The sequence below is a fragment of the Pygocentrus nattereri genome, chromosome 17, assembly GCF_015220715.1.
Source record: "Pygocentrus nattereri isolate fPygNat1 chromosome 17, fPygNat1.pri, whole genome shotgun sequence".
Classification (NCBI taxonomy): Eukaryota; Metazoa; Chordata; class Actinopteri; order Characiformes; family Serrasalmidae; genus Pygocentrus; species Pygocentrus nattereri.
This window is the reverse complement of record NC_051227.1, coordinates 5,007,854-5,075,260: the sequence shown is the minus strand read 5'-3', so window position 1 is coordinate 5,075,260 and position 67,407 is coordinate 5,007,854. Positions and strand designations below refer to the sequence as shown.

General features: G+C 42.3%; 3 protein-coding genes across 5 annotated transcripts in view; 1 reads left to right on the top strand and 2 right to left on the bottom strand.

Annotated features, from left to right (window-relative positions):
* Positions 1-10,319: 10,319 nt before the first annotated feature.
* Positions 10,320-45,976, bottom strand: LOC108411841 (diacylglycerol kinase delta). 3 transcript variants are annotated; one of them, XM_037546348.1, is made up of 30 exons: positions 45,815-45,976; positions 37,734-37,844; positions 36,129-36,209; positions 28,345-28,449; positions 27,393-27,525; positions 27,186-27,292; positions 26,760-26,885; positions 26,274-26,376; positions 25,945-26,107; positions 25,624-25,732; positions 25,308-25,447; positions 24,725-24,809; positions 24,285-24,379; positions 24,095-24,194; positions 22,853-23,132; positions 22,578-22,712; positions 21,308-21,430; positions 20,373-20,469; positions 19,000-19,110; positions 17,934-18,030; positions 17,736-17,843; positions 17,242-17,355; positions 17,003-17,137; positions 15,852-16,006; positions 15,408-15,519; positions 14,909-15,001; positions 14,289-14,405; positions 13,020-13,137; positions 11,934-12,064; positions 10,320-10,657 (listed from the first exon to the last, which is right to left on the bottom strand). In XM_037546348.1, exons 1-30 carry the CDS (start codon positions 45,938-45,940, stop codon positions 10,568-10,570), a joined length of 3,600 nt encoding a protein of 1,199 aa, XP_037402245.1. In that variant the 5' UTR covers positions 45,941-45,976; the 3' UTR covers positions 10,320-10,567. The 3 variants fall into 3 exon arrangements, with proteins under 3 accessions (XP_037402245.1, XP_037402244.1, XP_037402246.1); XM_037546347.1 differs by having other exon boundaries at positions 14,289-14,408; positions 45,815-45,975; XM_037546349.1 differs by lacking the exons at positions 36,129-36,209; positions 37,734-37,844; positions 45,815-45,976 and adding an exon at positions 33,501-33,653 and having other exon boundaries at positions 14,289-14,408.
* A 9,702-nt stretch (positions 45,977-55,678) lies between these two features.
* On the top strand, positions 55,679-60,995 carry LOC108411835 (collagen alpha-1(X) chain). Its single transcript, XM_017683595.2, has 5 exons — positions 55,679-55,761; positions 56,910-57,180; positions 57,292-57,372; positions 58,574-58,654; positions 58,740-60,995. The coding sequence occupies exons 1-5, from the start codon at positions 55,741-55,743 to the stop codon at positions 59,642-59,644; spliced, it is 1,359 nt and encodes a 452-aa protein (XP_017539084.1). The 5' UTR covers positions 55,679-55,740; the 3' UTR covers positions 59,645-60,995.
* Positions 60,996-65,566: 4,571 nt separating this feature from the next.
* Positions 65,567-67,407, bottom strand: part of sagb (S-antigen; retina and pineal gland (arrestin) b) — a 12,799-nt gene continuing 10,958 nt past the window's right edge. Inside the window, exons 13-16 of the mRNA XM_017683608.1 lie at positions 67,266-67,280; positions 67,123-67,175; positions 66,982-66,991; positions 65,567-65,791 (exon numbers count right to left, since the gene is read on the bottom strand). Coding sequence (XP_017539097.1) covers positions 65,698-65,791; positions 66,982-66,991; positions 67,123-67,175; positions 67,266-67,280 — 172 coding nt within the window. The 3' untranslated portion in view covers positions 65,567-65,697. The remainder of the gene's footprint in view (positions 65,792-66,981; positions 66,992-67,122; positions 67,176-67,265; positions 67,281-67,407) is intronic.

Genomic DNA, 67,407 nt, shown 5'->3' with positions numbered 1-67,407 from the left:
GCTTTCTCAGACTTCCTTTTGGAATTGTGTCTGCATCAGAGATTTTTCACAGAGCCATGGAACATGTCATTGAAGCACTGGAAGGAGTTCGTGTGTACATTGATGACATAATTATTTGGGGTTCCTCAATACAGGAGCACAATGAGAGACTTACTAAAGTCCTGCAAAGCATCAGGAGGAATGGACTAAAACTCAACAAATGTAAATGCCAGTTTGCAGTCCAGGAAATAGTATTCCTGGGAGACAAACTCACTGCACAAGGAATCAAACCGGATGAAGAAAAGGTCAGTGCCATACAAAACATGTCAAGACCACTCGACAAGAAAGGGGTACTGCGCGTTATGGGGATGGTGAACTTCTTGGGTAAATTCATTCCCAATCTTGCTGCAAAAAATTCCCACCTGCGTGAACTCCTGCATAAAGAAAATGAATTCAGATGGACAGTCAATCATGAGCATGAGTGGCAAAATCTCAAAACTGCATTAACCACAGCACCTGTGCTCACCTTCTTTGACACGACGAAGAGTATCAAAATATCAACAGACGCATCAAAAGATGGTCTAGGCGCTGTGTTACTTCAGGCAGAAGGTGACCAGTGGAAACCTGTTGCTTATGCATCTAGAACAATGACTGAGTTAGAATGTAGATACGCTCAGATTGAAAAAGAATGTCTCGGATTGGTGTTCGGGCTTGAGAGATTTCATGGGTACGTTTATGGCCTTCCCAACTTTACAGTGGAGACTGACCACCATCCATTAATTGCAATTATCAAAAAGAACCTGAACGAGATGTCACCAAGAATTCAGCGTCTAATGATGAAACTGCAAAGGTATGACTTTGATTTGATCTACACACCTGGCTAATATCTAGTGCAGGCAGATGCTCTGTCATGAGCACCAGCATCCAGCTGTGTAAGTTCCATTCATGAGGATGTTGATGTTCATGTGAATATGGTCTCTGCCTTACTTCCGGTGTCTGATACAAAATCAAAGCAGATAGCAGAAGAAACTGTGCAAGACACAGAGCTACAAGCTGTCATTGAGAATATGCAAAATGGATGGCCTGCAGGATCTTGTCCACAATACTACCACATCAGAGGTGATCTAAGCTGTGTAAATGGACTATTGCTGAAACAAAACAGAATAGTAATACCAAGAAGCTTGCGGAAGGATTTGTTACAGAGAATCCATGAAGGTCATCTGGGTGTTGAGAAATGCAAGAGACACGCAAGAGAAACTGTCTATTGGCCAGGAAACAATCAGGACATCGAGAGAATAATAACCAAGTGTGAGACATGTCAGAAACACAGAAACAAACAAACCAAACAGCCTATGCTGGTATGTGACTTGCCAACAGCACCTTGGGAGAAAGTAGGAGTAGATCTCTTTCATCTGAAAGGCAAAGACTACTTAGTTGTCATTGATTACTACTCAAACTTTCCTGAAATGGCTCTTCTCTCAAGCACATCAGCCAGCTGTGTAATCACACAAGCAAAATCTATCTTCGCAAGGCATGGAATTCCAAATATTGTTGTAAGTGATAATGGTCCATGTTTTAGCTGTAAAGAATGGCAAGAGTTCTCAGTTCACTATGACTTCAAACATGTGACATCTAGCCCATTGTATGCTCAATCCAATGGCAAAGCAGAAAAAGGTGTACACATTCTCAAGACACTTCTAAAGAAGGCAGCTGATAGCAACTCTGACCCATACCTTGCCCTGCTCAGCTATAGAGCTTCACCGCTTGAATGTGGTCTTTCACCTGCGGAATTACTGATGAATCGAAGAATTCGCACCACGCTTCCCTTCTGCTCAGGAAAAGGACAACAATGTCCAATGTTGCAACAAAAATTCATGCAGCAGAAAGCAAAGCAGAAGACCGCTTATGATCGTTCAGCAAAATGTCTTCAGCCGTTGTCAAGAGATGACAAGGTCAGGATTGAAGGTCCTGATACCTGGGACAGGAAAGCTACTGTACTCCAGGAAGTGGCTCCAAGATCATATGTTGTGAGAACGGAGGAAGGACAAGTGCTTAGGCGCAATCGTCGCAGTCTTTTGAAAACACCTGAGACTGTTCAAGAGCACAGTATGACTGAGTCTGAGTCTACCCCTGTACCCTCTGGACTGTACAACAACAAATCACACTCAAACTCTGACGACAGCACTGAAACACACACAGACACACCAGACACATCTGTGTTAAGAAGATCCACAAGACAAATAAGAAAGCCTGATAAGCTAAACCTGTCAAAAAAAAAAAAAGGATTGTCGAGATGTTAAGATACAACAGTTCATGTATATAAGTTAACTAATTCCAGAATTGTGTGCATTCTATTTAGCACTGAGATTTAAGTAAAGTGTTGTTATTGTTTGTATGTTGCATTGATTAATGCATACCAAACTGTTGTTTAATGTTCATTGTTAACTTCAAAAGAAGGGGGATGTAATGATATTCTATCATATGGAAAATGTTAGTAACAACCACTAGGGGTCACTAGGCAAAAACCAATTAAAAAAGATGGACAACAACAAGCAAGTAAGATGGTGATACAGGAGAAGTGAGCTGGTTCAGAAATTTGCTCTTAAGCAATTTTGTTCATGTATATCCTGTGAATAAAGGAAAATGAACAAAACACTCCCTGCTGAACTGAATAACTTTTATTCACGCTTTGAGACCACTGCTCAATCTCAACGTGCTAGCACTGCCCTGCCCCTCTCCACAGAGGGGCCCCCACCTGCACCACTCACACTGACTACTGAAGAGGTGAGGAGAGCACTGTCACGGGTCTCTACTCGGAAAGCAGCAGGCCCTGATGGCATTCCGGGGCGGGTCCTGAAAGCGTGTGCAAAATAGCTGGCTGCCACCTTCACTGACATTTTCAACATCTCCCTGGCACAGTCTGTTGTTCCTGCCTGCTTCAAAGCCACAACCATCATCCCCATCCCAAAGAAATCCACCATCTCAAGCATGAACGACTACCGCCCCATTGCTCTCACACCCATAGTCATGAAGTGCTTCAAAAGACTGATCCTCACTCACATAAAGAGGAGTCTTCCCATCACCCTGGACTCTCACCAGTTTGCCTACCGGGCAAACAGATCTACTGAGGACGCAGTCTCTCTGGCAATGCACACTGCACTCAACCACCTGGAAGGAACAAACACCTATGTTAGAATGCTGTTCATCAACTTCAGCTCCACCTTCAACACCATCATCCCCTCCAGACTTGTCTCCAAGCTAAACACACTTGGAATACGTCACACCCTGTGCAGCTGGATTATGGACTTCCTCACCTGCAGACCCCAGTGTGTTAGGATGGGTGAACACACCTCTCCCTCCCTCACACTCAGCACAGGTTGTCCACAAGGCTGTGTCCTCTCACCAATGCTCTACACACTGTACACCTACGACTGCACTCCAAAACACAGCTCCAACACTTTCATTAAATTTGCGGATGACACCACAATCATAGGCAGTATCACCAACAATGATGAAGGACCATACAGAGGGGAAGTCAAGCTCCTCACAGAGTGGTGTGCCGCCAACAACCTCTCCCTGAACATCAGCAGAACCAAAGAACTGATTGTTGACTTCAGGAGGGGAAGTAGAGAGCATGCACCACTGAGCATCGAGGGGGCGATGGTGGAAAGGGTGAACAGCTTCAAGTTTCTTGGTGTCTACATATCCGAGGACCTGACCTGGTCGCTCAACACGTCCCACATCATCAGGAAAAGCCAACAACACCTTCACTTCACTTTCACTTCAACCTGCCACAACAGCTCCTCTGCAGCTTCTACAGAGCCACAGTGGAGAGCATCTTGACCAGCTGCATCAACTGCTGCTGAACGCAAGGCCCTGCAGAAGATGGTCAAAACTGCTCAACACACCACCGCAGCTGTCCTCCCACCCATAGAGGACATATATGACAAGCGATGTGAGAGGAAACCCACCAACATATCCTCGGACCCCACACATCCCAGCCACCTCTTGTTCCATCCTCTGCCATCCGGAAAGAGGTACTGGAACATCCAAGCCAGAACCACCAGGTTCAAGAACAGTTTCTATCCCCGAGCTGTCAAACTGGTCACACCAGCAGCATCGACCTGAGCTTAACAACAACACTACAGGCTGTTACTGACGAGCCTGACCACCCAGCACTCTACACACAGAGCTCCACCAGCTCGGAGGACTGTATGCTGTGCACTTCATCTCTGACTAGCCTTAATTATAGTATATTTATACTGTAACTGTTTATTTAAGATGTTACCTGGACATTATGCTGCTACTCTCTACCTGCACTGTACACTTTATATACAGATTTACAGATACACTGTTTACATCTTTTTTTTTTTTTTACCAGTACTTCTGCATTTATCCATTTTTCTAAGTCGCTTCTCCGTCAGGGTCGCGGGGGGTGCTGGAGCCTATCCCAGCAGTTTTCAGGCGAAAGGCAGGATACACCCTGGACAGGTCGCCAGTCCATCGCAGCTTCTGCATTTACTGTACTGTTATTCACCAGCACATTTCTGTCTATATACCTGATACACTTAAATATCTGACTATGCACTAACTGTCTACACGTCCTATACACCTATAACACTTGTCTACGCACATCTTGTCTACGTTCGACACCTGTACCTACTGACTGCACATTTTGCCTGTCTTTTACTGTCTTTTGTCTTTGCACTGTTTACTATACATCTTTTATTACTGCACTGGACAAGTAGTGTTTCGTTATACTACCCTGTCTTGTATAATGACAATAAAGTTGAATTGAATTGAACTAAATTGAATTCTCCATCAATCTGAAGAACCAATTCACCATGCAAGGAACCCTTTAAGTATGCTAATGGTTCTATATAGAATTCGAGGTTCTGAATAGAACCATTCCCTTTACTAAAGAACCTTAGAAGATCCACCTTTTCGAGTGTGTAGTGTTGGACTAAACGGTAAGGTCACTGGTGACTTTAACATTACCATTAAGAACTGGAGTTGTTGATGCTAACACTGCTAACAAACACTAGAACTCAATAATCACCCAAATAGCCCAACTCGCCTAGAAGTGTTGTTCCTTCATATATCAGTACAATATACAGTCAATATTTGTGAACTTTTGCCTGGGTAAGTTTAAATAAAAACATCTCAATTATCTCATGGCTGGATTTTATGATCTGTAGTTAATCAAGGATCATATTTCTGGAAATTTTAGTGGAATCTAAAGAACAATTATGTGAAAATGGCTAATTCTGAAGCTCATTAGCTCAGTACAGTTTTGCTTTTGAGAAGCAAAAACAAATAATTCTGGCCAGTTGTTTACAGAATATTTATAGGCAGTCATGCTGCTGATATTCATATTCTGGGTGCAGCCTATCAGAGTTAAGTGGGCGGGGCTTATGCTACAGGCCCATCCACCTTCAAATGACTGGGCTGTACAGGCCCATCCGCCCTCAAATGACTGGGCTCTACAGGCCCATCCGCCCCCTAGTGACTGGGCTGTACAGGCCCATCCACCCTCAAATGGCTGGGCTGTACAGGCCCATCCGCCCTCAAATGACTGGGCTCTACAGGCCCATCCGCCCTCAAATCACTGGGCTCTACAGGCCCATCCGCCCCCTAGTGACTGGGCTGTACAGGCCCATCCACCCTCAAATGACTGAATGCTTTACAAGCCCATCCGCCCTCAAATGACTGGGCAGTACAGGCCCATCCACCCTCAAATGGCTGGGCTGTACAGGCCCATCCACCCTCAAATGACTGGGCTGTACAGGCCCATCCGCCCTCAAATGACTGAATGCTTTACAAGCCCATCCGCCCTCAAATGACTGGGCAGTACAGGCCCATCCACCCTCAAATGGCTGGGCTGTACAGGCCCATCCACCCTCAAATGACTGGGCTGTACAGGCCCATCCGCCCTCAAATGACTGAATGCTTTAGAGATCAGTTTTATTTATCTGAACCAAACCAACCTGTGCAGAATAGAACTAAACCCTGATTAAACAGAATCAAGTCATTTAAACACAAAATCTAAAAAGTCTAGTTGAATACCGATGTCAGAATTGCTTCTGAAACCAGTGTATAACAAGTTCATATCAGATTTATTTGTACGCCTCCTTGCGACGACTGCAGGAGACAGAAATATGAAACGGGAGACGTTTAAACACAGAACATGTTTTAATCCAGATTGTTCCACTGTACATTAAGAACGTATTTACAGTCTTAGACTCGGTCTATGTACACAGAACAGAAGACAAACAGCAATATGTATATTCAGTTATAACTTATTAATAAATATTGAACAGGCAGACAGAACGGACACCGCTGGCAGCCTCCAGGACCACATGATATGAGTAATCACACACATACGCGCAGAGACGTGTGGTTCAGGGCGGCTGTGTGGGCCGTACAGCGTTTACTGACTGTAATCCTGAGCCTCAGTCCAGACCTCAGCACTGACCCTAAACCGGACTGAACAGTTACCAGGTAATACTGTGAGTGACTGCAGGGGAGCTTCACTCTGCAGGACTTCAGCATGAATGGAATGTTTTGAGGATCTCGAAATGAGTTTTCCAGTCTGACCAGCTTCAGAGAAACAAGGACAGCGAGATTAGAGACACAGCAGCCACAGGGCTTCAGCCAGCCGGCAGTTACCGCATCACATTACACTGTTAATGTAAACACAGCGCAAGTGCTGATTTGGCTTCAATGGTTCTTCAATACTGACCCTGACCAGCACGCTGACCTTCAGCCATCCTCTAATCCTGATTTAAGTAAATCAGCTTTGTAGGGGACGTTTAATTAGATCTTACACCTGATCACAACCACAGCTGACCTTATAGAGAATTAATCTCCAGACTAAATTTAAATGAAATATTTTAATAATTAAGCGTTGGAAAGCGCGTTATGCTAACATGCAGCCCAGCGCTAACACGCTTTCCAATGCTAACTCGCAACCCAACACTAACCCACGCCTACATGCGGCCCAACACTAACCCCACGCCAACAGTAACCCCACACCTACATGCAGCCCAACACTAACCCCACACCTACATGCGGCCCAACACTAATCCCACACACACTCGCAACCTAACACTAACCCCACGCCTACATGCAGCCCAACACTAACCCCACGCCTACATGCGGCCCAACACTAACCCCACGCCTACATGCGGCCCAACACTAATCCCACACACACTCGCAACCTAACACTAACCCCACGCCTACATGCAGCCCAACACTAACCCCACGCATGCATGCGGCCCAACACTAACCCCACGCCTACATGCGGCCCAACACTAATCCCACACACACTCGCAACCTAACACTAACCCAACGCCTACATGCAGCCCAACACTAACCCCACGCCTACACTCGGCCCAACACTAACCCCACGCCTACACTCGGCCCAACACCAACCCCACGCCTACATGCAGCCCAACACTAACCCCACGCCTACATGCAGCCCAACACTAAGCCCACGCCAACAGTAACCCCACGCCTACATTCAGCCCAACACTAAATCCACGCTTACATGCAGCCCAACGCTAACCCCACGCCTACATGCAGCCCAACGCTAACCCCACGCCTACATGCAGCCCAACAGTAACCCCACGCCTACATACAGCCCAACACTAACCTCACGCCTACATGCAGCCCAACACTAGCCCCACACCTACATGCAGCCCAACACTAGCCCCACGCCTACATGTGGCCCAACACTAGCCCCACGCCTACATGCGGCCCAACACTAACCCCACGCCTACATGCGGCCCAACACTAACCCCACGCCTACATGCGGCCCAACACTAACCCCACGCCTACATGCAGCCCAACACTAACCCCACGCCTACATGCGGCCCAACACTAACCCCACACCTACATGCAGCCCAACACTAACCCCACGCCTACATGCAGCCCAACACTAACCCCACGCCTACATGCGGCCCAACACTACTACATAACTCAATACTAACACACTCCCCAATACCAATATGTAGCCCAATACTAACAGGCCAGTCAGTGGTCATATGAGATTATGGTGAGCTAGACTGAGTAAAGCATTCTGAAGCTGCTCAGAAAGAAAGACCACACACACACACAGACAGACAGACAGACAGACAGAGACACAAAAACACAAAGACACACACACACACACACAGGGTAGATTATGTTGTGGGTTTAATCTAGTAAACCTGGACTTTAATCAGTCAGTGATTCTGCTGTGACCAACTGATTGTTGTGACGCATGTGTGTGAGATAGAGAGTGACAGAGAGTGTGTGAGAGAGAGAGGGAGGGAGAGAGAATGAGAGAGTGTGGGAGAGAGTGAGAGAGAGGGAGTGTGTGTGAGAGAGAGAGAGTGTGTGGGAGTGAATGGCTGAGAGAATAACTGAGCCTCATGGCCCTCACTCCCCTCTAGGTGGGTCACACTGTTCACGTCTCCTGAGGCCCGCTGCTCTGAGCTCTGGCTGTTTTTGAGGGGACAGACACGTTTTGTGGGCTGTTGTCGTGTCGTCTTTGTGGAGAGATTAGAGACCACAGAGCTTCACAGATCAAAATCATAAATAAACGCAGCTTGTTTTAGTTTAGCTTCTTCTGGATTGCTAGTTAACCTGCTGTTGTGCATGTTTAGAGCAGAACGTCTCTCCTGATATAAGAAATACACAGTATAACAGCCTGCGGTCAGACTGCTGGTCAGCAAATTCTCCAGCAGAGAACCTCAGGGCGTTTTCACACTAGAGCTTTGTTCCGCATCCAGCTCCGTATGCTCTGTGAGTTCAGTACGTGTGGTTGAGTGTGAAAGACGTTTTTCGAGCTTGGGAGCAGAACTGAGAATCGATCTCTGGTCCTGAAATCAGTGGCCTGGGGACACTCTGGAGGGTCCGCTGCACGTGTGGAAGCTCGCTGCTCCCGGCGCTGCGTGATCCAATAGAGATTAATGTACCTCCCTGTTGAAAAACGTCACAGAGCCCATTAAAAGTGTCCCCTGGTTCCTGGTGGTTTTCAGCAGTGGCTAATGGTATACTGCGTTTTCCTGATGGGTTCATAATCACATTGTAATGGATTCTAATCATTTAACCAGGTGTTCTGGGACTGATTCCACATACAGTTGCTCGTTTCCTAATGGTCTCTAACGACAACCATCAGGTTTTATTCCTAACAGTTCTAATAGTTTCAGCAGCAGCCGCTTTGTCTTTGTTCTGCGAATAAACCATGTTTTGCTATTTTTCCCCTCGTAAAACCGACAAAAACACTTCCGGAGCAGAGCAGCACTGACGTCATCAACAGGCTGGCAGTGCAGGTCTGCAGACAGACCCTTCTCGAGTAATTGTTTCATTTTGAAATGTGAAGGCTTCAACTTATTGCATCACTTCCCTTTTCAAGTTCTGTGATGGTGGGAAAAGGATTGCTTTGGACAGAAGGTGCTGCTCTTCCCTGCTTCAGGATGTGTATCCACGGAAAATAACAAAAAGCAGCAAGCGGATGAAGCTGCCCCGGCATTTCCGCACACCTGCATACAGAAAAGTGGCGTATGGAATTACGCAACTAATCTATGATTCAGATTGAATTCCTGTGTGTGAAAGCAAACTGGTGATAATGAGACCCTCCCCCAAAAAAGAGCCCAGAAATGGTCCTGGGTTCGGGCTCGAGATTTCAGGACGAGTGTGAAAACACCCTCAGTCTCCTGGCACAGACGACGACGTACAACGGCAGATGGACACATGAGCTACTCTGAACCCCACATAATATAAACAGTAAAGGGTGCTGGTCACGTAACAAGCCTCCACGAAGCTCTTCAACAGAGCTCAAACCCAGAGGCTCAGCACGGTTAGGTAGTATAGTTGGTAAAGTTTCACTCTTCTACGCTTGAGATGGGGTTGAAGTCTCTGATTGGGCAACAAAAGGTTGTTTTTTGGCTTCGTGGGGGGGAAAAACTCTTGATGAGAGTCACTGCGTTATACAGGTAACTAAAGCCCCTGACTGCCCCCCGAAAAATATCTATGCACAGCTAGCTGACAGTTGCAAAGCTGTTGTTGCTTAGCAACAGGAGCACGCACAGGCAGAAACAGCCTTCAAAAAACAGTGTGACCCCCTCCCCTCGAAAACACAGTGAGGGCCACCTTTTAACTTCTCTCGATATGCGATTCCTCTCTCTGCCACTAGAGGTCACTCTCTCTGTTTTCTTCTGTGATTGGTCAGTTTGGTCCTGCTCCACCTTTGGTAACCCTGGGAGCCCTTTGTCCAGCAACCTCTCCCACCAACCCCACCAACCCCTCCAATCCCACCCCCACCCCCACCCCCCAATACCCCCCAATACCCCCCAACCAAACCCGCCACACCACCAGCATGGCAGTAGAGCAGGATTCCCCTGAAGGCTGTGATGTCACAGGTGTGCGAGCTGAAGGCACTGTGCTGATTGGTTAAGTTCTGACAGAGATTTTCTGGCTGAGATTACTGAGCTAGTCCCTGTGAGCTGATTGGCCAGGCCAAGCTGGTCCCTGTGAGCTGATTGGCCAGGCCGAGCTGGTCCCCGTGAGCTGACTGGCCGCTCTGAGTGAGTGTCCGGCTGCGCTAGGCTTCACTGGCCGTGCTGTTCCGGCTCAGATCTCTGATGCCCTGCAGGATCCGCTTCATGTGGCCCACCTTGGTTACGCCCAGATCCTGAAACAAACACAGAAAGGTTTTAGTGCAGCCACGTTCCTCTCTAAATCCTGTTAAAGGTGAAAAAAAATGGCACTGACATGGCAAAAGTCATGAGCTACCAGTATGTAAATTGATTATTAATCTTGCGAGTGAGGTTTAACTCTGTTCAGCGTGCTCATGGGCAAGGCGACGTGAATAACTGGAGGTCAAACGAAGCGCGATAACGAGTGCCAGACACATGGGACATTCCATTTCCAAAGTTGTGCGGACATTTAACATTTCTCAATCCACTGTGTCGTCACAGAAGGCATTACCCCCCACACTGGACAGTGCAGTGGCCACCCACAGGTGCTCAATGATCGTGACCGGCAGCGTATGGCTAGAAATGCCCGCCCCACGCGCTTATCCGACAGGGCAGTGCAGCGTTCTTTACAACACTGGACACAGCACTCCACCTGGGCTCATGAAGTTGCTAACTGGACCATAGACCAGGCAACATGTGCTGTGGTCCAATGAGTCACGGTACCAGTTGTTTCAGGCTGATGGTGGGGTTCGTGTGTGGCACAGACCCCATGAAGCCATGGACCCCAGTTGTCAACAAGGCTGGTGGCAGCTCCATCCTGGTGTAGGGTGTGTTCTCCTGGCATGAGTTTGGTCCACTGGTCCACATGAACATGTCATTGACTGATACACTTCACTGCTTGGAGACCATTTGTAGCCCTTTAACGGACTTCATTTACCCCTACAATGACGGGATATTCCAGCAGGATGCACCGTGCCCAACGTTGTCCAGAACTGGTTCTGGAGAGTTCCAGTGAATAACGTAGTACGTTTGCCCCAGTCGAGCATTTATGCAGTGGAGAGGCCCATTCACACCTGAGATCCTGCACCTACAAACACCACAGTGCTGTGGGAGGCTACCCAGACAGCTCAACGTCCCTCTACACATCTTCTGGCCAGCTGTGGAATCGACGCCACGTAGAGTTGCTTCACTTCGCCAGGCTAGAGAGCGTCCTACATGATACGACCCATGTCGACCCATTTTTATCACATCGTTTTTACCTTTGTGTGAGTTTTGCACTCTTTACACCTCAGAAAGAAACAGTAAGTAACAGTAAGGAGAGGGCCAAAACTTAATCTAAGAAAGTTTCATTTCAAGTGATTTTAGAAGCATTTCTGTTGGTCCATTTATCATGAAACGTTCCCACAGTGTGAAGTGCAGCTTCTGTGTTCAAACAGTGCTAAAATCATTCAAAATCACACCAGCAGGGCAGGGGCAGTCGAGGTACTGTACCTTAAGATCCCGTCTCTCCAGGTGCAGCAGCTCTGACCCGCGCACGTCATGACCGATGAATATCTCCTTATACTCGGACAGGCAGAGCTGCTCCAGCCACGCTGCCACCTCCTCCACACCCCACTGATGCACTGAGGAGGAAACAAACACAAACAGCTTCTTCATTCACAGTTTACAGCAACAAAACAGTTGGGGCAGTCGTGGGCTGGAGGTTGGGGAACTGTCGGTTCAATCCCCAGTGCCGACAGCACATGACTGAGGTGTCCTTGAGCAAGACACCCAACCCCCAATTGCTCCAATAGTGCCGTGGATAGGGCTGCCCACCGCTCCAGGCAAGTGAGCTCACTGCCCACTAGTGTGTGTCTATTCACTAGTGTGTATGTGGTGTTTCACTTCACAGATGTGTTAAAGGCCGAGGTGGAATTTCCCCGTTTGTGGGATTAATAAAGTATCACTTAACTTAAAACGTGACACATGTACAGCAAAACAGCCCCCAAAGAAAACTTATTATCAGATTTTCTACTGTTTTCCTTGAGAAGACATCAAAACACTTGCTTAGGCTGCAGTTTGGGTTGCTGATGTTGGTTAATAGCTTTAAATACTTTAATGCTCCATCAATTTAGTGCACAGTCCAGCAGGTGTGTAGCATCATCAGCATTTCAGCTACATATCAACCTTGTAATTCAGAGGATCCAACAAAAAATCCTGGAAAAACAAATGTATGTAGGACGAAACGCATCAGAGACCGAAACTGCGGTGATTTTCAACAATGCCGAACCTGCTTAGATCAGGACTCCCGACTACAGGACAGGAGCTCCCCAATATAATCTGTAGGCAAAACGTACTGATCAATAACATTAAGTCTGCTAGCAGAAACATTGTATGTCCACAGCCTCTACTCTTCTGAGAAGGCTCTAGATATTGAACACTGCTGTGAGGATCTGATGGAGCATTAGTGAGGTCAGGTACTGATGTTGGATGGTCAGTTCTGGATCACTTATACTCATCCCAAAGGAACTGGATGGAGCTCCATCACTCCAGAGAACAGATTAAAAGCCAGGCACAGGAGCAGGTGAGAAGTCCTACCTGGCAGGTTGAGGGTGGCAAACATCTCCTTATTCTTGTTGTTTTTGTCCCTCTTGAATTTGGGAACAAGGCGGAATTTAGCGCTCCGGCTCCGCTTGGAGAAATCCATCGGGTTCCCCTGCGCGCACACACAAAACACGGAGAATCAGGCAGCCGTAGAGAAGGAAAGATGTTAGAGCGCCCCCTGCTGTTAGTTACCATAAATTTAAAATGAAGGAGGTGACCGGGTAACATAGCGTGCTGTGTTGCTCCATACAGAGTTATGACACCATATCAATGATCCAACTAACTAACAGTAACAATAGTTTAATGGACCACACAGTGTCCGTCACCATTTTTATTACAATTATATTTTCCTCTTGACGTTTCACTGAGACACTCGCCTGTGACTTCGTATTCATAGTTACTGTGATAAAAATGGTATCAAGCTTTTGTGGCTAACGGCTAGTTAGCCAATTAACGTTAAAGTATCTTACCTTTACCTTTATCTTATCTACCCTGGGGGTTAATGTAGTCGTGCTGAAATACTAATCATCCTCGAATTTGGTGATTTTTTTATAATCATTCCTGACCTATTTTGAAATGAATGTCCCTGTTTATGAAAAGAGACAGGACCGCAGTTAGCCATGCTAGCTAAAGCTAACTGCATAACAGCATAAAATTAGCATTACTGAGGTAAATATTTCGTAAAAAAGCCACGAAAACGGTCTAAATAGGCAATATGGATCACCCACGCCGATTAGCTCTGCCAGCTTGCTACCACTATGAGGGAAACTGGAAAAAGGCCAAAAAAATGTTTGGAAGTGTGTTTGGAGTCATTTTTGCCATTATTTGAAATTTTAATTACTTATAAGTATTTGAAACGTGTGCCACATATAAAAATATGTTTAATTAAACAACAAATGACTCCAAACACACTTCCAAACATTTTTTGGCCTTTTTCATACATTTTTCATTTACTTTCTGTATCAGCTGGCAAGCTAACGGCTGCACGCTAGCAACAAAAAAGAAAACAATTCAGTTTTTAACCAAAGCTCACAGCCAGACGAGGCAATTATACTTAAAATTCATGTACGTTACGGTCAAACATCCCAAAACGCATTCTGCGTTATTAGGTTTGCATGGTTAGCTGATTAGCTCACTGAGGCTAACCTAGTGAACGTCTATGAATACTACAGCCTGGCGATCCTCATTAGCGCTTTAGCAGTTTAACCAGCTCGCCCGCTCGGTTTTATTTGAGCGTGTGGTCAGTGCGTAGACAGTGTATACCTCGTCGTCGGCTGGCTCGATGACCGTGCTGAGCCAGCTGATTTCTGCCAGTCTGCGCAGCTGCAAAGCTACGGAGGCTAAAGCGCCGTCCAGCTGCTCTCGCTGTGGCGGGTCCAGCTGCTAAACACACACAAACGTTCTCATTAAGCTCAAACGCCCAAATCGTACTCCACTCAAATCAACTTGAGACCTACACATTATATATATTATACATTATATATACACTATACATTATATATACCTTATAAGCTACAAAAAACATAGAAATAAACATAAAATATGACCTCAAAATTCACTAATGTTTGCTGAATATTTGCTTTTGCTGGTAAAAATGACTTTAATAAAATTTTTGGCAAAACACTACAAGTATGATGAAAATGTCCACATGCACAAACGTGCAAATCGCCATCCTAAAGTGTAAAAATAATTTAATATTGTTTAAGACTGAATGTGCTTTTATCACAGCGCGCACCACACTGCTAACAGTGCTAGCACCCACTGTCAGTAACTGACTCAGCTAGGTGAGCTTCATTAGCAGTACAGTCCACATACAGTAAAGAGAATTCTGCTGAAAGGTCTTCATTTTGGGAAAATCAGTCAACACATTATTGTGGACTTACCAGGCACATCTTGCCTGCTAGCAGCAGCTCAGTTTCACTGTGGAGAGCCTTCACATTACTGACCATCTGGACCACCACGCTGCACGTCAGACCCTAAACACACACAAACACATTGCTACAGTGCAAGGTTCTCAGATTCAAGGCCTAACTGGTTTTTAACCTCCTCGAAAAGATGCATGCATGCAGGCTTTTATTTTGGAAAATAAACTAATACAAATGTTACCAATACTACAACCACCTGGGATTCCACAGCACCGTCAAGCCTATTTAAAGTCTGTTCACAAACTTCTAATTTAATTCTTCATGTTTTTTTTTTTTTTTTTGCTAAAACAAATAAAAAATGGAGCACCCCTAAACAAATAAAGCTCAGCAGCACCCCCTAGCTGCTTTACAAGGAACAGCATGCTGAACTGAAGGGTGGTCTGGGTCACTGTACTGCATATGGTATGATATAATGATATGGATGAAAATGTGCAAATGCACAGACCCGCATACTAACCGTGTTGTTCTTGGAGTCCGCATACACCATGTCCATGGCTTTGGAGCTCGCGTTCACCGCATGCGCCAACTCCTGCTCCACACTGGGGTGAGTCTGAGCGATCTCTCTAATGCTGAAAACACAGACACGTAATAAGCACTGATTTAGTCTTAAACTCCATTCATGGTGGAGGGATGCATGCAGGGAGCTGTGAGGCAAAATAGTCCCCAAAGAAAGCTGATTATTCCAGATTTTCCACTATTTTCCATCATCAACATTCCATATAAACTCAGAAAACTCGTGTAGGTCTATATTTGTCTATATTTGTGTTGTAGTCAAGGCGAGCCCTGGTTCCCATCACCACCACTGTAAAGAGTCTCTACAATGAACAGTGGAATTCCCCTTCAAACACTCTCCATAAGGAGCCTCAGTCTCAGTGTTTGATACACCTGTGTATTAATGTACCTGTGTATCAGCGCTCCTGCTGATTGGCCGAAAAGGCTGATCTGAGTCGTTTCCTCCTCGGAGACCGTCTCAGGCTGAATGGCATGCTGGGATACGGGCCGTGGGAAATCACACTTCTGTTTATCTTCCCACGACTTCAGAGTGTTCTCAAATGCCTACAACACACACACACACACACACACACACACACACACACACACACATAAATAAGAAGCCAACTGATGTGTATTTTCCACTCCACCTTAAATGGAGCAGCAGTGCAGGCATTGCAGTGTAACTGCTGCACAATTTAAGGTGGAACATATAGTTCAAACAGAAATGTTTTTGTTTACTTGTTTACTTAAGCAATAGAACACAAGAGGGAGTGTGTATTATTATCAACCATTAAGCTTGCATGGCCAGATCTAACTGCTGTATAACAGTATATACTTGACCGTGATGGATCGTAAATGCCTACAGAGAGTGGTGAAGACTGCAGAGAAGATCACCAATTCTCCACTGCACTCTCTACAGAACATTTACAACCATAGAGTCCAAAAGGAAGGCTGCCTCCATCATCAAAGACCCCACCCACCCCCAGCACGGACTGTTCAAACCTCTGCCCTCAGGCCGGAGGTATAGGAGCATGATGTGCAAGACCTCCAGACTAAAGAACTCCTTCTTCCCCACCGCAATCAGAGCTCTGAATCAGAAATAACTATTCACACATCGATCTGCCAGACTTAGGTACAGAAGTGTGATGTGTATCCCACTGGTAAAGAACTCTTTCCTCAGGAATAACCTGCACCTACTGTCACTTTAACTGTAGCACATGTTTACAATCGCACTATTGCACTTTACCACTCATTTCTGCTGCAGATAATCATGTTCCCGGCAAGGCACAGCACTATCCATCCATACCACTGTAATTTATACATTGCGTTATTTCTTGATTAATATATATGGTTGTATATATACTCTTTTGTATTTTTTAATATTATATCTGGCATTCTTAAGCGAGGAGCAAAGCTTTTCACTGTATATAAGGAAACTTGTTTCCTCTGTACAAATGACAAACACTTTGAACTTGAAGTATATTACTACGATCTGTGTGTGTAGACTGTGTGTGTGTGTGTGTGTGTGTGTGTGTGTGTGTGTGTGTGCGGATGTACCCTGTCTCTGGTGAGTGTCTGTGTGCGGTTCTTGTGGACGATCCTGATGTATCCTGGTGGCTGAATCCACGCCTCTCCATCCACCTGCACAGGTACGCCCTCGTCCCCCAGAATGGTGATCTTTACCGTACGGCACTGCAGAAACATGTACGTTCAAGATCAGTTCCAAATCACACACATATACACACACACACACACACACACACACACACACACATATGGGGGTGTTTGTGTGTTACCTGAGCTATTCGATGATGCTGCAGGTTTATAACTCGAGATACAGCCATCTGCATGCTGCCAAACACAGCCACCACCTCCAAAATCTTATCATCAAACGACGGAGCAGCAAATGTCTGTAAAATACAAACACAACCATTAATGACCGGGATGAGAACAGAGTGACAAGGTAAGAGAACAAGGAACAGAGGGACGGGGTAAGGGAAGAAGGAAGAGCTGAACAGGGTAAGGGAATGAAGAATAGAGGAACAGGGTAAGATAATAAGGCATAAAGAGAAGGGTTAAGGGAACAAAGAATAGACGGACGGCGTAAGGGAATAAGGAATAGACAGATGGGGTAAGGAATAAAGGCACAGGTTAAGTGAATAAGGAACGGAGAGACAGGATAAGGGAATAAGGAATAAAGAGACAGGATAAGGGAATAGGAAATAGAGGCACACGATGAGGGAATAAGGAATAGAGGGACATGAGGTATGTTTAGGTTTGGGATTCTCACATCATCCTCTTTAGTTCCACCCCAAAAGTTGGTTCCTCCAGCGTAACTGGGAATGTTTAGCACAGCGATGCCCTGCAGACTCGGAAGAGGAATCGGCCGACCATCACACTGCACACACGCACACACACACACAGAATCAAACACCTCTCACAAAAATACTGCCCGTGTACTCAGACCTAGTCTCTCTCACTCTCTCACCTCCAGTAGAACTCTCTGTTCCAGGTTCTTGTAGGTTCTGTGCAGCAGCTCTTTCGTTCCCAGGACTCCGTACCACATCAGGTTCTTAGTACGGCTTCTGAATCACACACATACAGTTAGTGTGACAGTACTTAAGTAACTCAGCTGGCTCCATAAAAGCGATCCCTAGCTGCACTGCAAGCGCTGTAGCAGTGTTTGCTGCACAGCCGGTATAAAAGTTACTGCTTCAAGTTCTAAAATGCACTTTCACACTACCATCACAGACACACAGTGTGTGTGTGTTATAGTGTAATTGTGGGTGTGTTACAGTGTAATTGTGTGTTATGGTGTAATTGGGTGTGGGTGTGTGTGTGTGTGTTACAGTTTAATTGTGTGTTATGGTGTAATTGTGTGTGTGTGTGTTATGGTGTAATTGGGTGTGTGTGTGTTATGGTGTAATTGGGTGTGTGTGTTATGGTGTAATTGGGTGTGTGTGTTATGGTGTAATTGGGTGTGTGTGTGTGTTATGGTGTAATTGTGTGTGTGTTATGGTGTAATTGGGTGTGTGTGTGTGTATGGTGTAATTGGGTGTGTGTGTTTGTGTTATAATGTGACTGTGTGTGTGTGTGTTATGGTGTAATTGTGTGTGTGTGTGTGTTTGTGTTATGGTGTAATTGGGTGTGTGTGTGTGTGTTATGGTGTAATTGGGCGTGTGTGTGTTATGGTGTAATTGGGCGTGTGTGTGTTATGGTGTAATTGGGCGTGTGTGTGTGTTATGCTGTAATTGGGTGTGTGTGTGTGTTATGGTGTAATTGGGTGTGTGTGTGTTATGGTGTAATTGGGGGTGTGTGTGTTATGGTGTAATTGGGGGTGTGTGTGTGTGTGTTATGGTGTAATTGCGTGTGTGTGTGTGTTTGTGTTATAATGTGACTGTGAGTGTTACAGTGTGATTGTGTGTGTGTTATGGTGTAATTGTGTCTGTGTGTGTGTGTGTGTGTGTGTATGTATGTGTGTGTTTGTGTTATGGTGTAATTGGGTGTGGGTGTGTGTGTGTGTGTGTTATAATGTGACTGTGTGTGTGTGTTACCTGCACTTTTCAGGATGTTCATCTCTCTTGTTGTTGAAGTCCAGTGAGATCTTGGCGTCCAGTCCAATTCCAAAATAATTATTCATTACACATTTCTCAGTGTAGCAGTCACTGCACAGAGAAAATGGTGAGACATGAAGGAGGGACCATAATACCACGATAAAGATGGAGAGAGGGTGGAGGAGGGGAAGGGATATTGCAGAGTTGATGATGGAAAGACAATGAAGGAGGGATAATGGCAGGATAGAGGAAGCAAGATGGTGAAGTGAGAACGATGGGGTAGTGAGGGAGGAATGAAGAGGTATGTTGATGGAGGTGTGAGGGATGCTGATCAAGGGATGATGAAGGGGTGAAGAGGTATGGAGATAGCTTGAGAATGATAGTGATGTTGATTGAGCGATGAATAAGCAATAATGATGGAGAGATGAAAGAGGTATGATGACGTAGATATGACGGAAGTATGGTACTGGAGGGATGATGGAGTTATGACGATGGACTGATAATAATGGAGGTATGATGATGTAGGGATGGATGAACAAGATGATGGGAGTATGATGGAGGACTGACTGATTACAGAGCTATGATGTTGCATACAATGATGGAGGTGTGATGACAGAGGTATGATGATGGAGATATGATGATGGAGATAGGATGACGGAGGTATAATGCAGGAATAGTCATGGAGGTGTGATAACGGAAGTATAATGACGGAGGTATGATGGCGGCAGGATCGTAGAGGTATGATGATGGAGGTGTGATGACGGAGGTATGATGGCGGCAGGATCGTGAAGGTATGATGATGGAGGTGTGATAATGGAGATATAATGCAGGTATAATGACGGAGGTGCGATGGTGGAGATATGATGACGGAGGTATGATGATTGAGGTATGATGACAGCAGAATGGTGGAAGTATGATGATGGAGGTGTGATAATGGAGATAGGATGCAGGTATAATGACAGAGGTGTGATGGCGGAGGTATGATGGAGGTGTGATGATGGAGGTATGATGGCGGCGGGATCGTGGAGGTATGATGGAGGTATGATGATGGAGGTATGATGGCGGCGGGATCGTGGAGGTATGATGATGGAGGTGTGATAATGGAGATATGATGCAGGTATAATGACAGAGGTGTGATGACGGTGGAATGGTGGAGGTATGATGACGGAGATATGATGACAGAGGTCTGATGGAGGTATAATGATGGAGGTGTGATGACGGAGGTGTGAGGTACAATTGAGATGAAGATGAATGTATAATGGAGGTCTGACAATGGAGATACAAGGAATGTACAATAGTAGGTAATGGAGCTATGATGATGGAGGTACTATGATGGGGGAATGACAGTAGGACAAAGACAGAGTGAAACTCACAAGTTGTCCAAGTCACAGCTGAATGGATCAGCATTGACCAGCAGTCGGCTGATTACTGAACTACTGGACAGAGAACCGGTCATTCCAGCCTTCAGACCTGCAAATGAACACAGTTCAGGTCCACCATCAAAATGAGAGGAATGCATAGAAGAACACAGAACAGGGCCAAAAACTAATTTAATACAGAAAATCATATGCAGCATATTAAGAACTACTTCATACACAATAATAAAATACATAAGCAGATTTAATTACTCTGTTCAACAAAGGTACTTTTAAATGTTGCATTCAATATTTAGTGAACATTTTTAAGTATTAAATAATCGATTTTATCACTGAAGTAAATAAATGATCATTTATCTTTCTGTTGAGCCAATTTCCTCAAAATCAGAGCACAAGGCATTACGGAAAATAAACGCATTGTAACTTCAAACATTTCGCCCTTAAAAGAATATATGAAAATAGCTAACGTTAGCCAACTCCTGCTGGATGGTGGTGTTGTGAGTGAACGGCTAGACTTCTTCCCCCCGTCTAGACAGTAAACACGCAGCGCCACCTAGTGTACCGAAGTTGTAACTGTTCAAAGTTAAAACCTTTGCTGCCAAACATGATCAGTCAATTTGATTTAATCACTGATCAGCTTTTAAGAGTAAACAAAAGGAAAACGTTGAGGAAACGTACTTCAACTATAACTCAACTGCTTGCCGTTCACAGTAAGGATGTCACGTCCAGTTTAGGGGTTTTTCAGGGCTTTAACGGCAAATAGGAACGTGTGCGGTGTTAATTAGCAATTAAGGACGGCAACTCTGTAAATTAACGACTTATTACCGTAAAACTACCAGAAACTGAAAGTCATTTGCTCCTGTAAAAGAGCTCAGTGTGTAAACAGCTCTAAGGCTGAAGGGTGGAAGGTGGTCTCTTCGGTTCTTACTTACTCGGGTACAGAATCTTGGTGCTCAGCATGTTCTCCCTGCTTCCTGTCTGAGCAGGAAGTGATGCAGAGCTTCCCAGTGACAGACTTCCTTTAGTGATGAGCTTCTCACAGGGAGCTTTCGAAACTGACGGACAGCGAGAAGAAGAATGATTCAGACAAGCTGTTAGCATCAGGCTAATTGGTGGAGCGTAAGCTTTCCTTACTTGTTAGCTACATTAGCCTCGTAGCCCCAGCTGCTAAAGCTAAAGAGGCAAATATCAGACAGCAAACACGTCTGAAGGTCCACGTTTCAGGGAAGTGTTGAGGGGGAACTAGGTTACATTTTTTGCCTGTCGCTTTCAAATCAGTTCCAGGGATCTGCATTTTAAGATTAGGGTTTAGGTTATATGGGTTTGGGTTTAAGGGACTAGGGAGTTAGGGTGTAGGGGTATAGGGTCTTCGAGATTAGAGTTTAGGGGGTTAGGGCATGCAAGTAGGGATTAGAAAACAGTGTGAGTGGAGGAAAGCTATTCAGGAGTTGAGGTCAGAAGTTAAGGTTTAGAGCTTGGGTTAAGGATTAGCAGCTGGGGTTTAGGGTTTAGATTTAAGGTTAAGAGTTTAGGGTACAAGGGAAAAGGTGTAGGTACAGGCATTATGGGTTAAGAGTCAAGGTTTAGGGAATGGGGTTTTTTAGGTTAAGGATTTGGGATTAGATTAGTGCTTGGAGGTGAGAGGTGTAGGATTTAAGATCAGAGGTTTAGGTTTAGAGTTAGCAGTTGGGGTTCAGGGTTTCAGATATTAAGGTTAAGGTGATAGGACTTGGATTTGGCTTCAGACTTAGGAGCTGGAGTTTTGGGGTTAAGATTTAGGGTTTAGGTTCAGGGTTAGGAGTAAGATTTAAGGTTACGGGTTAAAGTTTAGACGTTTGGGGGTTAAGGTTTAGAGTTTGGGTTCAGGGTTAGGAGTAAGATTTAAAGTTTAGACCATTGGGGGTTTAGGGTTAGGAGTAAAGTTTGAGGTTCAGAGGTTTGGGGTTGAGATTTAGGGTTTAGAGTTAGGAGTAAAATTTAGAGGTTATGAGAGTTAAGGTTTAAGGGTATAGAGGTTTAGAGGTTAGAAGTAAGGTTTAAAGTTTAAGGCTTTAGAGGTTAAGGTTTGGGAATGAGGGTTAAGGTTTAGGCGCAAGGTTTAGGGTGTGAGTTTAGAGTTTTAGGTGTTGGAATTTAGGCTCTGGGTTTAGAGTCAGGTGTAAGGTTTAAGGTTGAGAGATTTAGGGGTTAAAGAGTAGATACCTCTCCTCATGTGTCGCACTCTGGCACTGTAGGCCGACCTGAGAGACACTTTATCCTCTTCATCCTCCTCCTCCTCCTCCTCAGGAGCCAGAGCCGCAAACACTTCCTCAGTCTGAGCGTTCTGCTCGTCCACCGCTGAGAGAAAGAAAGAGATGATGTGTCTTTCTTGGTATGATGTCTGATAATGTAGATGGGCATATGTGTGTGTGTGTGTGTGTCCATATATAATGTTTGTGTGTGTGTGTGTGTGTGTGTGTGTGTGTGTGTGTGTGTACCTTTCTCTGTGTGCTCTATAATCTGTCTGATGGCTTTTTTCAAGCTGTTTGCCCGGAGCATGAGCTGCTCTCTGGGTTTAAAGATGGCGGGGCGGGGCGAGCAGGGCGCTGTGGGGTGTTGGGATGTGAGCTGGTTTGTGGGCAGGGCCAGTGAGACAGCCTCCCCCTCCTCCTGCTCCTCAGCGATGGTGGGCGGGGGCGCTGTGATCACACTGCTGGCCTGAGCCTCTTCACTCAGCGTCTTTAATAACGAGTCCAACTTCTCCTTTAAGACTCCACACTGCAACACATCACAAATATATCAGCCAATCACAGAACGCATCACAAATACATCAGCCAATCACAGAACGCATCACAAATACATCAGCCAATCACAGAACGCATCACTAATACATCAGCCAATCACAGAACGCATCACTAATACATCAGCCAATCACAGAACGCATCACTAATACATCGGCCAATCACAGAACGAATCACTAATACATCGGCCAATCACAGAACGCATCACTAATACATCAGCCGATCACAGAACGCATCACTAATACATCGGCCAATCACAGAACGCATCACAAATACATCGGCCAATCACAGAACGCATCACTAATACATCAGCCGATCACAGAACGCATCACTAATACATCGGCCAATCACAGAACGCATCACTAATACATCGGCCAATCACAGAACGAATCACTAATACATCGGCCAATCACAGAACGCATCACTAATACATCGGCCGATCACAGAACGCATCACTAATACATCAGCCGATCACAGAACGCATCACTAATACATCGGCCAATCACAGAACGCATCACAAATACATCGGCCAATCACAGAACGCATCACTAATACATCGGCCAATCACAGAACACATCACTAATACATCAGCCAATCACAGAACGCATCACTAATACATCGGCCAATCACAGAACGCATCACTAATACATCGGCCAATCACAGAACGCGTCACAAATACATCAGCCAGTCACAGAACGCATCACTAATACATCAGCCAATCACAGAACGCATCACTAATACATCGGCCAATCACAGAACGCATCACAAATAAATCAGCCAATCACAGAACGCATCACTAATACATCAGCCAATCACGGAACGCGTCACTAATACATCAGCCAATCACGGAACGCGTCACTAATACATCAGCCGATCACAGAACGCACCATTACTAATACATTAGCCAATTACAGAACGTAACAGCCAATCAGAGCTCACCTTTTTAGCCATTGTCTCTGACTCCTCTGAGTTTTCTGTGTTTTTCTCGTACGCTCGGCCCACTTTCGCTACGAAATCCTTCACCGTCTCACACAGAACCCTGCAGAACACACACACACACACAGTCATTAATAAATTCATCACCATCTCACACTGACCCCTGTACAACACACACACATGCAGGACCTACTTGGCGGAGGAGATGACCACAGAGTGCTGGTCAGAAGTGAGGATTTTGGACAAATGAGCTGCAACAGAATCCTCATAGGTCAGAATGTGTTGCACCTGTAAGGGAAACAGCCAATCAAAGAAGAGCAGACATTAGACAGATAGACAGACAGACAGACAGGAAAGGTACACAGATAGATGGAAAGACAGACAGCTAGTCAGACAGACAGACAAACAAGACAGACATATAGATGAATAGAGAGATAAACAGATACACAGACAGACAGACAGAAAGACAGAGAGACAGACAGATAGGCTTACAGACGGACAGAAAGATAGACACATAGAGAGACAAACAGAAAAGTCAGACGGATGGACGGACAGACAGACAGATATGCATACAGATGTAGATAAAAAGACAGAGTGCTTTATCCAATCAGAGAGGAGCTCATTAGTCATCACCTCTGAGTCCTCACTGCAATCCTCCGTTACCGTGGAGCTGGAGTGTTGCCGTGGAAACTTGGTCTCATATACCATGATGCTCCACCTGTGGGTTTAAAAACCTGTCAGTGACATTCCTGAAGCTGCTGGTACAGTTTTACCCCTCATTTAATCCCTGATTCTCAGTCTGAGTCCGGAAGAGAACGGAGCAGCGTGAGAGGAGTTTTCGCCTCCTGATGGACATCCAGCCCAGTCGCAGTATATCAAACATCGTGGACGTGAACGACAAGTGACTCAACCTGAGTGGATATTTTGACACACAACTGAAGGCCTTTTCAGCCTAAATGTTCCCCTGGCTGAAATATCAATGCACCCCCACTGATCACGCCTCACATCCACGACCCTCGATCGAATGTGTTTTAGTGCAGCAGCGCAAACAGCAGTGACATTTACAGCAGCAGCAAACTGCTATTTTGTGTCTCCTAGCAAGGCTTTTTGTGTTAATGCACAATTGCAGTGCTCGGTTCAGTGATCCCAAACACTGAGAACTCTGACAGTCATACAGTATCCCAGCCTCCACTCACACACACAGTCTCTGACTGACCTGTCCAGCATCTTGGTGCTGGCTCTCTCCAGTTTCTCCAGGATCTGAGGGAGCTGAGTGTCATCGTCGCATGCCGCGCCCCATCCCAGCACCCGCGCCAGGTCATTTCCTGTTCCCAAGGGCAGCACACCCAGCTGACACTGCGCGCGCACACACACACACACACACACACACACACCCCATCATCATCATCGCAAACATCACAGCTCAAAATAAAAACAGCACTACCTGCCAGCAACCAGCAGAGGGCAGTACAGCACCAATAACAACAGCAAGACCTCAGCGGGGTCAGAGAGATACAGCTGTGTGTGTGTACCTGTTTGTGCAGCGTCAGAGCATCTATCTCTGAGAGAACCCAGCCCACGCTGCCGTCTCCACCACACACCAAAATCCTGAACGTGTCGAACTTCTGAAACAGACGTAGACTACACACACACACACACACACACACACACACACACATTATAGACGCACAGATGGATCCACAGGTCAAAAGACAAACAGATAGACCCAGAATCTGAATCAGAATCAATGGCCAAGTATGTTGAAACACACAAGGAATTTGGTTCCAGCTACACATAGAAAGACAGACAAAAGGACGGACAGACAGACACAGATAGAATGGTCCATCACTGACCCCAGGTGTGGTCCTCCGTTCATCAGGTCGAACACCTGTGCTGGATTCAGCAGCTGCTTAAACCGCCGCAGAAACTTCACCCCCTGATTATCTCCACTCTTACTGTTCACAAACACCAGCAGAGGACTGGTGCAGGAGGGGGGGCAGGACGCCTTCCAGAACCCTAAACACACACACACACACACACACACACACACACACACATCACATAAGTGTTCTGGCTGTATAGCCCATGTCTCGCTGGGAGTGGTGGGAGAGTAACTAAGGGGACAGTGATTGGTGGAGGAGGTTGCTGTACTGATGATGGAAGACTGTGATTGGCTGCTCACCGTCTGAGTCGATGCTGTTGAGTGCAGTGGGTGGGATCACAGAGACTTTACACTGACCCAACGGACACTTCATGGACAGCTGATCCTTACATGCCGCGTGGACCTGAACGAACACACACACACACACACACACACACACACACACACACACACACACACACACAAATAAATAACTCCAATTATCAATGTAATAGAATAGAATGGACTAACATTCACACCTAAAACAGCCACACTGGCTGATCAGCTCATCCTGCTTCTTTACTCTGACAGTTATTGGCTCCGAACAGAAAACAGACTAAATGGGGGCGATTTTGCAGTGATGTAATATCACCGTTGTTCAAGAAACTTTCACGATATTTATTTTTTTAGACGTCTCTTCAGTTGGAGCAGGAGCTGAAAGGTTCAAATGGAGAACTTTTATTTGTCTGAAAAACTGGCCCGTGTAGAATCTAGAACAATTAACAAGTAGAACAGTTCCATACTCACCATGGCTTTACACCAGAGACAGCGCCAGTCCTGCAGTCTGAGCACACTCCCACACGTCTTATCACACACTGTACACTTCGCACTCACTGGGAGATTCCCTTCCAACCACTGATGAGGCATAGAGATCTACAAAGGGAGGGGGGGGGGGGGGGTTTGAAAGTTTGTTCAACGTTTGGTGACAGTTTGGTAGTAGTTTGGTGATTGTGAAAGTTTGGTGATAGTTAGATTTGGTGATAAGAATTTGGTGTTAATTTGATGATAGTCTGGTGAACTTTTGGTGAAAGTTTGGTGAAAGTTTGATAACAGTTTGGTGATAGTTCAGTAATAGTTTGGTGAATGTTTGATGAAAATGTGGTGAAAATTTGATGGTAGCTTGGTAAAAGTTTAGGTATAGTTTGGTGACAGTTTGGTGAAACTCCCACTCACCCCCTCCTCGTCCTCGATGATGTCTTTGCCGATGGAGGCCAGCGTGGTCCATTTGCAGTTATTAGTGGCTCTGACTGCACAGCGTTTATGGGCCTTAAACTTGCACACTGTAACACAACACACACTGTTATACACAAACAGACACACACACACACACACACACACACACACACACACACACACACACGTGTGCTAATTCACACTCACCTTCGCAGGACAGGCCGTGTGACGTGACTCCACTCAGAGCTTCTCTGCAGACGTTGCAGTAGGTGGGCCGGGCGTGCGAGCAGGCGTACCAGTTATGGAGCCCAGAGAAATGATCCATACTATACTGAGTGGACTGAACACACAACACAACACACATCACACATACACCCAACACAGCGCACCTCACAGACTAGCAGAGCCAGAACAACAAAATCAGGCTCTGGATATTGGCAGCATTGGTGTAAATATACAGACAATTTGTCTCTAACCTGGTCTAGATCACTGTACTGGCACATTTCGGTAAAAGCACTCAGTTTTTTTGTGAAATTTTATGATACGTTATTCATAGCAGTCACGATCACATCATTTGCACAAATAAATAGTAAATGACAATTTACTGAACAATCGTACTTTACGTCTAGAACGTGCAGCTCTTGTATCGCTGACCAACGATATCTCGGCCCAACAAAACCGAGCCAAGGTGTTCTGCTGAAAAAGCCTGGCTGAAACCCAACCTGCACACTTAAAAAAGTGGGTTCTTCAATGGTTCTTCAGTAAAAAAAAAATTGTTCTTTATAGAACCATGAACAATCAAAGAACCCTCTGCATGATTCAAGTGTTCTTTGCATCATGAACGGGATCTTCAGATTAATGGAGAAAGTGCATGAACGTGCAACAGACAGTTTTTGAAAAGATTCTAAACATCCCCCTAAAGGGTTCTTCTACTGTTACAAGCTAGACATCGTGACAATAGAAGAACCCTTTTGGATGCTATATAAAACCATCTACTACACATTCTCCATCAATCTGAAGAACCCTTTAATGATGCAAAGAGCCCTTTAATCATGCAGAGGGGTTCTTTGAGTGTTCATGGTTCTATAAAGAGCCATTTTCTTCACTGAAGAACACTTGAGCGCACTTTTTTAAGAGTGTGCAGATTACACAGTCTCACCTCAAAGTGTTCTCTGTTCTGAACGCTCTTCAGCGCTGCCATCCACTCCTCCATCTCCTTCCGGTTCTCCGCACAGAGGATCAGTCGCCGACAGGGAGTGATGATCTACATACAGAGAGAAAGAAGAGATGACAGATAATAAATATTATTATGTTTATGGCATTGGGCTGACGCTCTTCTCCAGAGCGACTTACAGTTTGATCATTTTACACAGGTAGGCGAAGCTGGTGTTAGGAGTGTTGCCCAAGGACTCTTATTGGCATAGTGTAGGGTGCTTGCCCTGGCGGGGGATTAAACCCCCACTATTATCTCATCTTTACAGCAGCTTTCAGACAGCTTGTGCTGCAGTAACAGCTTCTACTCTTCTGAGAAGACTTTACACAAACACTGGAGTATTAGTGGTCAGTGGTCAGTGAGGTCATGTACTGATGCTGGATCTTTCCAACACATCTCAACGGATGTGTCCAGACAACGCAGCTCCACAGCGGCACAAGTTCTATATATATTTGCTGTCGATTTTGGGCGACAGGAGGCAGCGTGAATGTTGGTGATGTGAGGTGAGCAGAGTCAGTGATGTGACAAAGTTGGGCGGGGTTTAACTTCGTGTAAGCAAGGAGCGAAGCGGTGTGGCGGTTACCAATAGGAATTGAGCACCGAGCAGCGTAGTACCAGCTTTAACACCGTCACTGTGAAACGGTATGCTGCATTTTTGGTTCTGAGATAATTCTTCCTACTAGAGATGGAATGATGGCGGTGGAACCTCCGCCACAAACAGACAGCATAAAGCATAAACCAGGACTTTTATTTTTTGCGGGACAGGGGTGACGAGCAAACAACGATTCAGGCGACAAGAGGCGAAAGGTGTGAACGCACTGTAATATTTAGGGAGCAATAATCAGAAATGGAATACAGGAACAAAACCATGCTTTCATTCGTGTATGATCAGCTGTAAATATTGATCGTTGGGTTTTTTTCATCATCATAGAATGAGCTCCTCATATCTACATGGGGAGCAGCTCTTCTTCCAATAGAGATTACCACCGCCACCACGTTCCCATAGTAGCCCAGAGCATGCAAACCAAACAATGGCTCTAGAGCAGGATTCCTCAACTATAAGTAGGTTCTGAAAAACCCTCTAGTGGTCCTCAGGAGAATAATGATGGGGTGCCAGTGGTCCGTAATAGGCCTGTGATGGCACTTTGCCATACAAATCAGTGAAAAAAGAATTTACGTAACAAACAACAAAAGATAGATAGATAGATAGATAGATAGATAGATAGATAGATAGATAGATAGAACTTTGTCAGCAGCATTAATACAGGACCTTTGAAAACAGCAACTCTAAAAACAAAATATTTCCACCAATGTTTCCATTCGCAACACTACAAAGAGAAACTGTATTGTAGAAACATCTCATTATAATATTATAAACTTAAAAACAGATGGTTCTTCAAGGGTTCTATACTGAACGGTCCTAAATAGAACCTTAAACACTTAAAGACCACTTTGCGTGATTAAAGGGTTCTTTGCGTCATGAAATGGTACCTCAGATTGATGGAGAATGTGTTGTTGATGGTTCTACAAAGGGTTCTCTATAGCACTAAAAAGATTTCTTCTGTTGTGTCAAGCTTGACATCATAACAACAGAAGAACCCTTTTTTTGTTGTTGTTCAGAACCCTTTACAAAAAGCTTCTCTATAGAGTCTTACACAGCACATTATCCATCAATCTGAAGAACCCTTTAATCATGCAAAGCGTTCTTCTGGGTGTTCATGGTTCTGTTTAGAACAGTTTTATTTAGTAAAGAACCATGTTCTTTAAGAATGTACCATTCTGTGATTCACTGATACACGTCCCATATTGCAGATCTGGACACGCTGTACTTAAAACTTCCCAAGCAGGCCCCGAGGTGGAAAAGGTTGAGAACCCCGGTTCTAGAGGATGCCTTTCTTGCTTTTACACTGAAGCAGCAGGTGAATTCGGTGGCGCTGTAGCTCTGGTTGGAAGACGCAGAACGAAGAAGAATCAGTGGTTGCTGCTGGTGCTGCTGAACATTTTTGAACCCAAGTTTGAGAACCCAAATTAGACAAATTGAGGATCGGACTTATTATCTAGCGCAAGAAAAGGCGAGAGAGGTCGAATCCTCGCCATCAAAGAAGATAAAAGATGAAGGAGCGAAACGGAATATGCGACGGCCACCGAGGGCTCTACTCACGCTTGGAAAGGGAGGGGTGAGGGAGGGGGATCCAGCTGAGCACAATAGAGAACTGACCAAATTTTGCACACGACTGTAGGGAGGCTGGAACACTCGTCGGGTTCAAACAACACTGAATGTTTCTTTGCCGCACTTTTCTATTCAGCTCCGCTTACAGGGTACATGGTCACTCGCTCAGCGTCCGAAACAAAGTTCTACTACACGTCTTCATTTGTAGCAGAGAAGTGTGGGACGCTCGTATGAGAGAATTATTCATCTGACTCGAATAGCTAAAAGTTATTCTGCATCAAATATAATAAAAAAGTTCTTCTCCCCTTTTTACTTCGTCTACCAGGAGGTCTTTTATGTGCCGGACTCTTTGTGTTTGAAGCTCACAAGTCCAAAGGCTGTGTGTGTGTGTGTGTGTATCATGGGGTAGACGTCAGCATCCTCTTCCTCAGCTGCTTACAAAAGCTCCTCTGTTCCCACACAGATAAAAATAACTCACGCTTTCCTCGGCCAGAACACACACACACACACACACACACACACACACACACACACATCTGGCTGTTTTTATACTTTGTCAGGACGTGACATCATATGACCCCTGACTACCTATATGTAATAACAGTATGTCCCATTTGTATTATGTACCCTTAAAAAGATGGTTCTTCACTAATGAATATGGTTCTATATAGAACACTCAAAGATCCTTTTTTCATGATTAACTGGTTCTCTGCTTGGTGAAATGGTTCTTCAGACTGATGGAGAATGTGCTTTATATGTTTTTTTTTGAAAGGGGTTAAGGGTTCTGCGAATGTTATGATGCCAAGATTTTAGGAGCTTACAGAACCACTATCTTTAATAAAGAACCTTTGATGCATGATTAAAGGGTTCTTTGCATTGTTCAATGGTTCTTCAGATTGATGAGTGTGCTATAGATGGTTCTATACAGAATCGTTTTGAAAATGGGTTCTATGCAGCACCAAAAAGGGTTCTTCTATTGCTCTATTGGAAAACCTGGAATAATCAGTTTTCTTTGGGGACTATTTTGCCTCACAACACCCTGCATGTCTCCCTCCACCATGAATGAAGTTCTCCAAACTATCATAAAACAGCGTCTCAGCCATCAGGCAGTGAATTCAGAACCATTTACTGTAGGAACTTTCTGTGAGGAGCTTTTAGAGGTGGACGTCTGGTTCCTATCACCACCACTGTGAACAGTTCTGACTCGGTAAGTTTATCTAGAACAGAGCATATTTGTGTTGTAGTCATGGCGACCCCTGGTTCTTATCACCACCACTGTAAAGACATCTGACCCATTTCACACCAAGCCACTCCGAATCACTCTGATTACATCATACAACTGTATATTTGTAAGTACATGCGATGACATATCACATGTGTATATAATAATGATGACTATAATAATTTGCCTTAGACACACTAAATTCCAAGAACTTGCATGGTAAGTGAAGTTTATTCTAAACACTCTGGACCATTTTATTACTCATATTTTACCTCTTATGATGCTTTTTATTCATATGTGACATTCCTATTCACACTTTAATTCTTTGGACTTCTTTTTTTATGTTTTATTTATTTTAATCTTTTCATTTATTTCACAGTTTATTTCTTTAAACATCTTTAAAATGATATTTTATATCTGTGGACATATTCTTATCCATTTCTCTCAGTTAACTGCCCCCTAAACCGGGCAGGTCTGCTGACTCCACCACACAAATCACAGAATAATCCTGGTGAAATTCCCACAGAGCACCGAGGCTGAGCTGAGCTGTTGCAGCACCGTAAATACAGCTTAACTTTAAATCATTATTTATTTTGTTGATTTCATCAGTGTCGCAGTAAACACACTGCAGCTTTTGTTTATGTTATTATAATCATTCTCATTAACAGTTAGTCTCTGATTTTTCCACTGTCACATTTCCACTGCAGTAGTGATTTGACTGTGAACAGTAATAAGAAGTGACACAGTCACTCTCACTGTTTCCACAGAGTAACAGAGTCACGATAAGAGCTAATTAAAGCTCAGTGCTCCGTTTCTGTGTGTAATCACATGAACATCACGCTGTTTATAAACCACCAAACGCCTTCAGCAGGGCTTCCTGTCCAAATCTGATCATATCGAGTCCCTCTGAGGGGGTTCCGGCTTCACAGGCTCCAACACGGCCTGAGCGTATTTAGCCCAGTCTGTTACTGAACGGCTGTTAATCCCTTAAAGACTGAGTTCTGTGAAACGGCGAACGTCCCCATTTACTCCACACACAGCCCAACAGTCCAGACCAGACCAGAGTGTGAAGGTCTGTACCGGAGCTAGGAGGCTAATGTAGCTAATGAGCGGTAAAAACATACTTAAAATAACGTGACAATAATATGGCTTACATTTTAGTTTCAGAACAAAATCTAAGTTATCTACAGCAGACAAATAATGACTCATAGAAGATCTTGAACAATATACACTAGTTAGTAATTAATAGTAGATACTGAAGTATGTAGTAGTTACTAAAAGACGTATGGTATTTACCAAAGAATTCATACTAAATACTGAACAATTCATAGCTTACACTGAAAAACTGACAGTAGATACTGAATAATTCATAGTAGATACTAAACAGTTTACAGTATTCACTGAATAACCCATAGTAGATACTGAACAATTCACAGTACACTGAATAATTTATAGTAAATACTGAAACAGTTCATAGTAGATGCTAAATATTTACAGCAGACACTGAATAATTCATAGCACTTATTGAAAAAGTCAGTTTAAGGGTTAAAGTGAGGTTACATAAAGAGGTTTAACGGTTTGGTCAGATTTAAACACACACACTCACACACACACACTCACACACACTCACACACACACACTCACACACACTCACACACACACACTCACACTCACACACACTCACACACATTCTTCTCATTTTTCTCTTACTTTAAGCTGAAGTCGTCCACTCAGTCCAGCTCACTGCTGTTCCTCTAAACACCTCTCTCTCTCTTTTCCTCTTTCACTACTCTTTCCTCTCTCTCTGTCTCTCCTTTTCTCTCTCTCTCTGAGTCCTGTTACACTAGCTTCTCTCTCTCTCAAGCTCTCTGTCTCTCTCCTTTTTTCCTTTCCTTCTCTCTCTCCTCCTTTTTCCAGCAAAAAGTGACGCAAATCAACATCCTGTTAAAGGGGAAGAGAGACCCCTCCCCCTGCAGAATGAGAGAGGGAGAGAAGAACAAGAGAAATATGGTCAAAAATGAGCAAAAGAGAGAGAGACTGAAGGGGGGGGGGGGTTCAGCCTTATGTCAGATTTATTTAGGGCTGTCATAACAACAAATAAAATCCTAATATCAGGAAATTGAATAAAAGACCTATCGGTATGTTTAATCACTCAACTGGTGTTGTAATGACGACAGTGCTGGTGTAAATACATCTTGATGCTACGCCCACATATTTTCACAAAAAAAAACACTAGTAACTATGTATTTTGATATATAGTTTAGTTTGGTAACTTGATGTATTTTAGTATAGAGTTTAATTTGGTAACTTGATGTATTTTAGTATATAGTTTAGTTTGGTAACTTGATGTATTTTAGTATATAGTTTAGTTTGGTAACTTGATGAATTTTAGTATATAGTTTAGTTTGGTAACTTGATGTATTTTAGTATAGAGTTTAGTTTGGTAACTTGATGTATTTTAGTATAGAGTTTAGTTTGGTAACTTGATGTATTTTAGTATAGAGTTTAGTTTGGTAACTTGATGTATTTTAGTATATAGTTTAGTTTGGTAACTTGATGTATTTTAGTATAGAGTTTAGTTTGGTAACTTGATGTATTTTAGTATAGAGTTTAGTTTGGTAACTTGATGTATTTTAGTATAGAGTTTAGTTTGGTAACTTGATGTATTTTAGTATATAGTTTTGTGTATATAGTTTAGTTTGGTAACTTGATGTATTTTAGTTTATAGTTTAGTAACTTTATGCATTTTCCTATATAGTTTAGTTTTATAACTATGTATATATAGTTTAGTTTGGTTACTTGTATTTTAGTATATAGTTTAGTAACTTCATGTAATTTAGTATATATCATAGTTTGGTTACTTGATATATTTTAGTATATAGTTTAATTTGCTTACTTGATATATTTTAGTATATATCTTAGTTTGATTATATATCTAACTATGTGTTAGTATATAGCTTAGTTTGGTAACTGTGCTTTAGTATATAATTTAGTTTGAACTATGTATTTAATATATAGTTTAGTTTGATAACTATGTATTTTAGTGTATAGTTTAGTTTGATAACTTCATGTATTACCAAATATAGCTGCTATTCTATAAAAGAAACAGCACATGAAATTCTTTTCTGAGTGATGACACACACACACACGCACACACACACACACACACACACACACACACACACACACACACACACGCACACACAGCCACCGCAGAGACCGGATACACATACACAAGCAAAACCTCCACCCTGCTATTAAAACTAAATCAGGCCAAATGTCAACTATAAATAAACTTCAAAAACACACACACACACACAGTGTGTGAATCAGTTCAGACGAAGCTGAAACTTTCAGACTGAATAAAACAAAAAAACAAAAAAACTCAGAAAAGAAAGAGAGTGGGTTTCAGCTGTGTGTGTGTGTGTGTGTGTGTGTGTGTGTGTGTGTGTTCAGGACGCTGTAATAAGTAACAGGCCTCTACGCACTCTGTGGTTTAGCAGTCAGACTGAAATACTGAACACATCTTAACTTTCTCTGCCAAAATAAATGCTGAAACTGCAAAATACATAAATAACAGTTTAAAGGTAGTTACTCTGAATTCCATCACAAATTTTTTGATTTGTAAAAATATTTAACCCTGTAAAAGCTGTTGATATCTTTATGCATTTTAGCATGCATTTCAATTTGTTCATGCATATTTTAGTCTAGTTACCGTTTTTTAGTTTGATGACATAATAACACATTTTTTTTTATACTTTAGTTTGGTTACATATACTTTACTCTAATGCAATGACTATGTGTGTGTGGGCAAAATGTTAATGAATGATACAGCTAAAATTATACTTAAATACACTGTAAAAATATAATTAAGAAATTTATTATACACAAAGACATGCTGTTACTGTTTTAAGCTAACTATAATTACATACAAAAACAGAAAAAGTTGGCTGCTACTGTCTTTAGCTATACTCATGAACTTTAGTCCACGTTTCCAGATAACAGTGAGTCATACAGAGTCAGAAACCACAAAATCAACTCTATTAGAGATACTGAACATCTACACATGGTCTAAGTACAATTTAGCCATGCAGTTAGCACCATGCTAATTTGTGAGGTATAAGCGTCCATTACTTGTTAGCTACATTAGCCTTATAGCTCCAGTGCTAAAGCTACATAAGCAAACATCAGGATTCAAAAACGCCCTCATTGATCGACTACATTGAGAGAAAAAACTACTATCTTTAAGCTACGTTACAAAAAAGATTTCAATATAAAATTCATTTCCGATTAGAAGATTTTAATGCTAATGGATATAACCGAGTGTGCGTCACTCACAGTGAAGCTGTTGTTGACGTTCTTGGTGCTGGACTCGGCTACACTGGCGTCCGTCAGATCCACTTCGTCAAAGATGATCGACTGCAAGGAGCACAGAAACAATAGAATCAATAACCAATCAACACAATTAGTCACCTCAACACCGAGCAATCAATCCGATCAACTAAAACTCAACCACTCAAACTGATGAATCACTTCACCGATTAATCATTGTGATCAATCACCAGACAACCAACCAATCAACCCAATCACCCCAACCCCAACCAATCAATCTGATCAATCACCTCAAACACAATAAATCTGATCACCTCAAACCCAACCAATCTGATCAATCACCTCAAACCCAATCAATCCACTCAGCTCAAACCCAACCAATCAACCCAATCACCTCAAACCCAACCAATAAACCCAATCACCTCAAACCCGTACAATAAACCCAATCACCTCAAACCCAACCAATCAACCTGCTCAATCACTTAAATACCAATCAACCCAACCTAAACAACCACCACAACAATAACTAATCAACATGTTGACAGGTTGTTGTTGATCAATCACAGCAACATAAACCAATAAACATGATGAATCACCTCCTGTGGTCCTTGCTGTACTGATCACTGTGTCTGAAAGAGCTACAAATCAGATTTATTTATAAGAATCATTCAAACTACACTATTAATTTGACACTTCATTAACAACTTGGAGCTAATCAATAATGAGCATTAAGGTCACCATTCCTGACACAGCTTGTATAATCTCCATAGAAAGGCACTGACCTAAGGTCTCCATGTCTGAAGCCCAGCATGGGCTAGCGGGGTATAAAGCCCCCCAGCATTGGGCTGTGTAGCAGAGGAGCTGCGTTCTTTGGAGTGATGGAACTCCAGGACCTTTGGGATGAGTTGGACTGATCCAGAACTGACCATCCAACACCAGTACCTGACCTCACTAATGCTCAATCAAATCCTCACAGCAATGTTCAACATCTAGAGTAAAGCCTTCCCAGAAGAGTAGAGGCTGTTACTGCAGTACAAGCTCACTAATAACACCTTAATTTCAGGAGAAACACTGGAGGAGCAGAGAGAACCACCCTTCTTTTTTCATTTCAGGTCAGTCATTAAATACAAAACTTCTACAAAACTGGAGCTTCAAAAACTGATTAACAATTACAGAGAAAATGTGGCTCCTAACAACCACCTGGAAGAGCTGCTCGACCCCAAAACTTCCCCATCAGATAAACAGCACTGAAAGCTTTGATCTCTGAGAGAGAGGAGAAAATCAAGCTGCTTCAGATCTGAAAACATCCACAGGTGTTTCTGTCCATCCTTCCACGGTCAGAAGACCACTCAGCGTTGCGGGTCTGAAAGGATGTGTAACTGATCAAGAAGAACCCCACTGAGAAAAGGAGACGGATACATCAAACAAAGAAGCTGAACGATGGACCCACCACCCCAGAGTCCAGACCTCAACACCACTGAATGGGTTTGATTACTTCAGAAAATCATCAACCAGCTTCTAAGACTGAGCTTTGGAGGCGTGTCTGCAGATTCTTTGAGGAGCTGAAAGTGAGGCTCCTGAGAAGATAAAGGTGAAGATTGACTCACTGACCTTGGCCGTCTGAGCGTAGTACAGCGTTCTCCCGCGCAGCTTGAAGTATCGTCTCTTCCAGCGCTGGAAGGAGTTAGTCTGCTTCATCAGCTGCCCCTCCTTCAGAACCGTCTGCACACACAGGTCACTCTGATGAGGTCTGTTCTAGTTATATAACATCATCATGACCACCATCGTCACCCTCAGTGCTGAAACAGAGGGCTCTTTATGAAGTGTTAGATCTGTCACAGCAGGGTTCCGAACCTTACTATCTGCTCTGAATCAGGAGCTACATCAGCCAGAAGATCCTCTGGACTGCATCGCAGTTACGTAATAACCCTGCATACGAAATTTAAAGTACTAATACGGCGACAACGCCGCACATCTGGGGACTCAAAGTGGCTCTTTTCTACCTTGTTAGTTAAGAAGAGCCACTTTGTCCTTTCAACAAAAATCAGTCCACCTTGGGAGCCACAACATTTTATGTCAACTTGACCATCTTGCCTGTAAATATGTCTCGGCATATGCTGATGTTCTGGTACAGACTAAAAAGTTTTGTATAAACATAAACGCAGACTTACTTTGCTCTGCTTTAGGCTTTAATTCAGCTATAGCTGCTGTTCTCACATCTCCAGCAGGAAACTTTCCCACAAAAGTGGAAGTTTCTTGTAAAATGTTAGATTTTTTACATGGCTGAAGTCGCTTCTCATTCGCCAGCTTCTTGTTCTTATTTTCCCGTTCCACCTTAAATGGTGCCTGCTGCACTATTTAAGGTGGAACGGGAAAATTAGCACGAGAAACTGGCTTCAGCCTTACAACCCTTTAGCATTTGACAGTTTCTCTTCGCAGATCAAACGTATCAGGAAACCAGCTGGAGTGATTATAAACACTAATAAGTCCATTCGTCTCCAAATTATCAATGTCCGTCTTAAATCTCTCTCTTTGCCGTTTCGTTAGCTACTAGCTGGGCGCGATTGTTGTCTGTGTTGCTATGGTGTCTGTGCTGATCTTCAGGGTTAAAGGGTGAATTAGCAGTTCTACATTAACTCCAGCGTTTAAGACCATTTATTATAGTGTTGAACGACCAGCAGAGCTTTATTTTACTGTACAGGATAATTTTATTATTACCTACTAATCTGATTCGGCTGTGGAGCCGAAACAGGGCAGTAAAAGAGACGCATGTGGCTCCATTGCTGACCCCTGGTTTAATGTGGAAACTGATGCATTTAGCGTGACGTCCATCAGCCTCAGACTGACAGAATTCACCATTTCATAAAGTTTTGCACACGATGAATTTCTACTTTTCCTTTTTGTAGTATAATAATAAGATTTTTTTTCTCATTGGGACGTTTGAACAACATTCGTGAACATATTCGAAGAACAAAAATGGTTTAAATTAACCATTCTAACCTAACCAGTCACGAGATGTTTACTAAATGAACGTGCTCTTTTGACATTTTGTCACAACATTACACTTTTGACTACATGATCCGCTTACCCAAAAAACAGACCTGACCTCATTAATGGCACCTGTTTGGGTGCCAAATCATACCAACGCTGGAATCACACTAAACTGGCCGCCTTGCTTCCTTTTACCACGGCTAGACCATCTAACGTCAGGTTTTCAGCAGTTACAACATGAAAACAGCCTCAACACAGAACGTGTACAATAAGTAAAAAAAAAATAATTTTTTTAAAAATAAATAAATAAATACGATTTTACTGTAGGTTTTATGTGACGATGTGGACGGCAAAACCCAAAGACACAGACGGATTATTTTTTTATTTTATTAAAATAAAAGTACGATAAAATTAATAATATTTTTAATATGTATTTTTTTTATTCAATAAGTAAAACTTATATTTTGTAAGTAGATTAAAAAAAGGACTGCACTCCTAAAAAAAAAAAAAAATATATATATATATATATATATATATAAACTATATATCGCTGACTTCAGAACAAACAGCAACTTTACAGAAGAAGAGAGAATGTTATTAAGCTGTCCTGGAGGTCAGAGTAACCTATTCAAAGCACTGCTGGAGCGGCTCTGGTCTGTTCATCATCTTGTTTTAAGCACGTCATTTAAAGTGTAAAAGGCGACTGGAGCTTTCAGACTAAAAATAAAAGTAAAAAATGACTTTCAGACTAAGTTTTTGCGCCAACAGCGACAAATATATATATATATTAGAATAAAGTCACATTCATAATTCAAATAAACATAAAAACAAGAACAAGTAACAAGAATTACTTGGGTCCATATTTTTTCTTGACACCTTCACAGCCGCCACAGACACTCGTTAATATCATCAGTTATTTCATGAGCAGAATGTACTGAAGCACTGATTGGTCAAACCAGGAGCTGCTTTTTAACTACATATAATACTGGGCTTCCTCGAGGAGAGGCTTGGAAATGGGTAAACAAACACACTAACATCCAGAAAATCACTATTTATTATATATATATATATATATATAAAAACTCATTATTAATTAATAGTCTATACATTTTGTTTATTCAAATATTAACACTTCTCCGCAAATAAACACAAACTACACAAATAGATTTTGAATGTGTGTGTTGGGTGCCCAAGACTTTGGCACAGTACTAATTATATATATATATATATATATATATATATATATATATACACACACACACACACATATATACACACACACACACACACATCGCTGTAGTCGCAAGAAAAACACGTATCTCCATTTTTGTTGTTTTTCAGTTTTTGCCATATTTTTGAAAATACCTGTTGTTCTTTACATTGTGTGTAAATTGAATGATGAATGGACCAAAAGAAACAGCCTAAAATTACTTGGAAAAAATTCTGGTTCCATTGACTTCCATTAAAAGTAAAGTATGTTTTTGGCTTTTCTTCTGACAATAAAATACACACACACACACACACACAGTGTGCAAGTCTTAGGCACATTACTTTTGGCAGCCCTGGTCAATTTCTATACAATTTTATTTCTAAAAGTTTTTTGGGTTTTATTCTGTAAAATATGTTAAACTCAGCAAATAAACAGAAACGTGGCAAAAAAATTAGAAAAAAATCCGCAATTGTTTGTTTCCTATGTAAGAAGTTCTAAACTTACTTTCACTTAGAAAAAGGCCTAAACACATTAACTAGCGAAATCACCTTTGTACAAAACATATATAAAGATAATTATTATTATTATTGTGTAAGTTGAGGTAAATACATATCATATATACAAAATACAAACATCTCGCTAAAACATAGGCACGTTTCTCCAGACCTGCTCGCTGTGGGTCTCCATGTGAGGCTCTGTCGACTCTCTAAGCTCGTGAAGCTCATCTCGCTCACACACACTGACCTTCTTGTAATGGTTTTCGCTGACAGTAAGAGGCAGTGACGCATCTCAGAGCGCGAGAGAGTCTCGCAGGACGAGCGTGCGGTTTTACTTTTTTTATCATCTTCACCGCCACCGACTTCACACAGGAAGACTGACCTGCCCTACTTGTGCCCTGTGTGGTTCAGAGCATCAGTTTGAGCAGAGTGCCTCATAAGAGTCTGAGTCGAGGCGCTGAGCAGAGTGCAGGCTGCCCCTCTGAAAGAGACAGAGATGCTCACAAGACGCCTCATAAGAGTCTGAGTCGAGGCGCTGAGCAGAGTGCAGGCTGCCCCTCTGAAAGAGACAGAGACGCTCACAAGATGCCTCATAAGAGTCTGAGTCAAGTCTCTGAGGTGGGAGCCTGAAACGAGTCTCTGAGGTCTAAACCTGCATTGAGCGTCAGACGCGAGTCTGAGTCGAGTCTCTGAGGTGAGATTCTGAGTCGAGTCTCTGAGGTGAGATTCTGAGTCGAGTCTCTGAGGTGAGATTCTGAGTCGAGTCTCTGAGGTGAGATTCTGAGTCGAGTCTCTGAGGTGAGATTCTGAGTCGAGTCTCTGAGGTGAGATTCTGAGTCGAGTCTCTGAGGTGAGATTCTGAGTCGAGTCTCTGAGGTGAGATTCTGAGTCGAGTCTCTGAGGTGAGATTCTGAGTCGAGTCTCTGAGGTGAGATTCTGAGTCGAGTCTCTGAGGTGAGATTCTGAGTCGAGTCTCTGAGGTGAGATTCTGAGTCGAGTCTCTGAGGTGAGATTCTGAGTCGAGTCTTTGAGGTGAGATTCTGAGTCGAGTCTTTGAGGTGAGATTCTGAGTCGAGTCTCTGAGGTGAGATTCTGAGTCGAGTCTCTGAGGTGAGATTCTGAGTCGAGTCTCTGAGGTGAGATTCTGAGTCGAGTCTCTGAGGTGAGATTCTGAGTCGAGTCTCTGAGGTGAGATTCTGAGTCGAGTCTTTGAGGTGAGATTCTGAGTCGAGTCTCTGAGGTGAGATTCTGAGTCGAGTCTCTGAGGTGAGATTCTGAGTCGAGTCTCTGAGGTGAGATTCTGAGTCGAGTCTCTGAGGTGAGATTCTGAGTCGAGTCTCTGAGGTGAGATTCTGAGTCGAGTCTTTGAGGTGCTATAACATTAATCTATATCCCCATTTCCAAAAAAGAGACGCTGTGAAACATGTCATTAAATCAAAATGCAATGATGTGCAAATCATTTAAACCCTATATTTAATTAAGAAACACCACAGAGACAACAGATCACGTGAATGAAACTGAAAAATGTCATCGTTGTTTAAAAAATAGGAGCCCATTTTTAATTTGATGCCAACAACATGTTCCAAAAGAGTTGGGACGGGTGATGTTTACCACTGTGTTTCATCCCCTCTTCTTTTAACAGCGCTCTGTAAGCGTTTGGGAACCGAGGAGACGCTGCTGTAGCTCTGAAAGTGAAACGTTTTCTCGTTTTTGTTTGTTACAGGATTTCAGCTGCTCACCAAATGTTTTCAGTGTTGACAGGTCTGGACTGCAGGCAGGTCAGTTTAGTGCCTGGACTCTTTTACCACTGAACCATGCGGTTGCAATACATGCAGAATGTGGTTTGGCGTTGCCTATGTTGCCAAAACATATATCAATCAGCATTAATGGCGACTTCACAGATGTGCCAATCACACATGCCATGTGCTCTAATGCCCCCCTATAACCATCATGAATACTGCCTTTTGAACTGTGCACTGATAAGCTGAGTGGTCTGTAGCCCGGAGGACACAGTGTCCATGATTTCTGAAAAGAATTTCAAATGTTGATTCGTCGGACTGCCGGACACTTTTCCGCTTCCCCTCTGTCCATTTTAAATGGGCTCAGGCCCAGAGAAGGTGGCAGCATTTCTGGATCCTGTTTATATTTGGTTTCTTCATGTTTTAGGACTTTAACTTCCATTTGTGGATGATGTGATGAGCTGTTTTCACAGACAGTGGTTTTCAGAAGTGTTTCTGAGCCCATGCAGTGGTTTCCACTACAGAATCATGACTGTTTTTAATGGAGTGCTGCCTGAGGGCCCAAAGATCACGGCCAGCTAATACTAGGCGTTGGCCATGTTCCTTTCATACAAATATTTCTCCAGATTCTCTGAATCTTTTAATGATATTATGTACTGTAGACCTTTTTACCATCATACGACACACCTTTACCAGCCTTTTGTTGCCCCGTCCCAACTGTTTGGGAACATTTTGTTGGCATCAAATTCAAAATGAGCAAATATTTTTCTAAAAACAATAACATTTCTCAGTTTCAGCATTGGATATGTTGTCTTTGTGCTATTTTCAATTAGTTTTGTTAATATTTTTTTTTCCTTAGGTTGAAATTTCACGAGTCATTAAGGTGGAGTCATGAGTCATTTAAGGCGGACTCCATCTCTGTTAGATGCTGCTGGTACACAGCGAGGTTCTCTGAAACTGCAGGCCGGACGTGAATGAACTCGGTCCACAGTTACAGCCTGCAGGTTTAAAATAGACTCAGTCTGACCGCAGAGACGCTTTGATCTCATCTTCAGACAGACTGAAATCTGACTGATCAGAAAAAGGGCACTTATGAGTGACAGGACACTTACAGTGTAGGACAGCAGCATGTAGATCAGGTGTCGGCGATACAAACTCAAATTTATATCATGGTATTTTCTACTGCTTAGACAATGACGATACATCACGATATCGCAAAAGTGAAAAAAGTATAACGGTTACAATAACAATACACAAGAAATGACGACTACTGATATTGCTAGTATTAGTATGGTTATTATTATTGTTATTCAAATATTATTAATTAATTTGTAAACAGCAGAGCTTCAGCTGTAACTTATCCTTTTAACTGTTTAACTGTGAACTTCACGACTATCAGTTTCACATGTACCTAATTTGGTCTGGACCTTTGGACTCTGCAGTTGGTCCTAACTAAACTAGTGAGGGAGAGGGAGAGGGAGAGGGGGGGAGAGAGAGAGAGAGAGAGAGAGAGAGAGAGAGAGGGAGAGGGAGAGAGAGGGATGAGTGTGTGTGAGAGAGAGAGGGAGATGAGTATGAGAGAGAGACACAGAGAGAGAGAGGAAGAAAGAGAGAGAGACAGGGATGAGCATGTGTGAGAGAGAGGGATGAGTGTGTGTGAGAGAGAGAGGGGGATGAGTGTGTGTGAGAGAGGGGGATGAGTGTGAGAGAGACAGAGAGAGAGAGAGAGAGAGAGAGAGAGAGAGAGAGAGAGAGAGAAGCTATTCATTTTTCTACATTCTAACAGAAAACACTGACCACATACTGAGGTCACGCATGCTTCCCTCACACTTAAGAAGACGGTTCTTCAGAGGTTCTTTAGTAAAGACGATGCTTCTATATTTAACCGTGAACACTCAAAGAACAATCTGCATGATTAAAGCATTCTTTGCCTTCCTCAGATCGACGGCACCAATCAACCCAAGAGTCTAACCTTGTAAAAATAGCAGAACCCTTTTTGGTGATGCACTATATCACCAAAGGTATTCGCTCACCCATCAAATCACTGAATCCAGCTGTTCCAGTCACGTCCATGGCCACAGGTGTATAAAGCCGAGCCCCTAGGCCTGCAGACTGCTTCTACAGACATTAGTGAAAGAATGGGTCGCTCTCAGGAGCTCAGTGAATTCCAGCATGGTACCGTGATCGGACGCCACCTGTGCAGCAAGTCCAGTCATTTTAAACCCTTATAATAAAAGAAGCTGAACTCAGTTTGTTTTTCTACTGAAAGTCGACCCGTTTTTCCCCAAATCTGGGCTCTAAACTATAAACAGACGGCGTCTCTTCAGTGATCTGCTCTGGAAACACTACTTTTATAAAATAACACAAAGAGCGTCTGAGATTTTTGGCTTTCAGCAGTAAATTGTAAGCGTATAGTGATATGTGGAGATCATAAAACACACGTTCTGTTAATTTGAGGGGGGATTTTACAAAATAAAAGTCAATAAAACAAAAATGTACATTTATTTCATGCAGTTACTGAATAATTTCATGTAAATTCAGATGGACAAACCATAATATACCCTGGTGAATGCAGTTTCTGTAAAAAAAAAAAAACATTTCGTAACTTAATAAGCATTTAAAGACTGAAATGACACGAGAGGGAAACTCATATTCTTCATAAACTACATTAGCTCTCCACATTTAGCAACACTTTGCATGTAAAACTGAAGCCTCAAGCTTAAAATGCTTAAAATATGAATATATCCAAAAACCAAATCCACTGCAGGGACCTAACAGAGCTATTACCCGCGGGGGAAAAACTGTACATCAATTTTTCATGTTTAATTTGGACTTTTTTAGCAGCGAGCATTAGAAGTTACTGTAAATAACTGTGAGTCCTCAGCTGAGCCGCTATCTGAGCCTAACTCCGCATTAAAAACACCATTAATAATATTAATATTTATTAAAACCTTTAAATTAGAGCTTTTTAAACCATTAGTAATTCAGTGCGGCGGTGTGTATGTCCGAGCCGCAGCGGCGCTGTGATGCTCTCACCGCCGAACCGTTATCTGAGAGCAGCTGCCTCTCTCAGCGTGAACGTGCGTAAGTGCGTCTCTGGCGGCCGCAGCGCTCAGGAAACACCGAGGCTGCGGTGAGGCCTGCAGAGCTAGGCTGGAGAGGCAGACCCCTCTGCACCGTCTCCGAGCCGCGCACACCGGCTGGGGCTGCCCCGCTCTCCCACTCCCCACGGCCCCGCGGCCCCGCGGCACTCACCTTGCTGCGGATTTGCCCCGAGGTGGACACTTTGCGGATGAGTTTGTGCGGGGAGCCGCGGTGCTCCGGCTCGCTGTCTGAGGAGTCCTCCAGGCAGCGCGGCGCCTCACAGCCTGCCGCCGCCATCCTGTGCCACGCCGCCCATAGCGCCGCCCAGCGGGCAGACAGAGCGTCGCAGACCGGCCGGCCATCCGCAGAACCCCCGCAGACCCAGAACCAGCAGCGGCGCGGCTACAGAGCGCGGTGTGACGCCCTCTAACGACCCGACTGAGCATTAAAACAGCGCACGCTCTTAAAAAGATGCTTTAGTAAAGGTAACGGTTCTGTTCAGAACAATGAGTTCTACATAGAACCATTGGCATGATTATATGGTTCTCTGCACGGTTCTCTTCAGACCGATGAAGAATGGATTCTATATGCCTCTACATAGAACCTTTTTGAACTCTTTTTGGTGCTATATGACACACACTTAAAAAAGATGGTTCTTAATATGTTCCTTAGGAAAGAAAATGGTTCTGTAGTGAACCATGAACACATGATTTTTTTGTAGCATGAAATGGTTCTTCAGACTCACAAGAGAATGTGTTCTATATAGCACCAAAATGGGTTCTGCTATTGTCACAATATTTTGTCACACCTGGCGGTTGATCGGCACCAGGTCAATAACCTGAGTGGGTAAAATAGAGCATCTCAGAGAGGCTTTCAGATGTAAAGATGAGGAGGGGTTCACCACTCTGTGAAAGACAGCGCCATCAACTAGTGCAGCAATTCAAGAAAAACGTTTCTCAACGTAAAACTTTTGCTTTTCATCGTCTACAGTACACAATATCATTAAAAGACTCAGAGAATCAGGAGAAGGGACAAGGCCAAAAACCAGTATTTGCTGGCCGTGATTTTTGGGCCCTTAGGCAGCACTGCATTAAAAACAGTCATGATTCTGTAGTGGAAATCACTGCATGGGCTCAGAAACACTTCTGAAAACCACTGTCTGTGAAAACAGCTCATCACTGCATCCACACAAGCAAGTTAAAGCTCTAAAACACAAAGAAGAAACCAAATTTAAAAAGGATCCAGAAACGCTGCCACCTTCTCTGGGCCTGAGCTCATTTAAAATGGACTGAGGCTGAAGTGGAAAGTGTCCTGTGGTCCGACGAATCAACATTTGAAATTCTTTTCAGAAATCATGGACACTGTGTCCTCTGGGCTACAGACCACTCAGCTTGTTATCAGTGCACAGTTCTAAAGGCAGTATTCATGATGGTTTAGGGGGTATTAGAGCACATGACATGGGCGACGTGCCCATTTGTGAAGGCATGTTTACATGTTATATACATGTCTTGGCAACATGCGCTGCCGTCCAGACGTCTTTTTTACTTGATTGTTTCAGCAAGACAAAGCCAAACCGCACTGTAAACCCACATTTTATATGGACCCAAATACATTAGGTCTCTTAGACAGAAATATAATAATTTCCCGTTTGAAACATTTTAGATAAACGGAACCTTTTTGACCACTTTGTACATACAACCTGTATCTTTGGAATGAATTAATCAAACAATTTGTACCATTGCTAAATGGAAAGATTTCATCGGCTAGTTTGAAAGTCAGATACATTTGCCCCGCTCCGCAATGTTTCTGAAGGGGGAAATATAACAACGACAAATGAGAGAAAGAAGAGGAAGAAAAGGATTGAAAGAAGACAAGGAACGGTGAGGTAAGTGCGCGCGATTCACTGTTTTCAGTCAGTCATTTCAGTTTGTGTTACTGTATTGTCTAGTCACTTCAGTATCTCTTGTCTCTCGTAAGTGCTATTGTGCCATTGTTTAGTTTATGCTATGACCACAACGTATTTTCTATGACTTGTATTTAGGTATTTATCATTGGGTTGCTTATTGTTTTCAGCTTTGCATATGTTCTGGTATACTTGCAAATTATCAGAAACTTTTTCCAGCTAAGCTGCTAGCTGTTATGAGCATGTCCACCATGCAATGTTAGGTAGCCATTTCATTGCATCTTGCTTGTTTGTCTCCAATGGTTAACACGTTGTTGTTTATTTGAGGTTATTATTGCGAATCATTTTCTAGTTTTGTGAAGTGGTATCGCTAGCCTGGTTATTTTAGCCTCGCATAGTTTTAGGCCATTCAGCAAGTAGAGGCGAACTTTTCAGCTAAGCTGCTAGTTGCTAGGAATGTGAGCACGTGCACAGATTCAATGGTGACCGATTTATGGACAGAGGACAGAAAATATGATTTGGAAGTGTAAATACTGCGAGTTCAATTGTGACAAAAGGGGCAGATTTTAAAACATTACAGGATAAAGCATGGAAGTTACTCTAGAAATGAAGCCTTTCCTTGCCCTCACCACTGTTTGTGCACGTTCCGGTCTTTTGGCCCTCTCAGGACTCACATGTCTCGGTTCCATATTGAAACCCACTCTCTGCAACCTGCACCACGTGCAGTCAAGTTGCACTGTCTGTTATGCGAGTTTCTTGAACCATGCACTGTTGCCACGTATTTCACCCACCTTCGTAGTAGACATCTTCGAGACAACCAGAAAGTTCAGTGTCCGTTTAAGGGCTGCACGTTTGAGAGCAGTGTCTACTCAACATTTAATGCACATAAAAGTAAGGTGCACAGAGATATGACTTGGACAACGTTTAAATCAGGAGTAGTAGTCAGTACTGAAACAGAAAATGACGAATGTAGTGACTGTGGTGATACTCTGGAGATAAATGTTATGGATACATCAGGTAATCTGGATGATGACAATGAAACACCTGAGGCTGAGTCTCAGCACTTGTGGAAAGATTTGGAGCATAACTTGGCAGCCCTGTTTCTAAAAATGCAAACAGTGCTGCACGTTCCAGAAAAATCTGTGCAAGAGGTTATTCAGCAACTTTGTGAGTTAGTTCAGTTGTCCCAGGCACCTCTGTACAGTAAAGTACAAATGGTTTTACAGAAGCATCATACAAACGTTGATGAGTCAGTTGTTAGAGAGGTAGTAGAGACTTTGACAGGCAGCAACATTATCACTGCATGCTGTGGCAAGGATGGATGTCTAGCTACAATTAAAAGAAGTTTATCATATGTGTTGCGTGAATTTCCACTGGTAATGCCAATAGAGTATGTAGTGGAGAAAGGCAGGAAAACTGTGGCATATGTCCCTCTTTTGCAAATGCTTCAAAAAATGCTGAACAAGCAAGATGTTTTCAAGAAGGCTAGTTTGACTCCAGCTGTTGTCCCAAATGAGTTCAACACATGCAGAGATGGCAAATGGTTCAGAGAAAATGACCTTCTATGCAGTGATGAGTTAACACTTGTGCTCAACCTGTATATTGATGATTTTGAAGTGGCAAATCCACTAGGAACATCAAAAGGCAAACACAAGATGTGTGCAGTGTATTGGACCATTGCCAATATACTGGCAAAGTACAGATCTACACGTCATTCAATACAGCTTGCTCTCTTGTGCAACACAACAACTATCAAAGAATGTGGCTATGAGAAAGCACTGTACCCACTCATTCTGATTTGGTCTCTCTTGAACAGAATGGTGTCTACTTTGAGCACTTGGGTAAAAGTGTCAAAGGAACTGTTTTATTTGTCTCAGCTGATAATTTGGGTGCAGGTCTCTTGCAGGTTTTTATGAGAGTTTCTCCGTGGACAAGTTCTGCAGATTCTGCATGGCATCGAGGAGTGAGGCACAATAGAAAGAGGTATGCTCTGGTGCATTCCAACTGAGAGACAGACATACACACAACACGCAGGTGCAGGAGACATTGCACAACCCAACTTCAGGAAAAAATACAGGTGTTAAGGGACTATGCCCTCTCACAGCAAATCTGGAGTTTTTCCATGCAATTGGAGGTTATCCCCCTGACCCTTTGCATGACATTTTGGAGGGCATAGAGCTGTCTCTGTGAAAGAAGTGCATTACATTAGAGGTGATCAATGAGGCCATCAAAACATTTCCTTATGCTTGCACAGACAAAACTGATCGGCCACAGCCTATTGTGAAGGGCTTTGATAAGAAAGGGACGATAGGAGGAAATGGCCATGAAAACTGGTGCCTAATCAGACTCCTTCCTCTCCTTATTGGCCATTGCATTCCTGAGGAAAATGATGCTTGGAATGTACTAATGCTTCTTAAGGACATTCTGGCATTAGCTCTTGCACGAAGACATATCAATGTGTCTGTATACCTTCTTCAAAGCAAGGTGGCAGAGCACAGGGAACTTTTGCAGTCTACCTTCCCAGGTTTTAGATTGCGACCCAAACACCACTATATCGAGCATTACTCCGAACTTATAAAGCTGTATGGCCCACTGTGTGAAGTGTGGACAATGAGATTTGAAGGAAAGCACAAGTTCTTCAAAAAGGTTGTTCGGGATGCTCAGAACTTTAAAAATGTTCCTATGACTCTTGCTGTAAGACACCAAAAAGCTGTCAGCTACCAACTAGACTGCAGTTCGTTTTACAAGCCAGAATTTGCGATGGCCAAAGTAACATCTTTGTTGGTTACCTCTTTACCAGAGAGCATCCAAAATGCACTTCGAAAAAAAGTCCCCAATACTTCAGCTGTTCTTACGGCATCCTCCATCTGTATTGATGGAATAGATTACAACGTAGACAGTGTGCTTTCAGCTGGCTCATGTTCAGGCCTTCCTGAATTTAAGCAGATCACTCAGATAATTGCTGTGAACACAGACGTTCTGTTCATTTGCAAGGTCATGACAGCTTGGTACTCTGAACAGCTTCGGTCATATGAACTTTGCAGTCCAGACAGTCCAACATTTTGCGTACTTCACCTTACAGATCTGAATGACCCTTTCCCTCTTTCACCTTACAATGTACAGGGTAAATTAATGGTAACAGTGAGGCATTTTATTCACTGTTGAATGCCTTTTTTCTCCGCAGATGGCATCATCAACCAGGATGAGAGTCATCCTAACTGAAGCCGATGTCCGAAAATTGAAGCTAACCTCAAGGCCTAGCTCAGTTGCAGATTTGATTATGTATATAAAAGACTAACTTGGACTTGAATATGACTTCAACTTACAGTTTTGAGACCCAGACTTTGATAATGAACTTTGCAACCTCACAGATTTATCAGAACCGCCGGAGAAGCCAACAGTAAAGATCATTCCAGTGCTCCATTTGGTCTCCCTTCCATCAAGCTTATCTGAAAATCTGAATGACACTGTGTCTACAGCAGATACCAAGCTGCTCTCCACTTCGTCGACAGAAGCAAGGATGAGCCATGGCCCGATGACTTCTTAATTCTAAATTCTCCGTAGATGTCAAGTACAGACTCCATCAGGGGAATTTGACTTATCTCAAGGAGGGAACATACCTTAAGGTCTCAAAAGAGTTGAAGCATGACATCCTTCACAGGCTGGCAGAAACGATTTACTCATTCAAAGCATACCCAACTACTCATGACCTCAATGCAGTAGCCAGGGCATTAATAGCGGCTCATCCTTGCCTTCAAGAACCGGCATCACCATCTGGTTGCTGTGGGTGGAAGAACAGCCTTAAAGACAAAATGGGCAATTACAGGTCAAAAATGAGAGCTCTGGGACATGAAGATGTCTAGGTCAACGCAGGGAAACGAGGACGAAACACCCCGAATGGCGAGCCTCCACACAAGAACATAAAAAAGCCAAAGAAAGGGGAAGTCAATTACTTATCAAATATTCTGGATGGACACAATAACACAAGCCTTGAAGATGCCCGAAAGCAATTAGTGGACGAGATGAAGAAAAAGAACCCAGACGGAACACTTATCAATCAGAAGATGGATGTAACATTGTCTCTGCGAAGGAAGGAAGTTGTGCAGGAGAAGCCACCTGTGATCCAGATGCTCCAGCGTTGGCCAGCACTGTTCATGGAAAATCAGGTAAGTGTGTGTATGTGTGTGTGTGAAAGATTCTTATAGTGTGGCAGTGTAATCAAAGTGTTAACGTCAGTTCTGGCCAGGCCATGGTAGTCAAGAAGCTTGCCGCTTGTCCTCACCTCAATTCCATTACTAATTGATCCAGGTGTATCTCCTCAGCTGATCATCTTTCTTCCCTAGCGATTGGCCACGCACCGCTGGCACGCCCTTTAAATCCTACTCTATTCCCCTCAGCTGCATGCTACTTGGTTTTTGCTAACCCACCTCCTCCCCTGCTCCGCCTTGTCGTGTATGACATGGCATGTGCTCTTGTCATGTCACCTGGCTCTGTTCATGGGGGGAATATCTATCTCTCCCTGTCCTGCTGGGGTGAGAATTCCCTAACTGCTGCTGCCCCCTGACTCACTGCTTTTCCATGGTGCTCATGGAAATAGGGGGGCTCCTCTGAACAGAGCCATACCGCCAAATGTAATTCATACTTTACAATAAAGAAATTTCATTCAGAATCTTCTCTTGTGTTTCTTGACTAAAATGGTTCTGACAGAATTGATATTAAATCTTGATTTATTGCTGTGTTGCAGGTGTACCAGGAATTTAACAGGATCGTGGGGAAAAACTCCCTTAATCGCCATTGTCCTGCACTTGTTGATGTCATGAAGTCAAAGAGAGGGCTGAAGGGGCAGCTGCTGGATGCATGAGCAACACAACGGCATGTTGAAATTGACAGGAATTTTCCTTTAAAGCTCCAAATGTGAAATCAAGCTTACAATTTAGGCTTAAAGGGATATGCCGGGTCAAATTGGGTGTTGAAATGGGCAGGAATTCTTCTTTAAGTACTACTTAGGATTAAAGTAGGCACACTACTTGGGAAGTTCTTGGGAAACACAATGAATGAGAATTCTAACCTTAAGTGGTATTACAATGTAGTATTTTTTTTCACTGCAATCCAGACATCGGACATTGCCGACATACGATGCCTCATCCTGAGAGGGCTGGCAGTGCTTCTGGACGACAACCCATCTGAATTCTTCAAGGACTGTTTTGTAAGTTATACCACTTGGTTACCTTTGTCTATATGCATTGTGGGAGGTAGTGCACTCAAACAACTCATGTAATTACAAAAACAAATACATTTTTGTTTGTGATTGGTTGACTTTGCATCAGTTAACTTTGTGCTTTGTAGTCACAAAGCTAATAGATTACATGCAGAAGATGCTGTATACTATGAGGATGAGGCAGGCATAGCGTCCTAGGGCATGACGTAGCTCTCCTCCTCTGTTCAAAGTTGAATGTTCCAGGTGGGCACAGATAACTTCCTTCACTCCCTTCTCAAACCACCCGTCTTCCTTGTACAAAATGTGCATTTCATGATTGTCCCTGATTCTAAGGTGCCGAAGTGCACATTTTTGACAAGGAAGATTGGTAGTTTGAAGCAGGAGTGAAGGAACCAATCAATGCAATCTTTCAGAAGAGGGAGGCTACATTATTTCAATTGTTTTCAAACTGAAAGACTGTGCAAGTCAATATCACTTCTCCAGTTGTGCCCTCCGACCTCATGCGTCTGTATTGCTGCTCCTCCTCCTGCAGAGGAAACAAAGGAGTCAAGGGAGGGTGGTGGAATCAAGTACCATGTGTAGGCCTTCTTCTAAATGTATGGCTTCTCAGTTACACTTTACTTGACGTGTCCCTGCATAACACATTCGTAGCAGCTGTTATACACTTTGCATGAAGCATTCATGACTGTTTCATTAGACATTCATACCAAACCAATTCATGATCATGGAAGACGAAAGGACAGCAACTTGTCAAAATAAAAGTTCAACAAAGTTCAACAATTTTGTTCTGAACCTTTCCTAATCGGATTCGCATCCAATCTGGGTCAATGAATGCCCCAGTGCAAGAGACAGAACATGGTCAAGGCAATATTATCCTTAATTCAAAAATGTTTGTTTTTATAATGTAACCTTTGTATAGGTTTTCTCATCTTTTGCCACAAAGTAGCCCATGTAACCATTCTAGGTTACCTGTAGTCCATCTTAGCTCTCTGTGATTAACCCTTTTATTGCAAATACAGCGTTCTGTTCTCGGAGTAAAACAACCCTTTTTTTTTCATTTTCATTTCTAGGCTGTGGATGATGAGGACGCCTACAAACACATGACAATTGGAATCCTCGCTATTCATCATGATGGTGTTGCACAACATCCCCTAAACCCATCCTCCCTGGGTGTGGTTCTGGAAGGAAATGTTGTGATGGATAATATCAACAACTTGCCCCAGGCCATGTGCCTACTCTTTGGCTTGACATATGCACTTCATCTGAACTACCCAAAATGCATGGTAAACACATTCCAGTTTGTTCAGCAGGTTTTCTTGGGTTTGGGGAGGAAGGAACACAATGTACGAACATATAGTGGTAAGTGTATTTTTGTATGTGATAAGTAAAACATAAAAACCCGGTATATATAATACCCCTAATGTAGAATGGCTTTCTTGTTTGTCAGTTTTTACATGACTGCATTACAATAAACCTTCAAAAACCAGGCAATCTGTTTTGTTTTTTTTATTCATAGCTCTTACAGCAATAGATGTGCTGTTATTTTGGAATTGTTTAAGCATGCATGTTCTAGTTTGGCAGGTTTTCCCCATTTAGTGTTGAACCCACAACTTTACCAAGAAAATGCTATGTAAATGTGGAAGTACATACAAATATATCTAGGTGCGATACTGCTGAAGACTAAAGATTCACATATTACCCCAACCCCATGTTTAGTAGTAAAATGAAGTGCATATTTAGCACTAGCCAAATTAAAAGGTTTGGAAAAAATAACAAATAATATTAAATTATGTAAACAATCAATTTCAACCTAACTAATAAGTATAGATTAGTATAACATGAGAGAATATTTTATTGTACTGAATCAAACAATGCAGTGTACCTTAAAATGATGGTACAGTCAACCTTAACTTTTATGTTTATTCAATGGTTAAGAAATCAGTTTTTTTTGAGGCAACGTGTTACCCCAAATGTTTTGGGTTCATTGAACATATTCGGGTTTACAGTGCACATTCTGCATGTATTTCAACAGCATTGCTCTGTATTAAAATAGTCCGGGCTCTAAATTGGCCTGCCTGCAGTCCAGACCTGCCACCACTGAAAACATTTGGCACAACATGAAATGAACAATACAACAATGGAGCCCCAAAACTGTTGAGAAGCTGAAATCCTATAAACTACAGCAGCGTCTCCTCAGTTCCCAAACGCTTAGAGTGTTGCTAAAAGAAGAGGTGTTGAAGCATAGTAATCACACGCCCCCGTCCCAACTTTTTTGGAACATGTTATCGGCATCAAATTCAAAATGGACATATATTTTTAAAAAAACAATAAAATTTCTCAGATTCAACATTTGATATGTTGTCTATTCATTAGTAAAGTATTAAAGTATTATAGAACCGTGTAGTATTTTCCTTTAAAAATATGGTTTACATGATTTCCACATCGCTGCATTTTATTTTTATTTACATTCTGCGCAGCATCCCAACCTTTTTGGGAATGGGGCTGTAGATGATTTATCACTCATATACTGCACTGCTGACGGTGAGGCAGGTAGCGTTCTGTATTGAAGCTGGAACCGTGCAGGCGTAACTGTAGCCAGAGGGGAGCATTTGGGGCACAGGTCCGCAGGGCATTGTGGGTAACGGAGCAGCGTGGGAGAGGTGCAGCATAAAGCGGAGGAACAACATAAACAAAAAACTTAAAGAAGAGCCTAAAGAATAGCGGAGCTGGAAACAGGGTCAGTCACTGGGAGGAGTCACCCTGAGTGAGTGTGGTGGGGGCAGTGGATCCCTCAGGACCACATCCTCTTTCCTCTTACACCACTTCCTCCCTGCAGCATCACCTAACACACACACTACATTAGTGCAAACGAGGTCACCAAACATCAAAGGGACCCAACAGGTGTGTGTGTGTGCAGGTATATAAGTGCATCCAGCAGGACTCGCTGACTAAACCTCAGCTCTGTCTGTGCGAGTCATGCTTCATCAGAGGAAGACGGTGAGTGACCACAGATCACAGCACAGCAACGATTTTAAAGCTGAATTTTACTGTTTTAAATTTCTGTAGGGATGGGAGAGTGCGGGACACAGGAAAATGACCAGAGCTAACTTGGATTCCTTGAAATTTGGATTTAATTACATTTTTGTAATTGATCTGTAATGTAAGACATCGTTGTTCTGTTGGATTATTACTCGATGTTGAATGAGCTTAATTTTAGTACAGTTTTATTTACAGTGCAGGAATATGTAACACCCTTGATCGGGGTCTTCTGGCCAAGTTCACAGGTTTGGTATTAAGGTCGAACTATAGAACCTAAAACCATCATCAAACGGTTCTAACACACAGATGTGTTATTTTAACCTTTTGAGCTTTAACATTTTAATTTCAGACTAAATTTTGTCAGTGACAGGCAGAATTAAACAGAATTCTCTCGGCTACATTCGGATTCAGACGGAATTTTGTTGGGATACAGTTAGATTCAGAGAGAGTTTTGTTGGGATACAGTCAGATTCAGACAGAATTTTGTTGGGATACAGTCAGATTCAGACAGAATTTTGTTGGGATAGTTGGATTCAGACAGAATATTGTTGGGATACAGTCAGATTCAGACAGAATTTTGTTGGGATACAGTCGGATTCAGACAGAATATTGTTGGAATACAGTCAGATTCACATATAATTTTGTTGGGATACAGTCAGATTCACATATAATTTTGTTGGAATACAGTCAGATTCACATATAATTTTGTTGGGATACAGTCGGATTCACATAGAGTTTTGTTGAGATACAGTCAGATTCACATATAATTTTGTTGGAATACAGTTAGATTCACATATAATTTTGTTGGGATACAGTCAGATTCACATATAATTTTGTTGGAATACAGTTAGATTCACATATAATTTTGTCAGGTTCAGACAAGTTTGTCAGGATACAGTCAGATTCACATAGAATTATGTTGGGATAAAGTTGAGTTTAGACAGAATTTTGTCGGTGTACAGAGGAATTTAAGCAGAATTTTGTCGGGACACAGTCGGGTAACAGTCATAACTTCAGTTACCAAGAGAATGTCCTTCAGGTTCAAATAAAGAATATTCAGACCACATTAATGCTCTACGCCTTTTCCCTCCTCGCTGTCTCTGTAGATGTGGAGCCCTTTGGCTCTGTGGTTTTTGGTGGTCCGCTGCATGTCTATGCCAGATGACCGCAACTTCTCCCCGACATATTCACCCGTTGACACCCTGCCACTTGATCCTGGGGTGACACCAGGACCAACCCCTGACCTCTCCTACTGCCAGATGCTGCTGGAGGCTCCAGTGCCGCCCCCTGCGGATCAGGTGCCCTGGTTCTGTATGTGCTCAACCTGCCCCAACAACATGGGGCAGAAGGGAGAACGAGGAGACCGTGGCCTACCAGGTAAATAAACACACTTTTAGGTTATCGTTCAGGTTGAACATTGAAAATAGTCAAATTTTAAGTTTTCAATTTTGATGAATGATTTTTTTTATGTGTGTGGGTGAATAACAGGAATTCCAGGCTACCCTGGGCCAAGGGGGCTTATGGGAGTCCGCGGCCCACAGGGGTTGACTGGTCGTCAGGGGTTAAAGGGTAAGAATAAAAAAAATTCTCACACACAAACAAATACACAGTGAGAAAGATTCATATATAATGTGTGAAGAACCTCTGTCAGAACAAAACATGAACTGGAAACAAGATAACTGAGCCATAGCCATGAATACACTTTTAGCCACAACTTAATTATCTCATTCCCACTCCTTACAAGGTCATGGCGTGTCTCAATTATCTCATTCTCATGCCTTACTATGTCATGTCCATATCTTATTCATCATATTCACATTTTACATGGTGTTGATTGCGTCTTAATCGTCTCATTCTCACTCTTTATTAAGTCATGGCCAGATTTTAATTATCTTCTTTTCATGTTTTAATAAGACCACATATTAATTATCTCGTTCTCACACCTTACTAAGTCATGGCTGCGTCTTAATTATGTTGGCCCTAAGCCTTACAAAGTCATGGCCATGTCTTAATTATCTTGTTCTCACGCCTTACTAAGTCATGGCCACGTCTTAATTATCTCGTTCTCACTCCTTAATAAATCATAGCCACATCTTAATTATCACATTCTCATGCCTTATTAAGTCATGGCCACATATATATTATCTTGTTTACATGCCTTAGTAAGTCATGACCACATCTTAATTATCTCATTCTAATGCCTTAGTAACTCATGGTTACAATTGAACTATTTTGGCCCTAAGGCTTAGTAAGTCATGGCCACATCTTAATAAACTTGGCCTCACAAAGTCATGGCCAAATCTTAATTATCTCGTTCTCATGTGCTATTAACTTACGGCCACATCTTAATTATCTTGTTCTCACATCTTTCTAAGTCTTAATTATCTTTTTTTCGTGCTTTACTAAGTCATGGCCATGTCTTAATTATCATGTTCTTACATCGTACTAATCTTAATTATCACTGCTTAAATATCTCATTCTTGCTCCTTACTAAGTCATGGCCTCATCATATTTTTATTAAGAAAAGATGTCACCAGTGGGGCTCCGCAAAAAAGAAAAAACAGTTTTTAGTGTAACTCAATGCAACAGGATTTTGGGACATTTCTATTGGTCCATTCATTATGAAATGTTGACGTACAGTAAAAGGCAGCTAGACTTCAATCGGAGAGTGAAAACGTACCAGATGCAAGTAACAGGGTGAACATTTTGTTTGGCCTTGCTGAATACAGATTTGATTATTTAAGTCCTGTAATATAATCCACACATACAGGTCAGAAAGGTGAAGAGGGAGTGAAAGGTGACCCAGGTGTAGTGGGACGCCAGGGCCCTAAGGGAGAACCTGGACCAAAAGGTAAGCGAGAAACTTTAAACGTTGATCTGGTTTTCAGACAATAACTCTCACCACCAGTCACTCTAACCATGTCTCTGTGTTTCAGGCGATAAGGGTGAGCCTGGTGTGGATGGGCCAGCAGGTGACCCAGGTCCGAAGGGGGAGGACGGTCAGTGCCCAGTCAACTGTGAGAGTGTGCAGGGGCCTCCTGGTGAGCCAGGTCTGCCAGGCCCTGCAGGTCCCCCTGGAATACCTGGGCTTAATGGCGATCCAGGTGCAAGGGGTCTGAAGGGTGATGCTGGAGTTACGGGTACCCCTGGCATCCCCGGTACTCCTGGTCAGAAAGGAGAGCAGGGCTTAGAGGGCAACTGCAGCTGCCATGATGGAGCCAAGGGGAACACAGGACCTGTGGGGGCAAAGGGCGAAAAGGGGGAGGTGGGTGTGGCTGGACGTCAAGGGGTGCAAGGGAACACAGGGCCTAAAGGTGATCAGGGTGATATGGGAATGATGGGAATGCCTGGTCCATGCAGCCCCACTATCCAATCAGCTTTCTGTGCTGCGATGAATACCGTGCTCCCGCCCCCCAACATGCCAGTGGCCTTCACACGGGTCATCTACAACTTGCAGCAGCACTATAACCCAACCACTGGCATCTACATGGCGCCCATTAATGGCACCTATGTCTTTAGCTACCACCTAGTGGCCTCCGGCCGCATCCTCAAGGTTGGCCTGTTCTGGAACTTCCAGCCTGTGGTGAAGAGCACAGAGGTGAGCGACCTGGGCTCCACCTCTCAGCAGGTGACGCTGCACCTGAGTGAGGGAGACAGGGTGTGGCTGCAGGTGCGCGACACCAGCAGTAATGGCTTGTACACCAGCAGTGAGTCCAGCAGCACCTTCAGCGGATACCTGCTGTACCCAGACAGCTGCGACGAGATATCTGGCAAAGACTTCGTCCTGCCAGGGCCAGAGATACATGAGGAGTACAGCTGGGAGGGAAATTGGCACACTTAGCCTTCAACCATAAACACTAATCAATAATAATAAAAATAAATCTTATAACTCCAACTCATGGACCAACAGCAAAACTTCTCTAAATCTCTAAATACTAAACAATAAACACAGATACCAAAACACAAAACTCTAAACACTAATGAACATAATAATACATAAAGACTAATCCAAAATGCCTACACTTTATACCCTAAGCAATAATTGCCAGAACTTAAGCCATAAACACTAATCCCCAAATCTTACACTATAAACACCAGAGAAAACTCTAAGCAATAGACCCTAAACTTAGCACTAATCTCTTAACACTAATCCCTAAACACTAAACTCTATACTTTAATCATGAAACCCATTTCTCAACACTAATCCCCAAATACTAATCCCTAACCCTTTAATCACTAAGCACTAATTTCTCAACACTAATCCCCAAATACTAATCCCTAAACTTTAATTACTGAGCACTAATATCTTAACAATAATCTCTAACCACTAAACCCTAAACTTTAGTGACTAAGCACTCTTCTCTCAACACTAAACCCTAAATATGAATCCGTAAACTTTAATCACTAAACACAGATTCTCTTAACACTAATCCCCAAATACGAATCCCTAAACTTTAATCACTAAGCACCCATCTCTCAACTCTAATCCCCAAATACTAATCCCTAAACTTTAATCAATAAGCACCCATCTCTCAACTCTAATCCCCAAATACTAATCCCTAAACTTTAATCACTAAGCACCCATCTCTTAATACTAATCCCTAAAATCACTATATTTTAAAAATTAATCCATTAACCCCAAAAACTAAACATTATAAACTAATCCCTAAATACTGAACACTAAATTTTAATTGCTAAACCTGATGAACCTTAATTTTAATTCTTAAACATTAATCTCTTTGTGTCAGCACAAAAATCTCTGATTTTCTTTCCAAGTTTAATGATAAACTAAAGATAAAACTCAACAAATGAAGTTTGATGTACCAGCGAGTGGAGTTCTGCAAAAAAAATCAATTAAATAATCTAATGAGACAAATTGAATGTTTCACCCAAAAGTAAAAAGTGGGAGGTATTTTAATTATAATGCAATGCAATAGAATCATTTTTAAGTCTCCGTCAGATGAATGAAATGAAATGAGATCGCCATCATTTTACTGCAAATCTGCTGAATTCAACTGACTAACGATGGTGATGGAATTGCAGTGAATGGAATGAATCCAATTAAATTTGATCTTAAATGGTGATATTGAACCAGTTTCTTCCTGTAGTTGAATAGAAAATAAATAAACAGCAGCTTTACATTATGGTCTGCTTTAGATTAAACTCAATGTCACTGTTCTTCAGTTACATTTAAAGGAATTCCACCCATTTGTTTGAAATTTCTGCATAAACTAGAATTGGTCACAGTGGTGGTGATAGGAACCAGACATCCACCTCTAAAAGCTCCCTCACAGAAAGCAAAATAGTCCCCAAAGAATACTCATTATTCCAGATTTTCAGATTCCAGATAAACTCAGAAGACTCGTGTAGGTTCTCTGGTGGTTCTGGATGGTAAATAAAATGTCTATATTTGTGTTGTAGTCATGGTGACCCCTGGTTCCCATCACCACCATTGTAAAGACATCTGAACTATTCAACACCAAACCCCTCAGAATGACTTTCAAACAGTGAATTATGGAAGAAATTTGTTAAATGGGTGGAATTCCACCTCTCGTTGTTCTGAGATGTGGAGAGTAACTGCCTCTGTCCTCGTTTTGTCCTGTTTGAATGACCTGGAATCTGATTAGAGCTGTATTGTCACTCAGCAGTGTTTCCTGTCCTGATCAGTGCGCAGCTTATCTGATGATTCTGTTATTATAGGGGTTTGTTAACTATCAGTGTAATCTACACTCCCCCCAGGGGGGCATGCGTGTGTGTGCCAGGGTGTGTCACCACTCATTGAGATACATGAGAAGGTGTGTGTGTGTGTGTGTGTGTGTGTGGACCAGGCTATGCTACATTGTCAGGACCAAAATCTCTTCATACACTCAACTTGTGGGGACGCCTCTTTCTTGCGGAGACCAAGCTGCTCCCCACATTGTAATTGTTTAAATTTTAAAGTGAGAGTAAGGTTAAGGTTAGAGTTGGGTTATTAGTAGTTCTGCTTAAGGTTTGGGCAAGTCTCCAGGAAATTAATAGAAGTCTATGTAGTGTCCCCAAAATTCACTGAAACACATTGTGTGTATGTGTATGTGTGTGTGTCCGAGTGAAGCCTTGTACTTCTCTGAAATCAGCCTTACTTTCTTGAATTTCCAGACAAAACAGACCTTAAATGCAAATTATTGATTAGATGATTGAGAGTAGATTAAATGCATTATAAGCAGATTAATCCACTTAACACAGAGAAATGGGCCTCATAACAACCACCTGGAAGAGCTGGTAGACCCCAAAACTGCCCCATCAGATAAACAGCATTTAAAGCTTTCATCTTTGAAAGAGAGAAGAAAATCAAGCTGCTTCAGATCTGAAAACATCCACAGGTGTTTCAGTCCATCCTTCCACTGTGAGAAGACCACTCAGTGATGTGAGTCTGAATGGATGTTTAGCTGTCAAGAAGAACCTCACTGAGAAAAAGAGACGGACACATCAAACAAAGAAGCTGAACGATGGACTGACCGCCCCAGAGTCCAGACCTCAGAACCACTGAATGAGAGTAGATTTAGTTGCTGAGGCTTCTGGTTAAAATATGCTTCTATTTCTGACACTAAAAATGTATAACTTTTACTTAAAAGTTAGGAATCACTGTTTTCTAATTAAGTTAATATAAAAAATTAGGTTCTAATAAAAAAATGGTGTCCAGACTGAAGTTCTAACAAAATTTCGTTTCAAATAAAATTCTAATAATAAGTATATGTAAATTTTAATTTTTAAAAAATGAATATAAAGATTGAATACTATTATTACCCATAATTAAAGTGTAATAAATTTAATATCTAGAATTCTTCACATTTATTGTACAATACAAATGTAAGATACAAATCTTGAGGTAGATATCTTCATGGGAATACTGTATATAATAGATAATAATATATAATATAGTAAAGAATTTCCGATCAAAATCCTTAAAATTAAACTAAAATTTAAAAAAAAAATTATTATATGAAAACATTGTTCTTCAAGGGTTCTTCAGAAGAAAATGGTTCTATATGTTTGCTTGGTGACATGGTTTTTCAGATTGATGGAGAATGTGCTCTAGAGGGTTCTATCTAGAACTTTTTTGAAAAGGTTCTATATATATCACTAAAAAGTGTTTTTCTATTATTACAAGCTTGATGTATTAACAACAGAGCTAATAATTTTTGTTGCTTTTCAATGTAAAGAACCTTTAAAACATGCAAAGTGTCATTGAGTGTTCATGGTTCTATATAGGGCTATTTTCTCTACTAAAGACCTCTTGCAGAACCATCATAAAAATATTATAAATTATTACTCGAGTCTCGATTACAGTGAAATACAGTTATTTTATGGCAGGACCAAAAACACTGATAAAATCAGATTCCTTTAGAGTCGCTGAGTGAATTGGGCTAACATTTCAGTTTCCACTCACAAACAACCAGTCAGCTGTGCAAAATCAGAAACTACGCTGCAGACAGTTTAGTTATGAATTTTTAAATGTACAATAATCTTACCTACAAAAGAGAACAAATGGTTCTGGACAGAATGTTGTCCCGATAAGAGGAGCAAGTTGTTTGTGCAAACTGCCAAGGACAGTAGCTATGCTTGCTGCAAAGTCTGCTTAGAGCAGAGTTAGAGCAGAGTTAACCCTTTCAAATTCAGATCTTTAAATACTGAGTTTAACTGTTTACAGAATGACTGAACTGAGCTGAAATATGAACTGGGTATCAATACAGCACTAATAATATTTCATTTTTAATCAACTGGGTTCATTTTAAAAAGTTGTAGTTGTAGATTGATTTATTGAAATTTTGATGTGGAAATTTAGATTTTTCAAATTTATTCTACACTGTCAAATCTTCAAATTAATGTCTTTATGCAACATGTACCAAAAATGGCCCTAATTTTGTTACTATATACTTCAAAAGTACAGTTATTCAATGGTTCTTTAGTAAAAAAAACACCTAAAAATGTGGTTCTTCAAGTTTCTTTAGTAAAGAAAATGGTTCTATGTAAAACTTTCATTTTAAAAATGCTTCTATTGTTACAAGCTTCATATCATCACAATAGCAGAACCCTTTTTGTGCTATAAAGAACGCTTTGCAAAAAGGTTCTTTATAGGTTTTAAAGGTTAAAGGTTTTTATATTATTCTTTTAAAAAATGATTTTTTGCACCTTTTGGTTTTAAAAAGTCTGCCCTGCGATGGACTGGCGACCTGTCCAGGGTGTATCCTGCCTTCCGCCCGATGACTGCTGGGATAGGCTCCAGCACCCCCCGCGACCCTGACGGAGAATCGGCTTAGAAAATGGATGGATGGATAGGTTTTTTAAAATATTCATACAATTTTGTCAAATCTTTAAATTATTAATATCTTTATGCATGCCTTTATGCATGTGAAGCTAAACGAGTTACAAAACAAAGAAATTCTCAAAATTTTTACCTTCAAACTTAAAATATCACATCTCAAAAAGCATGGATTTCCTGGAGGATTGTAAATGTTAATCTGGAAATCTTGTGGTTTTCTATTTAGTGTTTTAATATTTTTATATACTTCCATTTAACCACATAAGAAAAAATTTTGCTAAATTATTGTAACTGAAAGATAAAATTTCAAATTCAATTCCCTGCTCTAATATAAAACAGCATATTGGCCCTTAATTGTGAAATTCTTAAGATCAGTGAAATTGATTATAAGTTAAATATTGTTATTTGTATTGTATTTATTAATATTTCATCTTTGGACAGTAATTCCATAAACAGTTAGATATTTTAATATTTTGATATTCCTTTAATATTTAATAGTTTAACATTTCAGATGTGATTTAGAATCTAATGTAGCTTTAAAAAATCATAACCAAAAAAACTATTTGGAGCACAACTTTGAAATTTTTCTTGAATAAAATAGATCTTTTGCTTGATTTATGTCATCCGAATCCATTTGTGTCAAACACTCCATAATATTTAGATTTAGCTATTTATTGCAATAATAATCCCTTTATCTTCTGCAATAATGAAAAACAAATGTTTTTATGTTAAAAATGACTTTTATTCTTTGCTTAACCAACACAATCCTACAGCAAACAGAGAATAAAGACAAAATTAACAGTGCTGCATCTCTCCACCTGCCTGAGATGAAGCCTTCCCAGCATATCTGACCCAAACATAACTCACTTCTACAGCATTCACATCTACATACACCTAACTTCTCTTTACTACACCTGCACACCCTTGACTCACTTTTACAGCACCTAAACACACAGCTGACCCTTATAGTATGTACACATATATATACTTCCCTGGCCACTTTATTAGGTACCTTGTAACTCCACCTTGCTGCTGTTTCTAATGAAGTGGCCATTTAGTAAAGGTACAAAGTATGTGTTTCTAATAAAGTGGTCAGTGAGTGGAAGCACAAGGTAGGTGTTTCTAATAAAGTGGCCAGCTAGTGGAAGCACAAGATGGGCATTCCTAATAAAGTGGCCGGTTAGTGCATGTACAAGACAGGTGTTTCTAATAAAGTGGCCAGTTAGTGGAAGCACAGGGTGGATGTTTCTAATAAAATGACCAGTTAGTGAAAGTAGAAGGTAGGTGTTTCTAATAAAGTAGCCAGTTAGTAGAAGCACAAGACAGGTGTTTCTAATAAAGTGGCCAGTTAGTGGGAGCACAAGGTGGGTGTTTCTAATAAAGTGGCCATTAGTGGAAGTACAAAGCAGGTGTTTCTAATAAAGCGGCCAGTTAGAATAAGCACAAGGTGGGTATTTCTGTTTCTAATAAAGTGGCCAATAAGTGTATAAACACTAGCCCAGCCCTTACAGTATGTACACCTATAAACACGTACAAGCGTCTAAAACCCTTCCTCAATGAGAGATGAGCGCTGTGCGTTTCCGTGGCAACCCGTCTCAGGGTTCCGCCGGAGATTCGTCATCATCACCAATGACGCCCTTGAGATAGGAACGCTTGAACTCCTCAAAGACCATGTCATCATCTCCATCACTACAAGGATGTAATGAGAGAGTAATAGTTAATGTTAATATATACATAATACACACACACACACACACACACACACACACACACACACACACACATATATATATATATATATATATGGAGAGAGAGAGAGAGAGAGAGAGAGAGTGGCTAAAGTACAGCCTCAACATGGGGGGGTTAGTATAACATACTGTTACAGCTAAGACCCCCAGAGTAAATCAGAGAACTTCAGTTTCTATTCACAGATAAATTATCATACAGTTATATTGTGCTGATATTTACTCTACTCTAAAAAAGATGGTTCTTCATTGGTTCTTTGGTGAACAAAATGGTTCTATATAGAACCTTTTTGAGAAGGGTTCTACATAGCACCAAAAAGAATTCTAATATTGTTACTAAAAAAATGGCTCGTCAAAGGCTGTGTAGTAAAGAAACGGATCTATATAGAACCTTTTTTGATAAGGGTTCTACATAGCAACAAAAATGGGTTCTAATATTGTTATTATGCACAGAGGGTTCTCTGAGGGTTCTTTAGCAAAGAGAATGGTTCTATATAGAACCTGTTTGCCAAGGGTTCTCTATAGTCCCAAAAAGGGTTGTTCTATTCCTGCAAGCTTGACAATGACACAAAACATTCTCCATCGGTCTAAAGAACCATTTCATAATGCAAAGATCATGCAAATGGTTTTTCAGGTGTTCATGGTTATGGCTATATAGAACCATTTTCTTTAGTAAATAACACTTAAAGAACTGTCTTTTTTAAGTGTGTAGTAACAATATTAGAACCCTTACTGGTGCTATGTAGAACCATTTTCTAAAAGGGTGTGTATATATATATATATATATATATATATATATATATATATATATATATATATATATAGAGAGAGAGAGAGAGAGAGAGAGAGAGAGACAGAGAAATCACCCTCAGTTAACCCCAAAAAAAGATGGTTCTTCAAGGGTTCTTTAGTGAAGACAATAGCTATATATAGAACCATGAACACTCAAAGAACCTTTTGCGTTAATAAAGGAGTCTTTGCATGGGGAAATGGATCTTCAGATAGATGCAGAATGTGCGGTAGATGGTTCTATATAGAACCTTGTTGAAAAGGCTGTGGATGTTCATCAGATCAGAAACGTTTCTGAGAAAAAAAACTGTTTAACTGAACTGAGTGTAAAACAGAGCTGCTTACCTCTCTTTAACTGTGGAATTCCAGAGGAGGGAAAAGGAAAAACAGACATTCCAGTCAGTTTTCCTCTTAAAACACAGTCAAGTATATAAAATTCATCAGCTGATTCATAATTTCCCCCTGACAGTCTGAAGAGAAGCCCACCTGCAGAAGGTTCAGGGTGCATAAGCAGGAACGGCACTTCAACAGCGACCTCACTAACACACACACACACACACACACGGGTTACGCATGAACACAATGGTTCAAACTTCATATCGCTGTGTACAAAGAAGATCCACACGTACCTGGAACCGATCATACTGTTAAAGCAAACACAGAGAAGAACCTGTCAGCGTCAACCTCAACCAAACATACCTCCATACTGAAAACGATGGTTCTTCAACGGTTCTTTAGCAAAGCAAATGGTTCTGTATAAAACTATGAACA

Excerpts from the sequence above, each read along its gene's own strand:
- LOC108411841 (XM_037546347.1), bottom strand. The coding sequence starts at position 45,940 with ATGGCGGCGGCAGGCTGTGAGGCGCCGCGCTGCCTGGAGGACTCCTCA. Across the intron at positions 26,108-26,273 it reads CAACAGCATCGACTCAGACG|GGTTCTGGAAGGCGTCCTGC; the intron begins GTGAGCAGCCAA and ends GTGTGTGTTTAG. Across the intron at positions 24,810-25,307 it reads AGCACCAAGATGCTGGACAG|GTGGAGCATCATGGTATATG; the intron begins GTCAGTCAGAGA and ends TTAAACCCACAG.
- LOC108411835 (XM_017683595.2), top strand. The coding sequence starts at position 55,741 with ATGCTTCATCAGAGGAAGACG. Across the intron at positions 57,373-58,573 it reads TGGTCGTCAGGGGTTAAAGG|GTCAGAAAGGTGAAGAGGGA; the intron begins GTAAGAATAAAA and ends CCACACATACAG. Across the intron at positions 58,655-58,739 it reads GGGAGAACCTGGACCAAAAG|GCGATAAGGGTGAGCCTGGT; the intron begins GTAAGCGAGAAA and ends TCTGTGTTTCAG.